Source organism: Nymphaea colorata, chromosome 1 (assembly GCF_008831285.2).
Source record: "Nymphaea colorata isolate Beijing-Zhang1983 chromosome 1, ASM883128v2, whole genome shotgun sequence".
NCBI lineage: Eukaryota > Viridiplantae > Streptophyta > Magnoliopsida > Nymphaeales > Nymphaeaceae > Nymphaea > Nymphaea colorata.
In genome coordinates this window covers 20,938,588-20,996,155 of record NC_045138.2, presented here as the reverse complement: position 1 = coordinate 20,996,155, position 57,568 = coordinate 20,938,588, and the positions used below count along the sequence as shown (strand labels likewise).

Sequence of the window (57,568 nt, the reverse complement as noted above, 5' to 3'; positions counted from 1 at the left end):
GCGAAATCATACGGCTTTGCAAAAAAGAAGTGATAGTCAGCTCTGTATCAATACTATCATCAATTTTGATATCGTCAAACACTTTACAAAGAACATAAAAACGAAGAAGAGTTCGACGTGAACATAATTTACAAGAGCTTTTGCCTCAAACAATGCACTCACAGTATCAAGAAATGGGCTCTGGTTATCTTATCTTAAATATCTAAGGGAAGTTTGCAATTCAATGGTAAACGTGTTTGGCGTCATTGAAAAACTTTTAGGTGCCCTTCACTAGGAAAAAAATTTCTAGATTTTCAATTCGGTTTTTATAGTCGACCTGAACTCTACCCATTTTATCCAGGAAGACTCCACCACTTGTTTAAGAAGTTAAATCAGATACTTTCAATGTAGGGGCAGCAGTTGAGCTAAAGTTTTTCCTTTGGGGGACCGGTCATGACAAACGACACGAATAAGTATTATCGTTTTGATAAAACGCAAGGGTCAATTGCATTTAAAATATTTATAGGTGCCAAACTAAAATTTCTAATGGATCTTTTCATATAGAAATAATAGAAAGAAGTCTTTTGATATTGATTTGGTTGACACGGGCATATAAGGCATGTTATACTGTTGAATAACAAGTCTTCCATTATCCATTTAAGGTAGGAATTCGTTTGTTTCAGCTTAAATTGACCGGAAAATGTTGTCTTTGAAAATTTTTCTCGCCAATGAATGAAACAAACATCAAAATACGTAAGAAATGTCTAAGCTGAAAGAAAGAACCCATACCCTTTTTTCACTTCATACTTTTGAAGGCAATCAATGTTGAAGAACACCTATGGTGTTGCCATTCAACTTTCCTTTTGGACCTGATAGATCACGCCTCGTATGGTGCCATTCAACTTTCTCTTCTAACCTGAAAAATCACCACACCTCGTGCGCTGCTGCCATTCAACTTCTCTTCCTACCTGAATGTGGATCCGTTAACGTTAAGAAAATTGATATAATAAAACATATAGAGCTTTAAGGAGTTGTTTGACAACAGCGGCATGTTGTTATTCTTTCATGAATCTGTTTCAAAAAAATAAGCCAAGTTTATAGAACAATGTAACATCTTGGTATACCTAATTTTGAGATAGATTCATGAGTATGTTATTGATGTCAAACCGCCCCTAAGTGTTCGAGTTCCAGCACCTCTTGACATAAATGATTAAGGGTCTGTTTGTCTTGCTGTGGATTTGGATTTGGGGATGTAGACAAACAGTGGATCGCAATAATAACTGACAACATAAATTTTGCATCCACGTTTCCCTCCAACTTGCTTATTAGTCACGGTCCTACTCAAAATAACTTATTGGTTAAAGGAACATTTATTCGTGCATGGTAGAAGCTTGATTATGAAAGGATGCCTTAAAAGAAGTCCTTTAACTGGCACACTTCTATTGCACACGAGGGACGTTACTTGTGCTTAGAACGGGCACCATTTTAAGTGTTCGGTGCATTCCATCTCTCCCAACGTGAAGCACACGAAAAAGGGACATCCAATCAAACGACCTTTTAAGGGTCTTCCTAAAGGAGCCCGGAAGAGTATAGCTCAAACGGGTGAACTTGAGATGCGCTATTCAGAGCATCTTCTGTTCGACTTGTGGGGAGCTATGTTTTTGTGTCGTAAGAGGGGTTGTGTCTCATATGCAAGTTGAAACACATAGAGATCTTGCTACTGATACTGACGTAGCTCTGAATCCTATGGGCAAGGAAAATTTGAGGTGGGAGGGAGGAGAGAGGAGAGAAGAATAGGATTCCAGCCCTCCCCTAGACGATGTGATTAATTCTCCCGCTCACCTAGAAGGGTTTTACCAATGAAAAGTCTGTCAATCTATAATTGGTATTTTAAAAAAAAAAATCAATGTCTTTATAGGCATGGCCAAAAGCATCATGGTATGAAATATGAAAGAACTTCGAAGCTTAACCAAAAGATGTGATCTCCATGGTTCAAACCCCACAGATTTACTCCTGACTCATTTGGCTACTTCAGAAGACTTGTAGAGGACGGAAAATTTGGCAAATCTAATTTCTGAAATCTGAAATTCGACAGGTTATAGAATTTTATGCTTAAGTCCAAATAGAACCGATTCTCTGTTCTATCTTGTTGGAGAAATATTTGATCATAACTGGGGACTTTTTTTTTCCAAGAAAAAACTAACATCTCACTTATGAATTGTAAATATTGCATAACCTATACATACTCACACTGAAGGACCTCGACATACCAAAAACAGGCCTGGACATAAGGGGTGAGAGGATGGATGAAACTTGGAGACTCTTATCCCAACAGGCATGTAAAAGTTCTGTTTAAAAAAACTATAAATTTGAAGTCCCTTCCCTCAACTTAATGAAGTCATTGCATAGTCAAATCAAATTTCTTTGTCACAACCTTATACATTGGGATTTGAAATGCCTACTTCACATAGATGAACAATGGAGTCATCAAATTTGGAGTTGGGTTCTCCCCTAAAAACAACATACTTCTTTATCACTACAAATTCAAAAAGCATTTGTACGTCGTTTTTCCAATATTCAAACATGGGAGAAAAATTCAAATTTTAGATGAGCAAGATGTTAACAAAAAAAAAAAAAAAAAAAACTCAAAAGCTCTTCCATTCTTCCTGTCTTCGAAATCCTAGATTACGCTAGACTTAAGTGAGCTTATGAATTTAGAGTGTTGCATTCTCAATGTTTATAAGAATTGAGCTTATGAATTTAGAGTGTTGCATTCTCAATGTTTATAAGAATTAATTTATGACTGTCTGCCCAACCTTGTTGTTTGAGTGAGAAAAATTCAAATTCGAGAAGGAGAATATAGAAATATATTTTCCTCTCCCCGTTTCGCTCGGCTTGGTTATTACTATTTAGTAACATTGGATACCACTTCGTGCCTTTTCGACACTTTGGCTAGTCAGTTCGTACGTGTCAAACTTGGACATAAGTCCTCAACCGTGAAACATTAGAAGCAATTAATGTGTTCGGACCAACTTGGGGGCAAAGGTGCTGCCGGATTCAGTCTTTTGACGGATGATGTTTTCTGACTAGCCAGAGTCGCGGACGTTCTAGACCACCAAAAAAAACAAAAGAGAACGCGGTCCAATCATCGAAAGGTAAAAAACTGAGTTTTTCCGGCTTTTTAAATCAAAATGTAAACAATTAACTGAGTTTTTCCAGCTTTTTAAATCAAAATGTAAACAATTAATTAAAAAATAAAAAAAAAAAGAGTTTCATAATTCATCAAAACTGTAGCATACTGGACGACAAGGTGATCCATTTTAAAGAGTCATAGGTTTAAATTCTATGGTTGTTGTCTCATTCAGTGCACTCAGTCTTGAATCCTTTCGAAGCAAGCTTTGTAAATCTTATGAGTGATGGTATAAAATAAAAGCAGTTGCTTCTCCTTGAGGAATTAGAGATGAACCACTCAACTTATATATATATATATATATATATATATATATATAACTTTCATGTTGCCACAGAACTTGAAAACACTCACATATATATATATATAGTCAACATTGCTGCAAATATATAGTTATTAGGTGGTTAAAATTTAAAAATGAATGGTTTGTAGTAAATCTTTGTTAAAAGCCATCATAAACTGTTGTCACACTAGAAACCATGGTTAATGGTAATTTAATGACTGTTTATCAATAATAAAAATTTAAATTTTAGCCATCCAATAATATCAAGCCAAGTCAGTATTAAACTCTCATATGTATGTGTGTAGGTAGAAGGAAACATGGGCTGCTACCATGCGCCCGGCCCAATGCAATGCGTTGGGCCCTTTTCCCCTTCCAAAGTATGAAGAGATCGTTCAGTATCTTCAGTCATAGCCGGTAAGTTTAGCTAAACTTCTCTTATACATTAGATGGCTCCTGCATGACCAAGTTTCCCACCTACAGCCAAAGTTAATTAGCTATAAAAAAGAACACTTTTTATGCTGACCAAGGATGAGGCCACGAATAACGGACCGATCATCAATACGGTTCAGTGGAGACTTCCATGTATTATGGACCAAAATCTTAACTACCAGGCATGCCTAAAACAATCGCGCCGTTGTCTCCTCAGATTTGCTGTAATCTACACACCAGCTAGCTAGCCGGGAACCGGACCTTTTCAGGTTTGAGGTTGCCGGAATTCTGTCCGGTGCAACAAGCCAGCCGAGTGTTCTAGATCTGGGTGTAGGATCCGTATCCCATATTGCTGAACTTGAAAACCAGAGGAGTGTTTGTAGAAGGAGAGTGCTATAGACCTTTACTAGAAAACCTCTTCTCCTCTAAGGTAGAAGGTTTGCTTTCGGCGTTATTGCTCTCGCTGTACTTCAATTTATACACCAGAAAACAACAAAAAGGCATTTAGGATTATGAACATATATGAGTAAGCCATAGTATTAGTTGGCTCGGATTGATGACCCCCACATGGATGGCCACTGCCCACATCAGCCCATCAAAAATTTTATTAGAAGAATTCAAAATTACATTATGATGATTTAAAAATTACCTATGGGCACCTACATCAGACTAAAAGGAGCGGAAAAACAGCTCTTTTATAGCGGATCAAATTTCTGTCTGGGTAAAGCAGTTTAGTTGACAGGAACAGAAAGGCAGCCTCCTTCACTGCTGGCTCATCCTCAAACTGAAAACCTGAATAGAGGTAACCTGGACGTGAAAAGGAAGCAAATGGTAGCATAAGTGCAAGGAAGCAGAAACTGTATTGATGAGAAGCCTGTGCAAAGTGCCCAGTAGTCACAACGACATAGAGTACTTTTATAAATGGCTATAAACCATTTTTAAAAGTGTGGACCTAAAAGTAATCAGGAACAACCATGTTCATGATTAAATTTAAGAATGACATTAAATATGAATTACGAAACCATTGTTTGCATCTCTCCATAATAAGCAAATTTGCAAATGTTGATGGGAAATAACAAATAAGTGAACTAATGATGAATGCCTACGCTACTGCAGGTTAAGTTTACATATTAAAGCAACAGTCATGTTTCACGAGCTGAAAATGCATGTCAAAAACATATAGGTTAATATTTTTTTTCCCGTTTCATAGATAAAATTGGTGTGGACAAATTTTGTCATGTACACCACTAGATGCAACAAAAAACATGGAGTTATTAGTCTGCACAAACACCTTGCTGCAGCCATATTTTGCCATGTCGAAATAATTAGCTTTTCGATGCATCTAGGACTATCAATGGCATACATATGGCCCATAACTTGCAGCTTGTTTGAAGTAAAATAACCAAGCTTAATTGTCATTTGTAAGTTGTGTTTAATCTCTAAAAGGCTTCTCATTTTCCTTAGAAAGCATGATTAGAATGGAGCGTTGGCAAATTGCAGAAGATAGAGAGTCGCCTAACAGTTCACTCGAAAAATAAGAGTTTGGATGAGACCAGGGGGGGAGGTAGGTGGGGGCCTTATGCTCCACGAAGCCCAGTTTCTGAAAGCTTAATTTAAGTTACATTTAGGTGGATCTAAGTCTTGTTATATATGACAGCCCCACCAGATCCAGGTCACTGCTTAATGGCCAATTGAAAATTTGTCAACTATATGTTTAATGCTTCATAGAAAAAAAAATTCTGGCTCCGCGGATGAGATGATTGAGATCTCATATTGAAAGGTTGGTGTAAATGGCCTGCTCGACGGAAGCAAATTGAGGAGTGCAGTAGATGGTTTAAGTTACAGTAAGGTGATATACCCATGGACGTTGGCATCATGCAGGTGAAACCATGCTTGGACTCAGTCATCGGACATGTCACTGGTTGATGATTTTGGGGCCTACGGGAGGTACCGACTACTCAGCTCTGCCTGGTTTTCTGGTTTTGGCTATTATATGTTTTCCTGTTATTGTTTTTAGAGGGGTTTGTGTTTGCCTTCCTGGTTTCTTCTTTTTCTTTGGTCCGTCCGTTTTGTTTGCCTCTGTTGATGTGCTGCATCCCTTTTTGATTCTTTCTTGTACATAAGTTTTTTTTCTTTTTTTTTGCAATAAAAGGCGGGGGGAGACTATCTCCCAGCAACCTTTCATTGGAATTGTTAGGTGATGCCCTGTTTCCTGCACTTTCTTATTTCCCTATCCTCTAAGGCATCCCTAACAAGGAGGGGCAGATACATGGAAAAATAACATATTGTTACGGTTGCCAAACGGCCTTGAAGAGTCGCAGTCAAAGCAAAATTAGGAAGACCATACATGCATCGTGAGCGCAAAGGATTTTTTTTGTTTTTTGAACAAGTAATTGCTGCAAGTAGAAAATGTATGTATAGTAACAGTAAAAAAGGAAGATTTCTTATTTATAATTAAATTGAAACAGTTTTTGAATGAAAATGACTAATCATATGTAGGCCTCAAATGTGTAGATGTATTGGAAAAGAAAAAGGAAAAGAAACTATGGATTCATGTAAAATTAACAGTCAAGTTTACTGAACAAAATACAGCAATGCAGGTTTCAGCCTGAGAAACCTCATTATCATATTGACAGCCATGTCCGACTTCTTGGAGTACTCTAAGATGATATCTTCTGCCGTCTTTTTTGGCTTTTCATATACATGGGTTGATGGCAGCCTGCATACAGGAAAACAAGCAAAGGCATTTATTTTCATCCATGGCTCGTATCATCTACCAAACTCTGACCTTAGGAGTATCCTCTCCTAACAAATCAGTGTCTCCACCCCATACGCTCATAGCCTCAAGCACCACCAATGTATCTGAAGTGATGTTATGATAATACCTGACAGCAACTTGACATGTCAAGTAAAAATTAACAAATGCAATGCGAGAAAACAGCAGCAAAACCAGAAGCCAGTTGGATCAAATGAGCCCAAGGTTTCATGGCCCAACTAATTAACAATATCATAATTGAACTAATAAACTCCTTCAAGTATTAACAAGGATAATACCTTTAAGCTTTCCCTACTGCATGCATGGAATTCAAGAGAAAAAGTTCACAAATGTATTTGTGATAACGGAAAACATAGAGATGGTATAGCACTTCTCTCCTGATCTCTTATGTGCATTACATCTGTAAACTTTGATGTATTATATATAGTAACAGTATAATTTCAGAATCTACTGACCCCATAATTTAATCAATGTTATTACCAGAAAACTAACTCTAGTGAGCTAATTTAATCAAATGTTATTACCAGAAAACTAACTCTAGTGAGCTTATTCAAGTGAACAGTTACCAGTACATTACCTTACAGCTAGCTCTGAGCAAATATTCAAGGTAGCCATTCAAGTTGTTTCTACGTTCGGCAAACACTAGTGTTTTAGCGTACATACCATGGTCCTCTGTTTCATTTCTTTGATCCAGTGAGCCCGTGCAAACAAATAGACATAGCTAAAGAAACATAAAACGTACAGATGCTGTCTAACAGCGAACTCCTGTTTGCTGGAGTAGGATGCTGCTCTTGAGACTCTGGAGCTTCTTAATGTATGCCAACCTCTTGGATCGCCGTGGGAATGGAGCTATTTGTGAATAGTTTGTTGTCTTTATCCACGTTAATTTACACATTGCAAAAGCCAGGAAGGCATAATGTAGATCTGATTCGCCCAAGGATCCAGAAGAAGCAAGTTGCTTCTTTTTCTTCCAACTAATTAAAATTTTTTCTATTAGCTGCTTCGGCCAAGGATCAAAGGGCAGTTATAAGTTGCTTCTTTCTCTTCCAACCGATTGAAAATTTTTCTGTAATGATAATTTTCAAAGACAGATTAACTATTTCAAACAGTTTCTCATTGCCATCGACTGAGCAAAACCCGCACCCTCGAGGATTGAGGATTTTTTTCAAACCCGTTCAACTGTAACAGGATTGTCTCAACCCAAAATTTGATTTATTTAGTCTGCAGAATATATAGTCCCCCTTTCAAGAAATTAATCCAGGTGGGTACATGTATATAGACCTCTTTATGTAAATTGCCACGTAAAAGGGTGTTAAAACACAAAGTGTCTGGGACGTGACAGCGACCATTCTAAGATTTGAACCAAAGTTCCTTTATAAGTGTGCATTGTAACTGCTCAACAAGATGAACATGTGAACACTGGTAAAGGTTATTCTGGATGGTTTGTCATAAATAAATTCAAACCAAAGTTTCTCCGTAGAATAAGATGCATGCGTTACACAACAATGCCAAGTATTGGAATCATTGACAACTGAGAAACTTGCAGCAAGAGTAGAATGCTCAACGGGGTCATGTATAAGTTAACTTGACAAGTCTACCCATTCCAATCAAAGTCATGAAAGATCTTGCAAGTAACTAAGTAACAAGAAACCCAAGAAAAGTAACAACACTTCATATTGGGGATACTGACATGATTTGCCAATGGAAATAAATCTCCAAAACAGCATTGCGGCAGACATCACAGGTTTTCAAAAATATTAAGCTGATGTTCAATCCTGCAGGTTCTCGTCTGGAAGTCATCGCCAATCCAAGTAGATCGTAAACTTGCGCACCGCGTCAAAATTCTTCATAGGAGTCGTGCCTCCCATCTTGCATCCTTGCTTTTTCACTTCAACTCTATCTTGCTATTCCTTCCACGCAAACGTACTTTTTGAGTAAAGGGTAGGGTGAGTTTGGTGTGAGAAAATGGTAGGAGATGAGCCTATACTTCGACAACATTGTTGCAAAAATAAGCTTGAAAGCGAAGCCTGAAACAAGAAGGATCTCTTTAGAAATAAGTTTCTGTTCAATTCAATATTGCCCAGATGTGAGACAACGTTTGGTGCCATTGGAGCGGATCACAGGCAAAAGATACGCAGGGTTGTGGACGCTGCCCATATGAGATAATAAACACTAAATAGGTTATGTGGTTGGTGGCTCTGGTATGAAATATCAGTAAATGACTAGAAGAAAAAGAAGCTTAAAGTTCAGAAACGTTACCTGCAAGATTTGCCTTGAGTTCAATATTAATTTGCAAGTCTTCCCCTTTTCTCTCTGGACTTGATTGAGAAGTGGTGCATCCATCAATTAAAGTGTCTTATATCCACACGATACAAAAGAATAGTTGGTCACAAAAATCAAGCTCACAACCAAATTTTTACTGGTCTGCCAGTCCGACCAGCTACACCAGTTCGACCAGCTACACTTTGTCCCTAGAGAGGCTTGCTGGTTGTTTTTATTCTTAAACTCAACAAGCAGAACTTCTTGGGTCTTTTTAGCTTCGCTTGCAACCATTGTGGCGTTGAACTTATGTTGCCCATCGTTGAGCATTGAAGATAACGTTGCTCTGGTAGGGAACTTAAAACGATCAGCTGAAAACACCTCACCTTAGTTTGACCAGGCTTTGCATAATGATCATAGGATATGTGTTCATGGCTTGCTTGCCTTGAAACTCATGAACATGCTTAGAAATGACAACAGATCATATTCCAATCAGATATACGCTTAGAAGTATTCATTTTTTTTTTGACATTTTTTCCTAGCTTCTAGGTGCTCGGGCACATTTTCTATCAATAAAATTTGGCTTTACATGTGGTTATTGAAACTCATGAACATACATAGGAATGTCAATAGAAATTAGTGGTAGCTATTTTTTGAGACATTTTTCCGGCTTCAGGCACAATCTATCAATAAAATTTGGCTTTATATGTGGTTATAACACTCCTCCAAGAAGCATGAGAAACTGCCACATTGCAGAAAAATATGTACCTCGATCCAAAAATTAACTGTGTAACGGAAGCTCGGTGGGAGAACGGCACCGTAAAAGAGATGCCACCAGAAAACCACAATCCAAATGCCGCCACCTTCAAAGCCGGAAAAATGTCAAAATTGACTTGGAGATAACCTCATTTACTCTATAGCTACTAGCTGCTAGTGATCATGCTCACATACATATCCCATCTCTCTCACCATGTATGCATATATCTCACAGGCATGGGAGTTGGGAAAATAATTACACCGGAGTTCAAATTAAGGCTGATTTCGTAGATCCAGACATGCAAAGGCAGCAAGGTGATGTATGAAGCTAGTTCGTCCCTAGTTCTTTCTACTTTGTAAAATAAACTGCAAGTGGAGATTGTAATTGCTTGCAATTGAATATGATTTCCTGTTGTATTTATTTGGTAGTTCCTTGGTGTGTTATTACGAGAGAACTATATAATGATACATTTTCAGTTGTTTATTTGAGCATAAATGTGCAACAATATTAGTTATGCCAAATGGTTTCGGAATCAGACCTAGCAAAGTAAAATTGTGGTCGGCATTGTGGAATTATCAAATTAAAATTCTCAATTTTTATGAAATGGGAATTATTACCAAACAAAGAATTTTGATTTCAGAATTATAAGCTCATCCTTGAATCAAAATTCTGAAATTGTGAATCTACCCTTAACGTGAAAGTATGATTATATAATTTTAGAATATTTTGTCTTTCTTTAGGGGACATGACATGAAGGTTTTATTAATTCATCAATTCTAAGATTTTAACTCTTGTTTTAACAAGCATATTATTTTCAATTCTGGAACCAAAATGCCTTTTCTTGGATGGCCAAGAACAAACCTGCACAGTAATAAAAAAGTATTCGCCAAACTTGCTATGGTGATAAACGTAAGTTGCATTTCTTTATTTTATAATTAACAATGTCAAGTGGGTCACACCTATAATCAACAATACAAGTATAAAAATCGGAACTTTTACTGCAGATTACTTTAAGAATCATGTAGCGCATTAGTTTTATATGTGCAGCATGTGATTTTCGCAAGCTTGTCATAGAAAATCACATGATGCGATGCTTAGAAAGGTCAGGAATCACAAAGCAGAACGCTGTTGGTGCTCTTATGTATTATTTCGGGCTCTTTACTGAGCAAGAAATTAGGTAGGAATTGTTATTGTCACTTTAGTTTGGAAAGAAAAGTGCTAATATCATGAACCAATTGAATAGAACTTCTTCAAGAGCAGTATGCTTAATTAAATCAGAGCACAATGAGTTGAATATAGGGTACGCACTCTAGGCAATTCCGTGGGCACCTGCGTCTGAATAGGTCACATCCCTCCGTATCGTTAAGACCCGAAGAAAGTAAAATATTCAATACTTAGAGATGTGTTACCTCACAGCAGCTTGTTCATAAAAGAAAAGGAAAAAACCAAATTTAAGTAAGTATTGAATATTTACCTCACCCTCTTCATCGATTAAGTATCCTTTTTTCATGAGTCATAATTATCTTTTTTGGTGATGTACTCACCCCTCCGGTGAGTGGGGTCGGACCCATCATCGGCCAAAAAAAACCGAAGCCTTCACCCAACCTCTCATCTCTTTGCCTGAGAAACTTGTCTTTGTCGTGAAGTGTCTTTCATCAATTGTCTTGGGAGAGAAAGGCCGATCTTTAACATCTTTTGATGAACAGTTAAAGACTAACCTTTGTTAGTTAAGCTAATACTGGTGAACATTTCAATTGTATATAGCAAATTGGGTTATACTTATGAGACCTCGTTTTTTTTTTTTTTTTGTGGTACAAATATGCGATTGCACAAGGACAATAATAATTTGTTCTTGTTGCATATCACTGCTCCATTTAACGAAAACTGACCGCCTACCAACCTCTACCCCGGCTATTGCGAAAAACCCCCTCGTTTGGAGATTTTTCTAATGGATCGGTAAAACAAACAACCTAACAAGGAAAATGAGTAAGGCTCAACAATCAACATTAATAAAAGCTAAGGTTTTCTGATTGTATGTGTCATTTTCACATTAATCTAACTTTAAGGGCCTGATCATGAGATTCTTTTCGACATGAAAATTGAATTCTAGGAAAATCTTCTTCTCTTTCCTCTTATAGAAAGAGCGAATTTAACCAAAAGTGTATTTCATCCTACCACCCTACTAAGAACAGAGCTGAGAGGTACGCCTTCTTTCATATTCATATGGTGACATAGAAAAAATTAATCTTTCTCTTTCAAATAAAAAGTATTTCGAATTTAAGTGCATTTTTGTTATGCTATCAAAAATCGTAGCACTCGTTATTTGTGGTCGTAAAAGTTGTACATTCCGTGCGAGACAAGCATCAGGTTCCTGCACCCTTGAGGTCGCAGTAAAGATGACAAAAGAGGCAGCAAAATAATATTTCTTAAAAGGAAAGTGCAATTTAATAGGCCGATTTCTGTGTGAGGTGGCCAACAGAGAAGCTGCGTTCTACTGTTTCAATAAAGGAACGTTCTCATCTTCTTACTTGCAAGAATGTAAAGTTCTTTTTTTTTTTAATTCCATTTGTACCCTTATGAGGGAGGTGTCTTCTTATTTACCATGAAAGCTATTTTGTCCTTTCCACCCTTTAACATGCAGTCTTATGTTCAGGGCCTAACATATATAACTTGTTCTTGCAAATTTAAGCATGTCTTTCTTATACCATCAAAAATTTAGAGTCCCTTTGTGCATTTTTTAATAATAATTCTATAAAGTGTACACTACCCAAGTAGTGAGAGCACATATTCGGTGAAAAAAAGCTAGACGGATCTCATACCCATTCCTATATATGATCCCTTGAAGTTGGGGGTCCGGATTTGTCATGATTCCATGCAAGTAAATTGAAACAGTTATTTTAGATAGATGGTTGAGAGAAAAAAAAATAAAAAAAAATGTATAAAATAATATTAGATAACAAAAATACCCATCACATTTTTCTTTCTCTTAACTATCTACCATGTTAGATCAGATGAACCTAATTAAATGGTTAGATAACTCTACAAAACTAGAGTCACTATTCGATTTTCTTACATTCATATGACCCCATTGTTTGTCACAAACATGTGTTGTTAGAATGGATGCTTTCTATCTTGAGACCCTCAAAATATTTAAAAAGGAATGCCCTTTTGGCAAGCATCAAAATGAATGGAAAACAAGACTTTTCTTTCCTGTTCCTCTGCATCAAAGTAGCTCTAAAGATCACAAGGATTGAAGTTCTCGATTGAGATCAGTTTATCCTTTGATTAATGTCGCATGGTAATATGAATCATATTTTTTCCATTATATCATTTGAGTTTTTCCGATGTAGAGCATAGAACAGAGCTGAAGATGCACCGACTCTACTCCGAGCACTAACCAAGAGGCATGGAGAGGGAAAACTTCTGCTCTTTTCCCGGCGGTGTATCATAATGCTCTCGCTTACTTGGAAATAAGTACTTTCCCTAACTAAAAGTATTTAAATTTGAACAACCCAACAAGATAACATTCCGATTCTAATAAAGTAGAAGTTGGCACCTGGAGCCTTACATCTAATACATCCCAATCTGTACTAATTTTGTGTGCTGACATGTGATATCTTTTTAGTCCAGCTAACTTCCAAACCTACCACAGCTCAATTAAGACGAAATAACTCATCTGGGTGATGCTAGGCTGGAGGATCCGTTAAAAGCACACCAACTTTGAGTTTCAAACATGATGTTGTCCGGTTAAATTGGTGACATTTTATTCTTATCAAACATCTCATGCTCGGAGGTAATTTTCGTTTTCATTTTTAACCTAAGAAAACTGCAATCCAAATCAGAGCCGGGGGTTGATAGGCTGTCAATCTCCGATTTGAATGTCAGATACATCAACTTTATATACTGCAAAAGAAAATGTCGCCAATGCACCAACTGAAGTGTATTATCTCATTAGACGGTAAGATGAAATACTCTTCCTAATCACCCAAAAATACATTTCAACAAACCTCCCTCGCCCGCCGAATCAGAAAAAGGGACATCAACAGTTTCTACCCCAAGTTAGACATTCACGTTAAAGAAAGCCGAGAGTTTGATGCCAGAGGTGCGTGGAATAGTACCGTAGAATTTCGTGTTCTTCCGCATCGGGCAATATATTCAAATCCAAAACAATGGTAGTCATGAACTTTGCCAAAAAGTAAACTTAAATTACTTTTAAATTTTTTTTAAATAAAAATATTATATTGATCAACACCCATCGATAAGTTTCCAACAACCTTTAATTCTTGCTACTTGGTGATTACCGGTACAATACATCAGACACAGTGTGTTGTAACATGTAAGAGAATTTTTTGGTCCAAAAGTTTTTCAAATGGTGACATTAGGGCCCTCGAGGAAAAGACATTTTGATCATTTGTTAAAAAAGAAATGCATTTTATAATCTTATTAGTTTTTTATTTTCATTTTTGTCTTTGATTGTTTAAGGGTATTTTAATTATTAACCATCCGATATGACCCATCTAACCACGTTCAATTGATGTCTTTTTATTTTTTATTCCACCTCTCCACGGCTGTCGGCAGCGGGTCGGGCTCTGCCGGAGCCGGAGAAATGAGAGAGCTCGGACACATTTTCCGTTCATGGTGGACCATCTGACCTGCGAACGGCCGTTATTTGACGAAGGAAGTCTTACCTTCTTGTCAAATCGTCTACCTCCAACACGCCTCGCCACCGACCTTCTCCACGGGCTTTAAGCCATCGACATCTGGAATGCTAACAATTCCGGCATTGAATTTAAACAGTGTTTTGAATAAGAGGAGCACCTAACTTTCTTTGACCTTAGTAGTTTTCTTCCGTCCGTAACTTCGCTACGCGTTTGTTTCTCAAGGGAAAGAGGAGGTCATTGTCATACCATCGCCAACATTGAAGGAGAACATATACAAATTAATATGATTGGTTGCCGGAGACTGAACTTTACTCTGAAAGAGTCAGGTCTGTCGATTCCTTTCTGTTTTTCTCTCTACAATAAAAATGCAATTACATAATTGTTGGAGAACCAAGAGATTTCCTTTGTAAAAGGAAAACCCCAAAAAGAAAAAAGAAAAAAAATGAGTGGAACACTGTCACTCCTGTATATCAGTTACTTAAATAATTTTAATAACACAAAGTGATGAGGGGCATGGGAACTTTAAATATATCCAATATCATGGTGTTTGATTTAGCAAAAGTAGTCAGTCGAGCTCGTATCAACTTTTGTTAATAAAATAACAGTAAGTAATGTTTCCTTTAAAAGATTATAAAATAAAGACCATATTATTATGCCTTCCTCCAAGATTCTTCCTTGTTTTAGGTAATTGAAGTGTCACACTTGTCATTATTTGCAGCTCAAAAAAATAATGCAACTAATAATGACAAAATTTTAATCTCAAACCACTTTACTGCCTCTTATAAGTATTTATTTTTAAAAACTTAAATTAAAAGTTTACTTTTAAAATCATGACCAGTTTAATGGTGGAGATTTCAATAATACTGACAGTGAGTTATGAGGTCAACGAGAATCCAATACTCACCGCCACCTGATAGAAAGATGGTCTTACAGCTAAAGAGTACGGTAAAAGTGAATACTCAGACTCACCTGGCAGGCTTTTGTCCTTACTTAATATAGATTAATGAGCAGATGCAAGTAGGAATGTTACTGGATCAAATTTAAATTAAAATACTTTTTATCGCGTTTGATTTAACAAACATCTTAATCCGATTTTTGTTTATTTATATTAGAATTTGTTCTAAAATTCATTTTTGAATTTACAATTGAATCTGACCAAAATTATGATAAGTTGGTATTTTATTTTTCCTTAAATATGTAAAGTTTTTTTTTTTTTTTTGCTTTACCGTCTCGCATCGGCTCACATATTAATAAAATAACTTTTTAAAAAAATTGTAAAAATTTTAATGTTTTGAAAAAACAAGAGGAAACCTTATATCTACCTGAAGCTGCGTTGAGTTTTACGTTTCTTCTCCGGTTAAGTTTGGCACCGGCGAGACGCCGCCGGAATTCGTGAAACCATGCACACGCACGCTCTCTCTCAAATAATAGTTCTTATACAATACAAATTAAGTTTACTTTTTACAATATAATTTTAGAAAATTTTTTGTCACAGTGACCTGACTTATAAGCGACATGACTCGGACATGCTGCCCACGTGACAGTGACAAGTACAAGGATGCTTTTCACATAATTTTATATGTTTTCAATTTTGGTAAAAATGCCAATTAAATAATAGTTTTTTTAAGCACAATATAATCCAACTTTGATTTTGCGTTTAGTATACGTTAGATTTCGCCGCAGCTTGGAGTGTAAACAGATTTCGAGTTCTAATCCGAGTCGCTGCAATTTTTTGCTAAGTGAAGATCCAAGGTAGACAAATTCCAATAATATTTGCTTTGGATTGCGATCTTGAGCCCTTGCTTACTTAATCAAAACAAATTCGTTACTTAAAACAAGGTTTGATTAAGTCCAAATAAGTTGGATATATTGACAACCCTCGTGGCATGTGTGAGAGTTTTAAAGTATGACAAGAGCGGAAGAAGAAAAAATATAATAACTTTTCAGGCCTACTACTACTGCAAATTGGCCGGAATCCGTCGACTCGAATGGAAACGATGGGGAATTGTTTACTTTATGAACAGACCGGATTCGTCCTACACCAGTCATTTTTTTACCAATATTCAATTTTTTTTAAAAGTTTTCTTATTTTTAAGTTAATTTGTATATTTTTGTCTATTTATGACTGATTTACTTGTTACATGCACAATTTGGTTCTTGTTCCGTGTAAGTTATGATTTTGTTTCTTTGCCAATGAAAAATTATCACAGTTAATTTTGGGGCGATTTCAGACAACTTCTCACTGTGTCTGTTTTTTTTCATTCATGGACAGAAAAAGTATCGACTTTCTTGTTGTGGGATCGAGTGACGAAGACGTGGCGATCTTATCCGTGTATAAATCAAACCCCTCATTCCTAACGTGCAGCAACGGCAATCGGAAGGAGGAAAGGAAGAAAAAGAGAAGGCAGAAAGCAAAAGGCGGAGGTGGTGGTTGAAACGTGCCTTCAGTCTGATGTGGGGAGCAGGGGAGTAGAGAGAGGAGGTGGCGAAGAAGACGAGAGAGGGATGCAAGGAAGACGGTGGCGCGGCGGCCGGCAGCGTCTGATCGTGGTGGTGACGGTGGTCTGCTCCCCTCTGATCGTCCCCCTCCTCTTTTTCCTCTTCTTCCCTATTCTCTGCTTCTTCTGCCTCTTCTACTTCTGCTTCCGGCCCAGGCTGAGTTTCCGCAGGCGGCAGGAGGCGGAAGGGGAAGCGAAGGTGGCGCTGGCGAAGCCGGCTCCGGTTGCAGAGGGCCGGTTGTTGCAGAAGTATTTGGAGGATCAACTCTGTTTGGTCGGCGAGTTGGGATTCCTCTTTGAATTCGGAGATGACGAAGAGGGGAGCGATGTTGGGGATGCAGGTGATCATCCTCAGAAGCAATATGTGCAAGTTGGTAATGGCGATTCCACGTAGAATGTACTCTTTCGATTGCTACGGTTCGTAATTGGTCGCCGATTTTCCCCTTTTTCCTTCTTGTTTCTTTCGAGTTACGTCGTCCTTGTGCATTTGGAAATCAGTAGTAGCAAAATGTAATCAGTTCCCTGATTGAGTTTGGTGTATTTCTCTTTTTCTTTCATAGTGAACAGAGAGAAATTAGTCCCACAGACTCTGCTTGGTTCGTCTGTATCTCTTCTTTCCCGGTCATGAATCTCACTGTGTGAAGATTCTCGTCGAGGAAAAAAAAAAAGTCTCATGATATTTTAAATCTTCCGTCTGTCTCACCGGTATGTCGAGGAAATTCCGGCATGTTTTCTTCATGAAAAAAATCTATTACACTTCATAGTTAATGAGGCGAAAAATACCATATATACTTTTCTCCAATCCGGCGTTTTTAGAGATTTTGTGCTGATCCTGTTAAAATCTCATAACTCAACAGGTTGATCTTAAACCTACAAAACAAGAAAAAAATGGCTGATTTTCTAAAATCAATGTTGTTGCATAAAAAACCCGGAGATTGGTTTGCACTGGTGCAGAAGATATGGTGCATTGATTTGGCGTTCGTTTCTCCACCACCCATTTGCGAATATCGTGCTAAGGCGAGCATGATATTTTCAGAATCTTTTTATCTTTAATTATTCCTTTTTTTTAAAATGTTATCCATCTTTTTATTATGTTTCGTGCATTTGTTGTATAATCTGCTGATATTTTTTTCTAGGAAAATTTCTGGATAAACGAGAAGCTTGTAAGTGTACATACAAGCTCCTTTTTTTTCCGAGAATCGCATTGACATATGATCCAGGATTTGGAAGTCAGGAACAGAAAGTCTAATTTCTGTTTCTTCTTTCTGGTTTGTAGAAACACACTGGTTTGCTTAATATTATGGGGAATTTGTGCTCACCGCTTCCCCTTCGGAACATTGGTGTAAACAGGGAAGCTTTGGTAACGGTTGAACTCGTCGAGATGGGGAATCAAGGATTTTATGTCTCGAGAAATTTATTTCCATAGTTTCTTTCTGTACATCATGGAAGGCAAACCCCGACAACATTATGCCAACGCGACGCCATAGTCAAGGCATTGCTCGATTATGCCGGCCAAAAGAAGAATACCCAAATCTTTAATCTTCTTCAAGATTGTCTTTAAGCTCAAACTGCTGTTCCTTCAAACAGTCTTACAAACACGACGACACTTGAGTTGAATGATGTATCATATGTCCACCTAAACGAAAAAAAAAATAATAAGCTTGGAAGTTTAAAAGTATGGTTTCTGGGTTTTATACCACAATCAGGTTTTCCCTAAGTACACATTTAAAAAAATGTTGCAGCTGGACTCGCAATTACATAAAACATTTCATGAGAATCAACTTTTGAATTGCCGGAGTGAGACATTAGAGTTGTGGGCTTGATTAATCGTTCATTTAGAAAATGAAAAAGAAGTTGTTCTTATAGAGAAAAATGTGATTCAGAAGTTGGACGCATAATCATAGAAAATTAAGGAGCCGTTTGAGCGACATCCTCATCTTACCCACTTTTGTGAAAATTTGGATTTATAAAAATCTAATTTTGAAAGCCTGGTTTATTTGTTTGGGTAAAACCCCAAAACTCCCCTTTATTATGGTTTTGACAAAATTGATTTTTTGAGTTTTGATGGCACGCAAGCACTCCAAAAACCTGATTTTTTTAGACAAAATTACAAAACTTGTTATTGGGTGTCATACATATGCCCCCTAAGTCACCGTTGCCTTTATGCATAGCTTGATTCGTAAAGTTTATGGGTATTTATGTAAGTTTTCAATGAACCCAACTATTTTATTTATGCATAATTTCATTGCCAAATTGTATGGGTATCTATGCAAAAGATTTTACCCTGAGGGATGATAGCGTACTGGGCGGTAAGGTGGTCCGGTTCCTCTAAAGACACGTGTTTGAATCTTGGAGTTATCACTGTCATGTCTTAGTACGCTCTACCTTTGAATCGTAAAAGATCCAAAAGCATGCTTTGTGAACCCAAGATTGATTGTTGGGCTTCATTTTTACATCTGCAGTGGAGGAGCTGATTTTCCAAGACCAGCAACTCATGGTATCAGAATAATTGAAGCAAATTAAGTATTAACCTGCAAATCCTGTCCAGCTTTTAGTTCTATTCTTAGGCTCCATCTGTTTCTTTAGGAAGGAAAAGGAGACCTACTTTACTTTGGGGCCCATAGTGTTCACCTCATTAGGTAAGAGAGAAGAGAATATGAGTTGAATTGCACCAACCCAGATGTGATTCAACTTTGCCCTTTCTTAAAAGAATGTGGATGTGGGAAAACCATGTGTCTTAACTCCATTTTTGAAGTTTTGCTTCATTTAGTAGTGGAAATATTGAAGAAATTTTCCTTCCAACACATCATTTTCACCTCATTTTACAACAAAGTGGTCGATCTCGATCATATGAAGAAAAAAAAAAGTGACAATGCTCAATTTTCTTCCTTTTTTAGGCACTAGCAACAATTTTTCTTTTTTGGTTTGTGGTCCAAGAAAACTGCACCTAGGCCGAAATAGTTTGTCGCTTGTGACCTTGCTCTTCAGGCCTATGCCTGTTTAGACCTATGTAGAGAGTTTACGAATATGCCCATACACCGGCACTCAGTTTTGGGTGAACACAGGGGTGGAGCCAGAAATTTTTCATGAAGAGGGAATTAAAGTTTCTAAATTTCGACCTAAACCGAAATATCATTTTTCAAATTTTTTATATATAGCAAGTGCTTGTTATTTTAAATTTAAGTGTAAATTTTTAACTTCTTTTTAAGGTAGGGCCATGGCCTCTGCCCCTGGAAACCCACAGCCCGAATGAAGGCCAAACCGATGACCCCCTCCTCCTCACCCTCTCACCAAAAAAAAAAAAAAAAACAAAAAAAACAAAACAAAACTTAATCCTCCCATTTCCTTAGGGTTCAAGATTGACATCATGGAACTCGAAATGGGAATTGACTGCCTACCAACCCACCATGCCAACCATTATGTCAACCCTTTTGGGGATCATTAGTGGCACTTAGTTGTTTTGCCCTTCGCACCTAATAACTTCATGGATCTTTCACATTTAACGGTTTCAACCGGCGAGTCAGGTTCCATTTACTCGGATCTTTCATTTACCTGATTCAAAGTCAAATTGAAATTTAGACATGAATTTTTAGAACTGAATCTAGATCCGACAAGGATAAACTCTGAACGTTATACATAATCAAGTGAATCCTTATCACATTTCAGACTTGAAATTGAGTTTGGTAACTTATATGTATACTTGGTGTGATAGAGGATGTGGCTAATTGGATATAGTTTCAGACAAGTACTTGGATTTTACCGGTCCGTGACATCTTTCAATTTTTATAACCTGAGCCTAACATTTAGGTGGCTATTAGATTGTGCCACAAAAAGATGTGAACGTTTCATTATTTGTGCATACGCACATGATGTGCAGTTATCTAAATATTATAAAAGGAGGAAGGACAAAAAGAAGTCACAATTTTTAATGTTTTCGACTTTTTCTCAATGACATTTTAGCCATTCGTTTTATGAACATAATTGTAAGTTTCTCCAAGGTCAGTGTGTTTGATGTGCATGGCATTATTGTGATTTTTTTAAATGATGGAGTTTCAATAACTATTTTTTATTAGTTTAGTTGACTAAATTTCAAAAAATGATTAACATGGCATTAGTTATAGATTCTTATGTCACTGATGACCTGAGACTTATTATTTAGTATTTCATAAAAATGATTATATATAAAGGTGATCCTCATTTTCATATAAACTCGACTACCAACAAATGCATCATTCTAATGTATACGTAGCCATATGATATTAAAGAAATAAACGGTCTAAGGATGACAAAAACTCTCTCTCTCTCTTTTCTCTTGGGTGACAACCTAAGTCACATGGGTAAGAACATAGGTTCGACATAGGTGCAATAATTTTAGAAACTATGGGTATATATATATATATAATACTAAAAATTGAAAATGAACATAACAATTAAATAAATAACATAAATAAAATGGTACAGTTTAATGACAAATAACTCACAAAAATAGAATGAAAAATTGAATTAGAAACAAGTTAAATCAAGTAAAAGTAAGTGGTTCGGATTGATTCAAAAAGTATGCCCTGCCAAGTTCGCAAAGGGACATGGACATGGTATGGGAGCATTCTTGAAGTATCCATGTGATTGATTTAGGAGACAAACTGTCACTTCTTTTAGTAATTGTATTTCCATTTTGTATTCTGTTTATTAAAAGTGTAAACATTCTTTGTCGATAGATTACCCAATCATATTAATCGGGCAATCAACAGGAAGGCATACATAGTGCTCATATTCTATATCTTTACATAGGATGAAAATATGGCCAATCAAATTAATCGGGCAATCAACAAGAAAGCATACATGATAGCTCACATTCCATATCTTGAGAGCAAGTCATTAGACAGGGTTATTACTGTAGCTGTATACTAGAAAACTGTGGCTGTTAAAATGGGCGTGCGCCGTCGCTGAAAACCTCCTCAGCTATGATCTACAAAATGGGAGGTAATTATATGCATTCATTCAAATGGTAGGAGGGAGTTGTCAGTCTCTCCGCCACTAGCTCCTAGATATCTCCGCCTCTGGTTTCATGGTGTTATCCCTGGAAGGAACCGTGTTCGGAGTTCCCACTCTTCATTATATATTGGAATTCGAATGCAAGTGACCTCGAAACCGAAACCCTCCAAGATATATGCACTTCTGCTTCCCCCTAAATCAGCCAATTTGGCAAACTGATTTGACTCAATGACCGATTGATTCAAGAGTTCCACGTGACATTTTAGAAATTTTTTTAAGGAAAATTTAAGAATTTTCTTTTCGATTAATATCTGTTATGTATTTTTCATTTAAAAAAAATAAATATTTTTTTTTTTCTGATTCAGAGATTCATTGAATGTGCGCCTTGGTGGATTGGACTCCAAAAACGTTTTCGACACCAATGCAAGAGTCAGGCTTTTACATTTGTAACAAGCATAATCACAACTATTGTTAATGGGTTTCAAACAAGAAGATTTTTCTTGGGTATTTTTTGATAAAACTGAAAATCTCGAGAAAAAGACAGCAGTTTTTTAAAAGAAAAAAAAAACTAAAATCAGGAAGAAGATAATTGAAAAGCTAACAAAAGCGTACAAACACACACAAAAAAAACATTATAAAAATACCCCAAAATGTGAAATTTTATTTTGAATTTTTTTTCAAAAAGATGTGGCAAGGACAGGTTTTTTTTTTTCATTATTTTTAACATTCTTGACCCATTTTTTTTACCATGGTAAGAAGGGCCAGGAAGATATTAAACATCTTTTTTTTTTTAAATTCTGCCGCACTAAATTTATTTGACAAGTGACCAAGCGTTCCGGCCATTACAAGTTTAATCCAAACAATGTGCATGAAGGACTAGATTAGTGAGGCAATAGAAGATTCAAAAGCAGGACTGTTGACAAATGAAAGAAAAATGTCTTGCACGCCATTATTTGGTATATTTGGAAGATAAGTAATAGCCTGGAACACTCTTCCGATAACGTGAACCGAATGTGCTGTTTAGAATCATCGCCAGCTTCAGCTGTTAGCAGAAGAGGGAAGGAAGGCGAATGCATTAAAGTAGAGAACTGGTTAGAGCCAGGCATTTTCTGGGGGAGCTATATTATGATCCCCATCAAAGGGCAGAAGCATAGAGGCTGCCACAAAATTAGAACATGTTCATGTAACCTTATAACATAATAGTGTCTCATGAATCTATCCCAAATTTTGGGACAAAACCACTAGACAATAACAACCTGGTAGGGATGCCAAACGACCCGTAGGGTCACAGGTCTGATCTGAGACTGTCATGGACGATTTTGTTTTGCTTTGGCAATTCTCAAAGGCAGGGGTGCATCCAAGGATGAGAGGTGGATGTTGGGTCACTGTCTCTCAGATGTAACCAACTACTCAGATCAAAGAGGGGCGATTGCCATTCTAGCCAACAATGGAAATTGGAAGATGGAGGTGAAGGAAATCACTGGAGATGGCAATCTAACTGAGACAGCAACTTCATTCAGAGAGGGCGCCGGAACATGATTCAGATGTGTAATGGATGGCCTGGACGGGAAGCTAAACAATCACTGACCGTAAATTTTGGAACCAGGTCTTGGAGGACTGGTCACCTTTCCAGGTTGTCTGGCAGTAAGAACAATTTGTCACTGTTTTATTAGATAAAACGGTTTTAAAGATTGTGGTAGATTCACAAAACATTGTAACACAATGTTCCACAATTTACCCAATGAGGCAGATTCGTAAAACAGTAACAAATTGTTACTATTGCCAAACACTCTGCTTCCCAGTACATATTGTAATGGATAAAACCATAGTTTTGGTTCTCGCTTTTGTTTCATGAATATTTCCTCAATTTTTTGCCAATAAAGTTAGTGGCCTACCCCCAAGCAGTAGTTATCTGGAACTTATAAATTGTAAATAGTTATGATAAGAGGATGAACATGTCAATGGCCTGCAGTAGGGATGATATTTGATTAAGTACTGACTCTGATATCGTTGGTTTACTCTCAACTCAATGACAGCTGATCTGGTCTTTTCCACGACAAATATTAAGAGTTGTTTATCACTTCATTTGCTTCCTTCACTTATTGAGGAGGGCATTCACAACAACCATCAACATACTTCAGGAAATCCTGGCCGAACATAACGGACTGTATTTGAGATTTCCACAATAAATAATTGTTGTGATTAAGCTTTGATAGAAGCAGAGACGAGAAAGTGTTCCATTGAATTGCTGAAGCAAGGGCAAAGTTGGGAGACGATGACGAGGAGGTTGTTACTGGCTCGGATACCATGAAAACTTGCTCGATGAAGAAGAAGAAGAAGAAGAAGAAGAAGAAGAAGAAGAAGAACAAGAAGAAGAAGAAGAAGAAGAAGAAACAATCACATAACAGGAACATGATATACGTCGTTCAGTCAAGAAAAAACCTACATCCAGAGTGACCCCTCCCTAGTCCTTCACTTGGTTCTTAGAGAGAGGGACGACAGATTTTATCAAGTAATGCTCGACACATTTGGTATACATGACTTGCTCAGAAATGTCTCTTTATATTTGGACTTGCATTCTATTTCCGCACGATAAGTCACTTTTCTTGTTTTCGGGAGGGATTTTTTGGTTGGTGACCATTTTATCAACTCCTTCCTTGCTGGAGTTCTTGTGTGAATCTCCACACGATTTTCATTCGATATTCCGACACTGCTATGTTTTTCTTTTCTATTCCCGTGTGTTGCGTCATCTACTCCCCGATCAAAAAGTCTCATTGCAATATGGATGAAATCTGAAGTTTCCCATGCGAATGCAGTTATTTTTGTTTTTGTTGTCATTTCCTGCGGAGTTTACGGGATTTGACCAACTCATGCAAATTCTTTATTGCAAGATTTCCAATTCTCCACTCCTGCAGACAGATCTGCTGGAAGCCGCTTCTTCTTTCGTGAAATTGCTCTCCAAAAACTAATGATCACCATCACTCTTTTTCTTTCATTATGCATCTGCTTCGATCAAAAGCAAGGAAGAAAAAAGAAAGCAAAATTAGCACTTTGCTCAATAGCCATTTATCAAGCTGCCTCTGATTCTGATGAAAAATTTCCCTCCACTACATAATTCTCCCCATGTTTTCTCCCATTGATCTGCACCTTACCAGGGAGTTGGTAGAGTTAAAGCGCGGACTCATGCACTCTCCCCTTCTCTCTCTCTCTCTCTCTCTCTCTCTCTCTCTCTCTATTGAAATGTGATTCAGGTGCAAAATGGAGGTCATACTGCTGGAGATGGATCGGATACCATGGCTGGAAGCAGCGGCTATGGTTATCTTCAGGGACGACCTTGATGTCATTTGAAGGTGAAGCTGATCATAGCCACGGTGCAGTAGGACAGAGAGATCATCGCACCATAGCTTTTGCATAACCAAGGAATGCACACCTCTGTATTGAGCTCTATACCTCCTTCAACTTAAGGGATTTAGCGAACTCACCCAACCAAGAGTTCCAAGCCCTTGTAGGCCATTGAACGATCTGAAAACAGTACAAATTTGCACAATTGATGTAGCAGTCTTGGTGTAAATTGTAAAAGATACAGTGGCTAAAATAAGGTTTAACACCGTGATAGCAAATGCCACAAAAGCTAAGAAAGAATTTCATTTTATAAATTAATAATGTTACAATATACAAAATGATGCCGCGTCTCATATCATCCCTTGTACTACATAGGCAACTGAGACAATTGAACTCTACAGTCAAAAACCTAGACGGCAATTCTTGAACTCTGTTAATGAATTTTGCAATAAATATTTTCTTATACAAAATTTACCACAGGAAGAGCAGAACACTCTGAATATGAACTAATGATCATCAGCTGCAGACGTATTTTTGTTGATTATTGCTGAACGGCACATGCAGTCTGGCGTTGGAAAGGTATATAGAGAACTATTGGGCTTTCTAATCTCAACTCCCTTTGTATCGCTGTGGTGAAGCATTGAATGCATGTTCTTCTTGAAATAATCCCATCTGTAGAAAATCAAATAAATGAAAAGAGTAAAAACGTGGTCATAAAACTAAAAAAGTAATGATATTACACGAAACTCACATAAATATGCTTGATACGGCATGGCAGTTCTAAGAATTAGGAGAGAGATATGGCTGCAACATAAGATGTATATAAAAAGGCTAGACATTTTCAAACAACAGGTTTGTATCATTATAATCCAAAAAGTTATGCATCATAACAATGACCAATCATAAGACTAAACCTAATTTCAAATTAAATCATAATGGACTCCGACAAATTTTAAAAAGTAAAAAATGCTAATGGGTACAAAATAAGCAATCAAGAACAAGCTGATGAGACGACTTTGACCATGTTTTGATTTGTTTGCTTGTGCTTTTCAAGTGACCTGGATTGCGTAAGGAGCACGGATGAGTGATGAACATGCTACAAACAAATGCCTGTACATTTTATCTCAGAAATAATGGAAAATACATTTGCAACTTGCACTAAAAGACGTGAAAAAGCAAAACTGCGACAAGCAACGCCAATCATGTTTGGTCAATTTACCTGAATCAATTACAGGATGACGAACAGATGGAGAATACTATCCCCAAGAAACAATAAAAGATTGTTCAGCTTATTCTCTAATGAATTGAGTCACAACAACATCTAAATCTAAAGCATGATGCTTTATACAGTTCATAGTATATTCAGATGGGAAAAATTAATATCTCCATCAAATGTCGATCTAGGACCTTTATAATTCCTTGCTGCAAAAGAGAGTGAGTTGACCAGACCAACCATATTGAGTTGTTACGTCCCACAGCAAGGTAGACGTGTTCGTCCCTAACTAGAAACCTGGGATTTGCCCCCATGTAACCACATCTGTTATAAATGGCAAACGTATCCTATTTCCTCAATGGCAGAATACTATAGAGGCATAACACTAAAATAGCTTTGTTACACAACCTGTCACGTACCACATGTTTCCAGTAAATTGTATTGTACATTTTTAAAAAATATTACGGCATTCACTAGCCACATACTCTAAAATAAATATTTGGATACTTGGAATTGAGTACAAAGAAATAAATTGGATCTATTTGTCTAGGACTTCAGATATGGTAATATTAAGACTAATGAGTCAGTTTGGTCACTGCATTTTGTTGACATCGTTAGAGACGGCTATGTGGATAAACCCTACGTGCAGGCCAGACTGGGTCCAGGCCTAACCTAGACCAAATCCAATGGAACTTTCTTTATTTTTGTTTGTTAACCTTCTGATTTGATCAAAGAAGGAGACCTTTAGTCTCTAATTAGGAAGCATGTATGATGCATCGGAGTTAATATAAATTTTCATTTGAATATATATAGCAAAGAATAGGACCTTTTAGTCCCTAACCATGGATGATGGATCACTTATTTTATTTAACGTAAATTTCAATTGAATATGTGTGAGCGCAGCAGGTCATAACCCTCTTCTGACCCACATCTTATACCTGCAGCTCTGTAACATAGGATTAAAAAAATGTTACGAATGGCAGCCATATTAGAGATGTATCCACTATTTGTCAACCGATCATCTGTACCAGTGGCATGCATTTGAGTTAGGAACTTACAGCACCGTTGTGCAAACCTATTTTGTATGAGGTGAAATGTGTTTACTAGAAAGATGACCAGTGATAAGATATCACAACCCATGTGTATTTTGCTGAACGTTCATACAATTGTGAAGAACAAAGTTGAAACTGAAAAAGTTTGGAACAATAAGGACTAAGGAGATGCTGACAGCATATCAGAATGTGTGTGGTGTGTGTATCACATATTGACCTTATTCTGAGGCGTGTTTCTAACTTGCGTAGTACAGCTCGAGATGAGTGAAATTTCTAGGACAACATCAACTAGTGATTAGAATTTATCTACAAGTCTGCAGAAAGATGTAACAATATTATATGGATATTAACTAAAAGAAAAATCCCAATCTAAGACACAAAGGCTGTTAAAAGTTGATAATATTGTTGAATTTACTATCTGCAATGCCATATTGACTATGTGTCCTTTTCTTTCATGATGTATGCAACCATACAGAGAATAAAAAGAAACCATCACTTTCAAAAATCACTGCAAGGCTCACCAACCACTAACCTGATCCTTGGGTTGTCAAACATGAGTGCTAGTTTCCTTTTGTCTGGCTTAATTGTCTTTGCATGGCCCTCATACAGGTAACGCCTGTGACCCATCAAAAAATGAGGGAAGTTGCCACCTTGGGTTGTCACGAAAACTTCGCTGTGAAGGCACACAGTATAGTCAAGTGCAGCTAGCCTTGAAGAGTGGCCCTACAGCAAAAAACCACTTTTCAATTTGAATGTACCATCATCATTCACCATAATGATGCTGGATGCATATAAAATGAAGAAAATCTATATGCAAAAACTGCACTGTGATTAGGTTAGAAACTATAATTAGTACACAAATTCCAGAACCTTGAACGAAGCAAGTTCATCTTCTGATGCTAGGGACTCCTTCGTTTCTAGAAAAGGGAACATTTGCTGAAGTGGAGCCATATATTTCTCTGCCTTGTAAATTTTCCCAGCAGCAACATAAACATGAGTTCCATTGTCAAAACCCATCCCTCTGAGCATCATTCCTACCTGTCAAAAAAATGAAAAGAAGAACACGATGGAAAAGTTAAGCAAGCACATTTGAGAATAACACACATGCAGTTGCTTCCCAAAAATTGATGAAGGCTAGCAGTATGTCACTATAATCAACAAAAACAGTGAGACACTCCAGCACATTGTTATGAGGAGATGTTTGGCTCTAAAATTTACATATCACAAGCAACAACAGACATGTGAAACAGAGCATATTTGGATTACACAACGATGACAAGACTAGGACAAGAAATATGGTTACATGCTTCATAGTTTACCTTTCAAATTCTTAATCTAAAGGAATTAAGTACAACAGATCATCTTAAGTGCATGATTTTGAATAATGGTTCTGGAACAATGGTCAAAACAAATAAGTTTATGACAAGCCTTCATAGTCCATACTGCATCCAGTATCATGTTGCCTCAACAAAGCGAGTAGCTTGTACAACATACTCCTACGTCCTTGGCAGATCACCACTATAAAAACACAAAATATTTCTATACTTGATAAAAGAAAATGGCAAACTTTCACCATCATATGGACTTTCCTTTTCCTTTTACAGTCATACAGCAACAAGTCGCTGGAAAGTGAACCTATAGAGCCATAGCGAACATCTCATGGCTTGCACCTGGAAAATGGTAAGAATGCAGGAGAGATTGGCTCTGTTTATTAGGCATCCTTATGGCCGAAAACCAAGAGACAAACCATGGGGGCACAGTAGCTATTTTTTAAACACACACATGCACACAAAGAAAGCAAAGGCAAGAAACTTCTTCTTTGGAACCTTTTCTATACAGCCAGACAGCAATAAATGGCTGGATAGTCCATCTAGAGGGATGCAGCAAGAAGCACCTCATGGCTTGCAATCGGAAAATGCTTTAGGATGCAGGGTAGGACTGGTTGTGCCTATTAAGGCATCCTTAGCCCAGACCAAGAGCTATGGCACAGGACATGGTGCCTATTTTTCACAGAGAGAGAGAGAGAGAGAGAGAGCTTCATTTTAAAAATAGCCTATAACATGACATTTAAAATTTAAAAAGAGAGAAAAATTATTTCAATTTGAGAATGGCAATAAGATGTCCACTGAGAATGCTCACGTGTCCAAAAGAATGAGGAGAAAGAAAAGACTGTAGTACTAAGAGAAGATTAACAGAACAGTGAAAGTCTTGAGGAACGGACGTCCATCGCCTCCTTCAGTCAACCCTCTGCCATTAAATCAAAATACACTCTGCACTGGCAGAAATCACAACTTCAACTATATAAGCACATATTCTGAATATACTGAGTCGATAAGATGCAACAAAAAAGAAATTTCAAGAACTTCGTAAGCTCGAGCATGCCACGTCAATCATTGTCAGGCCTTTCAGCCAACATCCTTTCCACGAAACATAGATTCATATACATTAAATCTGGGCACCACAAGCACAAAGTTACACTTTATTGACCCTATTTGAAGGAACTTGAAGGTGAATCAGACAACTAGTACCTCAGAACTGGGAGATCCACAAATACAGAAAGAAAAGAATAACATGAACAGGAACTAGTCTTTATCTCAAAAGTGAAGACCCAAAATAATGAAGTTGACATTCCATGATGTAAATGCAACTAGATGTTTTCCAAACTCTACAAACATGCAAAAAAAATGAAGAATAAGAGAAAATAATCCTAAACTTGTTCCCTTCTAACACTCCTCCATACAAAGAAGAGTATTTTGGTGTTCGTTCATTTCAAAACGAATGGGGGGAAATCGATATGCTAATGCCAAGAATCTTTACGATGTTCAGTAGCTTCTCGATGGCTTCACTTGCATTACCAGGAATGAGTGGTTTTGTTGCAGAAGTTGTGATATGATGTTTTTGGAAATAATTATTACCCCAAAATCCAAAAGAATGGAGAACCACCGAAAGCATAAGCATAAAAAAAGAAAATATTGTCTAAGCTATGTCACATGCGGGTGCAGTATGGGTACGGGTACGACGATACGGGTTCGGGTACGGCGATTTTGAAAATATGGGTACGCGGGTACGGCAAATTTTTAAATTCTCAAAAATGATCAAATGAAAAAAAAAAAAAGCAGTAATAGTCTTATAATCTACAAAAAAATCTCAAAATTAAAAAGAAATGAGAGGAAACTATAGAATCTTATTGGAAGGGAAATATCAAAGATGGGGAAAATAAAAAATTAGAGAAAAAATTAAGTTTTTAAAATATAGCCATACCCCAGCCGTACCCGTACCCGTGTCGCTGTACCCACGTACCTGACATGGGCACCTGGGCAAAACAGGCGTACTCGTGTCACGCAGTGTCTAAGTAGCGAAGAGGAAAACCAATAAAGGTGACTCAACTTTTGAATATGGCCAAGATTTAACATCATCCTGAAGCCAACCCATACTAGTCTTCCCTGAATGAAAACCTAACTATTATAACAAATATTTACAGCATTCATTAAATCTCCTTGGATGAAAAATCAATCCATAACAAAATTTCTTCAAGTCTATTGTTTGCAGAAGAAACAAACCTCCAGTGGTGTCAAAGGACACTTTCCATCCATCCGTATAGCTCCAGGTCTAATTATTCGACCAGTTTTGCTGAACTTCCCTCTCCATCCTCTTTCACGTGCTTTATCCATTTCACGCTTTTCTTCCTCGCCACCATCATAAATACAGCATGAAAATGCTACCATATCCTGAGATATGAAACAACTCTTGGAGAATCATGCAAGACTTGGAGACCCGATATCAAGGCATAACATGAGAAAACATCACATAGTATAATTACTGTCGCAAAAACACAGCAGAAAGTAAAGAACGTAGAAGATAGAAAAACAAATACCTCTTCAAACCGAAGATGGATGGAAACATACTTTCCATTGCTCAAGGAGCTCTTCTGAACCATGCGATTAAACATACTGTCTGCAAGTAATCTTATTGGCTCAGAAAATCTCAATGCTTTGAAATTGGTTAAGCATCTCAGATATTGGATGTGTTCAGGAACTTCATTTGCCAAACGATTTGAAAATGGTGCAATGCGTACAGCACTGTGACCCAGAGAAGGAGAAATAACCAAATAGTGTGTTAAATATTCAAAAGAAAAATAAACCAAAGAAATGAAATATGAAACTTGAGCAGATAACTAAACGAAGAAGGTACCTAAAACAGACCCACCAAATAGTCATTATTTACGTGACTGACATTGCCATGGCCAATGAAATTAAAAAACGGAAAAAAATAATAATAAACTCCAACAGGATAAAACAACAAGAAGTTGCTGTTTATGTCAATAGCTAGCCAAATAATGGCAAAGGAAATATTTTAGACCTATAGAGACTATTCCCACACTAAGAGTTCCGTTGCTCTATCTGAAGATGTGTTTCAAGGACTAAACAAGGCTGAACTAAAAGAATTGGAAATTATCCAGACAGTTAGTCACATGCATAGACATCAAATCGCCATACTTAAAAGCTAACCAAAAGTCCTAAAAGCAAAAAATCAAGTAGATGAAGGAGAATTTAATCTGTAATCCAGACAAGGTCCAGAGAAAAACTAGGACCACACACAAGGACCACTCTCACTAGGCTATGAAAGAAAAACTTCCACTCCATACACAAATATAACATGCTTAGGATATTTGTAGCATAAAAATTTTCTCTGCCTATCACCTTAACCCAGTGTTTGTGAAAGAATGTAAAACAAGGTAGAGTACTGGAGTAAGTCTGACCAAAAAATTAACCGCATAAGGCAACAGAGATCCTCATGTTAAAAGGTTTTTCATAGAAGGCAACAGAAGAAAACGATGTCAATAATTATTGAATCATTTTCCAATCAGCCGCTATTGAAACCTCAGCAAATTTAGAAGGCATGGTGACACTAAAAATGCAATTTTCAGGACAACAGGAAGACAAATATATTCATTACCCAAGTTTAAGCAACTTTGGGAGGACCTTCTCCAAATAGTGGTTAGCCGTTGACCATGCCTTCACCCTCAAATTTGTGATGTTGCTAATATTATTGTCAAATTTCTGAAGAACGTCCTCTGGGAGCTCTTTCACCACTTTCACCTCATTCTTGAGGACTTCAATGAAGTGCTCCTCATCAAAAATATCGCCAAACTTGCTGTGCCATATAAGAAAAGAAATACCTTATCATACTCAAAGGGATCAAATTAAATAATACAAGTTCTAGGAACAGCCTGCATCACATAACATTGGAAGAGAATAATTAATAAAATACTGTTTATAATTAATACAATAATGTTTAAGGCAGTTGCAATTAAAAGGACATTTGGGAAAAAAAGAAAGCAAGCATCTAACATCAGAAAAGACTGATAACTATCATAAGTGTGTCCACTGCTGTGATTTTCTCAAATGTATGACTCAGGAATCCTAAATAACAACAAACTCATAGTAAGAATAGAACCAAAACACAGAGATCTAATGAAAAAACAAGTTCGTTTGAAAAGAGAGAGAGAGAGAGAGAGGTCAATCCCCTGTATATCTTGTCTGTTAATTGTGTCATAATGCAGGGGCCATGTCAACCAAGACAAATCCTTAGATTAATATTAATTTTTAAACCACGGCAGAAAGAGTGCAAAGTGCAAACTAAGCAGACTACTGTACCTTGAATCACGCCAGACACTATTTAAATGAAATGTCGGGATAACAAGGGTAGCATTTAGCAGGCCCGCAACTGCTACTGCATCACAAATCTGCACAAAATAAGGTATAAGATAATCTAAACATTTATAGAATTGGACATCATAACTGGAAACAGACTGGAATGTGCATGTTTGGACTCTGGAGAAACAAGGGAAAAGTTTATACCTATGGCATCTTTTATGTCTAGGAAACTTCAATGTTCTACAATTTATCGCTGCAAGCTTGCAAATTTTACAGAATAATGTCAAATTCCTGAGAAGTTGTTTGCAGCATTAAGCTATAAGTTTTCTAGAATTTAGATATAGTTCAGGTTGCATAATGCAGTGTATGAAAGTTTTAATGTGAAGACTTCAAGCCCAAAGAGGTTGCTAATTTTTCATCTTTACCAGACCTCATTTGACATGTAAATGATACTTTAGTTTTCAGGCTAAGCTCAACAAGTTGCCAATGATTTGTTTAAATGACCACTATATCTTTCATGCATAGCTATCACAATTAAGAAAAAATTAAAATTAAAATTAAATTTTTTTTCAAAAAAAAGCATCTTAAGCAAATGTATGTGTAACTGATACTAATAAGTTTCACGTTAATAACTTGAAAAACGATATTTTAAGCCATACACACACAACAATGCTTTTGGATATTAGCATGAAAAATGACAAAGGGGCAGAAAATATAGAATCTTTAAAGAAGAATAAACTTTGATATCAAGTATCAACATATCATACCGATATACGTTGCTGATTTAGACCACCATTTGCTTCAATAATGAGGTAACCATTTGAAGCAGGAACTTCTGATGCATCACATAGTAAAAATGGCAAAAAACAATTAATAAGCACATTATGAGATTACGATAAGAAATGTATAAATATTGTAGAACATCATCCTAACATTTCAATTACTAATTCTATTTTCCCCCTCTTCATCTTTCCAAAAGGTAAACCAACTGGTTTATACATTGATTAAGTGCAATGCCAATGTCTAGCTTCATATATAGGTAGTGGTCACTTGTAACCACTGTGACCAATAAATGAAAAGGATAAGGGAAGTTCTGATGCAATCACATAAGGGAAATGGCAAGCATAATAAGCAAGCACATTGTCCAATTGCGATAAACTATTGCAGAACATTGTGCTAACTGGTCGATATTAATTCTATTCTTTTCCTCTTTTCATCTTTGAAAAAAAGTAAACCAATGCATAGATAAACTAAGCCCAAACCTAATGCCTAGCTTAATACACAAGTACTGGTTATTTCCAACCACAGTTATCAATAAATCGAAAGGATAAGGGAAGCAAAACAGAAGTGGATAAGTGAATGAATTCTATTTCAACACAGATGATGGGATTCAAGGAAGTACGGACTGAATTTAGGAGATGGAAGAGAGAATCCTCGTAAAAATTATTTATAACACAATAATTTGTTACACCAAAACATTTAAATACTATAAAGTTTCTCAATGACAAGTCCTTGATCAACTGTCCGGATTATTGGCAACAATGCAAAAGTAAATTATTTCATCGTTGAAAATTTAGTTGATCTGCGGGTGATTGTTCCATATTGGCAGTTTAAAAAGACAGAATTATTGCAAGTGATTAAAATCTTCTGGAAAGCAATTACTTATTCGAATAATGACCTCCAAAGGAGGGAAATTATTTATGGAGAAAGAAAACAGCAACACAATTTATTAAGGTTTGTACCCCAGGCAAAAAGTGTAAGAAAGAAACTTGTACTGAGAAACCCGATGAATCTTTCGCACTCCATACAAAATAAGGAATGAAACAAAAAGGGAAATTTACTGACAATAAACAACGAAAAAATGTTGATCAACCAGATCAATAGCTGAATTCTATTCTAAGTCATTAGTTGTTTGCTGTAAATTCCTGTGGTTCCATCTTTCCATATCTAATACATTTTCCCCCCACCTTTCAAATCTAACAGCCCTTTAACCCATGGTATAATACATCCTTTACAGGGTTTTTTCTTTTGATATTTGGATATAGAAAGTAAAACATTTACAATCTATTAAAGTTGAGAAACAGGTAGTTGGTGTAAGATGTATCAATGTCCATAAATGTTCACAACGTAAACCATCAAAAGACCAGGAAATAAACGGACAAACACAAATAGTTAAAATTCCAACCAGAGGAAATCCTAAACTGAGTATAGTCAGAGGATAAATCAGTTAGATCTATTCAGTTAGTACAGTAAAGCATAGCAGCCAAGTACACAATGGTCACTACATCCTGATAAACAATTAATCAAATAAAATCAAGAAAGCATGACGTCCAGACACACACACCCACACACAAAAAAAAAGCCAAACCTTCTATGGACGTCTTCTGGTCAATACAAGGTTTCCATGTTTGACCTCCCCTTGTGTGCCATGCCGCCGTCAACTACATTTAGTTGCATAACTTTAGAATTCCATTCCAGAAAAAGTATGAAACTATTTCTCATAGGTTAAGGATCAAAGATTAAATTATTTCTGATGTGGTTAAGGATCAAAGAGAGACAAAAAGATATGCAACCCCAAACAGTTACGAAGATACAACCTCAGTCTGTATGTCAAAATATAAACTAGAGGATCTCTTGATTCCAAAAAAGTCTCATAGTGGTGACTTTCAAATTGAAGTTGTTTTCTTTCTCTTTTAACCATATTTTATCTTAGCCTAATTGATGACCACAAATTTGGAATGCATTTATGCATACAAGGAGGCCATACAATTGCCTAATATAGAGAGGAAACTGAAACAGGAAACCTTATTAATCGCATGTCATGTGGGCACTTCTATCTGAATGTCATACATGTGTCAAGACAGCCAGACATCGGTGTGACTTTGGACATGGCTCAGACATGGCCAAAGAAGTTGATGAACCTGTGGGCTTTTCTGTCCAAAATTAGACACTGTCAAATCTGAGCAAGTATAGTATGGTAAAAAAAAATGTGAACAAAGTTCCTTTTCCAAAGCCATTGTGCATGCACGATATTATAAATATAGTTAGTATCTTAGAGATTAAAGCTTTACTAGTGTAAAGTATAAAGGTTCTTTGTCATTAACCTATTTGCTGTCTCATTATTATTGCTTGCAAATTTGTTTGAATTGCGTAATGTGAATAACGGGAGTTATTATTAAAGTCAATGCAGTTTAGACCTACTTGTACTACTAGTATATAATAAAAGTAGATTTGTAATTTTTATGCATATCGATCTGATGATAAGTTTACTTTATTTTCTTATCATCATCATCAATACACACATATACACACACACATATAAACATAGCCAGGTCCTCTGCAGAACATGACATAGAGGGGGAGAAACAAGATATTGGAAGCAATACTCGCACTCTCCATAAGTAGACACAAGGACAACGAAAAATACCTTACAAGGACAAACTACAAAGAAAAAATAACCATATGAGAAACAAGATACATGAACCAAAAGACAGAGTATCCATAAGTAGAAATCAGTTGTGATGAGCAGGAAAAACAGGGAAAAAAAAATACTAGCATAAACAGATATTTGAAGCAAAATTTGCAACATCCATAAGTAGAAAAGGAAAGGAACTTATAGGCACTTTTTTCTTTTTTCGGCAAAAAAACGAAGGGCAAGAACAATTACATGAAATCATGTGAAAAAGTGGCATAAAATCGGAGGATCATGAAGAACAAATCACAGACCATGAACAAGAACTTAAGAACACAAGAGGTACTATAAAACTAAAAAGTTCACAAGCTGGCATTCATGGAAAAGTAATCATGGAAAAATGCTTATTTTCTGAACTCAGACATAAGGAGGATCATCAGGAGAATTTCGACAGTTTCCAAAAGATCTAGATGCATTTTTTACAGGCCGTGTGACAACAATGCTTGATCTTGAATCTTTGTTAAATGACCTACTATGAAATTCCAGTTCAACCAGGCGGTGAAAGAGAAATTTTCTGCAGCCAGAACCACACAATCAGTAACTTATTTTGGTATTCTCTTTAACCGTGTCTTTCTTGGTTAAATTTTTTCAATGTTATATGCTATCACAATTTTCTAAATATCTAAAATTTAGAGATGCTCATCAAGGAATTTATAATAATCAATGATTTATTAAATAAGACTGTGAATATAAGCAGCAAATGTCAACAAAGATCTGTACTAGATGTTTAAATTTTAACAGGTAAATAAGATACTCATCAGTGCTAAGACAACATAAAATATATTTATGTACTTATTTGATGCAGTATAATTATATGCCACATCTAAAGCCAATGACTTATCATGTTGTACAGCACTTTTATAAGAAACAAACTTCCCAGTTAGTCTTCAAGGTTAAGAGGACTCTAGCTAAGTGAACATACACCACATCAAATCATCCTTTAATCAATACAAGCTTACAAGGATCGGACAATTCTCAGAATTAGCATAAACCTTTGTTAGTATATAACATCAAAATCAGATAGGATTTAACAAATGAGTATCTAAGGGAGGATTAGAGTTTGATCTATTTTAATTCACTAAGATGTAACAAATTGGCTAGAACTCACATTCTAAAAGAAGAATGTATAGTTTTTCACTTGATTTTTGAGGGATTTAAGTAAGTCAACCTATTTATGAAATTTCATAGTTCATACATCTAGCCAATCAACTGCCTAATCCTCAGCTCGATAAATCTAAGAATATACTGATTTCTGCATGGAGGAACTTTAAGAGATAAATTTCTTGCGATCTCCTGGTAAGCAGCCACATCTTATATATGGAAAAGTGACTTCAAATAATACTAGCTAATCTGAACTTGTCTAAAAACCTGAACTTGTATCCTTTGATTCATCAGTTGGATGACCTAGTGGAAACACTGAAAATTGAACTATGTTCAGGAGGCAAGCAAGTTGGACACAGATTCTGAAATAAATGATGAAACCGGATTTCCAAATCAAACCCCACAAAGGATTTCACCACAATGGTAACTGTGGTAGTGATATATGTTTATTATCTTTCTATTTCCTATTCACTCCTTATTCTTATGTCTATGATAAAAATTAACGGCCATAGAGAACTTAATGAGGCTACCCAAAGTTGGATAATCCACAGTACCTACCACAAACAGTGATAATATGTGCACGATAAATGGTACTGATCATTCCTAAGGATAAGCAACAGGAAAACACATCTGGAATACGAATACAGCATGAATGCCAAGTTACCCAAATATAAAAGTATAAGACCAGGTTTTCCACACATGCACACGGACACCCCCATGGATTGCTATATATTATTATATTATGAATAAGGAGGAGAGGCAAATTCGAGCAAAGAAAAACAAGAAAATGAAAAATAAACAAATCATGTCGATACTCGGAAAAATGAAATTTGCACTATCCAGTCACAAAACTAAATTATGAAAAAGGAAAGAAAGAAAGAAAAGATTAAGGCAAGAGAGAAGAGAAAGATGAAACTGACGGCGTTCATCTGGGAACGGTCGGCCTGCATATGAGGCCAGAGCTTCTCGAAGACCTGGGGGCTCCGGTAGGTCGACCCGGGAGGCGGCCGGTGGACGACGCGGGGGATCTCGATCGGCAGCGTGCCCATGTACAGCAGCATCCCGGAGAGATAGATAAGGGGGGCAAAGAGCAGCACTCCGTGCCTCCTAAACACCAAGGAAAGAAGCAAGTAGGCCAGCCGCTCCGCCACCCTTTGCAGCTTTGCCGGCGACTCAAACCCCGAGTTCCGACCAGCAAATTTGCTCCTCCCGTACTTCGCCCTAGGAGACCGGCGCGGCGACGTCGGTTTCCCGCCCCCGGTTGCCGCGGCAGCGGCCGCGGCTGCAGCAGCTCCGCCCCCTAACCTGCTGTAAGCGTACATGCTTCTATGAGAAGCCGCCGTCTGAGATTGAGAAAGTCAATCCCGGGACGTCCACGTCCATACAAGGGGCAGGAGCTTCAAATCGCCCGCGGATCTGGCGGCCAAGAAACGAGCGGCATTGCCAGAATTCCCAAGGAGAGAGCAACAATCAGAAAGCAGTTGTCTCAGGCACCACCCCTTACATGCTCTTCCTGTCAACGTCAAACTCCTCTCTCTCACTCTCCGCCTCTCTGTGTCCCCTCTCGGAGTCAGCGGCTGCAGCGGCAGAACAGAGGGGAGAGAAGGGGAGGACGGAGGACCTCGGACGGTGACGGAAGAAGGCGGACGGGGACAGGACGAGAAGTGGACGACGGAGATTGACCGGAGTGTCTGATCGGTACGGATGTCATGCGACCCGAAGCCTTCTCCGACGGACGCGTCTCTCGCTCTCTCTCGCTCTCCGCCCTCTCTGTGGTAATGGATTCGCCGGAGCCGCGATAAACGGGTCTGGGAACAGAGCAGGTGTCGGTGGCTATCCGTGCAGTGGGTCCGAAATGCCTCCCTCACAAATCACAATCTACCGTTCGACTTGGATCTGGTAAATCCAAATCCATTGATGTGGAGATGTAAATGGATCGGGAGCCCAGGCCACAAAATTAACCTTTGGAATCCTTCCAAAGAATTTGGGGCTCAGCTGGCAATAAGCAGCCCAACTCAGCCAATCAATAATATATATAAAATTTTGATTTTATTATATTATATTTTAGTTATTTATATTTATATATCTTATGTATAAATTTTATTTCAATCGGATCGGGCCAGGGTTGAACCGCGAACCATGGGTTCATACCCAATGTAAATTGGGTTGCTAAAGAAGTACCAATTTTTCTTATGAATTTTGAGGAATTGTGTGTGAATGGATTTGAATCCAATTCAATGGAAGAGTGATTCGATTCAGTTTTGCCGATTTGATTCAAGAGCCGATTTTGAACATCATGTCAAAATAAAATAAAAAATATCCAAACCAGTCTTTGGAAAATGCCCAAGATATTTATGAAGGCATGGAAAACATTTTTTTGTTGCCTACTATTTGTTATGTTCTATTGAAATAAGTGCACTACAACGATGGCTTTGAAGGAGACTCGTGCTCAAACAGCGGTCCTCACCCCTAAACTATTTCGCTTGTGCAATTCTACTCAATTGGTAGAATTGCAAAATAAATGAATATGTGCGAATGTTGTCTACGATGATTATTGAATATGTATGGCGATTATATATCACACCAGGCATTAATGCAGTCCTAAACTTAAGAAAGAAAGATTACTTTAACTCTTATTAGTACAGTAAAATAAATATTCCTCCAACTTTCTCTCTCTCTTTATATATATATATATATATATATATACACTTTAATGCATTTAAATAATAAAATAAAAAAACTTTTGAAGCTTGCCATGGTTAACATTTGACAATAACAACATAAAATATTTTAAATCATACTCAAGTCTACACTCTTTATTAATGCAAATCAAGAAAAGATCATGGTTGGTGCGTTAGTCGCGAATTTGCTTATATATCAAAATGATTATGAATTTAATACCCCCATGACGTGTACGTTGTCTCTATCTACGTATTAAATGATGAAAGCGGTGGCAGATTCAAGGTGTCTAGGCGCGAGATTAGGGCGTGGATGATGGAGTAATACATGCGCCAAAGCGTTAATGAAGCTTAATAAAAAGATAGTTTTGCTAAAGAAGGTTAAGAGATCGATCAATATATATATTTAACATCTTTCAGATTATCTTCTAAATAATACACCGAAGAATCAATTTGGCACCAAAGAATAAAGTGTATATATATAATGATACTTTTGCTATCTCGTAGATGCATGTTTTTCTGAATTGAATTCGGTTTGTGTCCCTTCTTTTTTTCAAAAAGAAAAAAAATAATATTCAAACCGTAAATAAAGTGTAATAATTTCACAGAAATCGTAAAAAATTGTTTTCCTATCATGTAGGAGACAAACCTGGGCCCTGGCGAATTTGGCTAAAATATTAAAATTATTATGAATTTAATTGCTTGTTGTCTCTATCTGCTCATTGAATGATTAAAGTGACGGCAAAATCACACTATTTAAAATTAGGGCTTTAATAATTGAATAATGCATGCGTCAAAGCTGAATTTAAGCTTTAAAAAGGATATTTTACTTGAATAAGGTCAAGAGTTCGACATCTAAAATGACATCTTTTAAAATATATTCTAAGTCACATACCAAACGATCAATTTGGCAGCAAGCTAAGTGACAATAATAAAAGGCTTTAAAATCTTGGCCTGGCATATGACCATTTTTTGCCGCGATCAATGGTCATCGTTGGTGCTCATGAAAAATGAGATGGATCGCTACCTAACATTCAAGGAAGATCTTAACGTAGTTGACAAAATCGGCCAGTTAAAGTCGTTAATAATAAATTAGGTTACGAATCAAGTATTGACCCTAATTAAAGTTTTTGAATTTTGATTAGGGCCGAAATATTATTTTTTAAAATTTTTATATAGAACAAGTGAAATTTTCTAAAATTTACATGTAATTTTTTTTTACGTGGGAAAAGACCCATGCGGGCCCTACCTTGGCTCTCTTCCTCGTCTCATGAACCTGCCTCAAAAAATTAAGTGGACTCACACAACACTTACCAAGTATTTTATGAGTGCAATTCATGTTATATGCATCGGCTTCATTTTTTTGAGAACAGTAACAATGTGCTATCGTTGCCAAACGACTCTTAATAATCTCATTATGAAATCAAATCGATGGAGATTACTTGAATTTAGACTGTTTTATTCAGCACCAATTCTCACCATTATTAATATCTCTAGGAATTTAATGGCAGTTGTTTTTTCCAAATTAAACTAATCTAGTGCTCGACGTTTATTAGTTCTTATTTTGTAGCTATGCATTTGTGTCCATAAAACTGAAGTTATTTAATTCAATTTACTTTATGTTTACTTGTTATTTTGTATATGAATTCAATTTTACCGGTTATTTTATAAATATGTTCCTTGTTCGTCAATTTCCAGTAAAAATATACTATAAGATTTATGACCTAATGTAAATGAGTTGCCGAGTCAAGATTTAAGAGTTGGCCAACTACACTTGAACATTCCGAGGGCAATCCAAGCATATTCTGGAGTCCATTCAATCACATCACCCTGTATGACTGATGGAAGGTCCAAAAGCCCATGAACATTTATGTGGTGTATGACCCAAAACACATCCTTACTTTATCACTCTCCAAAGAGAAAGCACATTTTTGTTGCTTTTAAAATTAAAACCATTATGGTCTATTCCTTGCTAGTTATAAGTCTTCTCATTTTATTTATTTACATTTTTAAATCTACAAAAAAACTGTTTAAAACTACAAAAAAAACGTGTTTTTTTTAATGTTAAAAACCAAAAAACGCATTTTTAATGCGTTTTTCATGTTTTTTTTAATGTCAAACAGTTTTTTTATATTTTTTTTAGTTTTTTAATGTCAAACAGTTTTTTTGTCATTTTTTATTTGTTTCAAATGTACTTATATTTTGATTTTGTGTTATTAGATTCTTACTTATTTTATTTTTTTCTATTTTTAGTTCTTTTAAATTTTTAAAAATATATCCTTTTTTTCAAGATCACAGTATTATAGTTGAAAAAAACCTTGCTGTTTAAAACTCCGACTATAGTTGGCACAACAAACAGTGGCATGTAAGCAGTCAATCTTTGTTTCAAAGTCTCATAGTATCAATGTTTTGTGCTACATGGGTGACTTGTTGTGTGGATCCTCCAGAAAATTTTCCTCTACAGTCTACGAGATTCGCAGTCTCTCCATTTGCAACGTGTTTTTAGAACCTGGGAGATGATAAAAAATGATAAAATAATAATAATAACAATTTTGGAACAGGATCACGCAATTGCAAGTTCTTGAATAATTATTTATCTAAAATTAAGTTCTAAAAATTTCGGATGCCATTGCATGAGATATGCATTATCGACAATCCCCAATTCCATGCTGAAATCAGTTATAGATACTACTTTATAACTTGCATAATTTCTGAAACTTTGTCTTTGAATGTTTGATCCTTTCAAAGTTATATTTAAAGACCAATAAATTAGGTTCGAAATTATATAAGTTCTAGATGTTTGCATTACATTTGAGTGCTCAAAGTTTTGAAGAAATTAATATCAACATTTGATTTTTCGGAATGCAACATGATAAATTTTGTGGAGTTAATACCTTACCTCAACCCCCTCTCTCTCTCTCTCTCTCTATATATATATATATATATATATTCAACCCTGAATCACGTGAAACCTTTTTCGTGAAAGTTCACTAAGAATTTCTTTTTATAACGCAGACGTGCGTTGATTCTATGAAGAATTCTCATCACTTCTGCATCAGTTTTTAACAAAAGATTCTCTTTCTATATTGAAAATGCCTTACATATGGATCCAAAATCTGAATTGGAGTGGATGGGACTTTTTAATAGTTAGACTATTGAAATCCAAACCGATCACATGGATCCACTATTGTGCCCGATTGGGTCCAAAATCTAAACCATGCTCCCCTCTTCTCCCTTACCAGTGAATGACAATCTTTGAAAAATAGCCCCAGTAGGAACAAAAAAGCCCTCGTGGCCCAACTCCAAACATTCTAAGTTCCTTTTTCAAACATGCTCTCAACTCCAATTAAGAGACATTGGGTCCACAGACTGATTTCAGTGACACTGATTTATAGTTGGCTGACTCACTGAGTTGGTTTTGGAATCGCTCGAGTCAGGTCGGGCCGCTAGAAAACCTGGCCACAAGTTAAGGTTGATCCAGCCCGCCTCTGACTCGACTTGACTCACCCTTGATTCAACCCTGTCTCGTCCTAACTCATCCGATTCAAGTTGTCTTAAAACTCGACTGAGCCAACAAGTCAACTCACTGAGTAATATCCAAGTCGGAGAGTTAGGAGCTTACCAACTATAGTTTTTTTGCTTGATTGAAAGTGAAAGTACGTAGTGAACCCGTAAATGCCAAGGACAGGGAGAGCCCAACGAGCCAGCCCTCTTTGTCATGAAGTGCACTGTTTGCAATCTAACTTTATAAACCTGGTCGTAAGAGTGATTCAATGAAAAATATGTACTAAGGTAGTCGAAGGCATTTCACATGCAAGAGACATTTATTAGTTGTTATATTAGATGGACGGCACCTCACATGCAACAAAGTTGTTCCATCTATCCCTTTGAAGAAAAAGAAAATGAAAGCTAGCTTTTTGTTGCCACCAACATTATATTCTGGCACTTTTTGTCCCCTTTTAGGCATCTCATCTTTTATAACTATGAAGGAATATATATTTATGTTCGATCGGTCCTGTCCATTTTGAACACACGCACCACTTGTTCTATGAAGTCGAGGCTCATTTGGTTTCCCTTTTCTTGGAAATGGGTCCACTAAGTTTCTTGGTCCTTGGACGGATGCGTTCTTGTATGACATGTACGTTTAAAGGGAAGCTAACAAAAAAAATTATTATTGAAAATTTTAAAAAAATATCCATTTTAGTTTTTATGTCACTCATGATGAGTCTTGCATACATACTCCCTTAAACCCTAGAGCTGTAGGAGACTGGGTTTGGCCCAAAGATGTTGAAATTGATCCCAGTGACAGGCTTGGCAATTGGTTTTGTTTGAGTAACCAATTCATGGACACAGTGAAAGTCGATTTCAATATGTTTAAATTTTTAATAGATCTAAATTAAAAACCTACCTAAGTATTTAGGTCATTCTAAGAATCAACTTGCATTCATAATCTGACTTGAATAAAAAAAATTTAGTTTAATATATATAAAAATTTTGAAAATTTTTATTTCGACCCCTGTTAAAATTTTGAAACTATAGTTTCGTTCCTGCGACAAAAAAAAAAAAATCTGGCTCTACCCCTAAAGGAAAGGGTACAAGAGTGAGAGCTAGAGAAGTTCCAGTACAATAGTCTTGACACTTGAACTAGCCCAGCCAATACCAACGCGAGCCAAAGCTATTAATACCGTGTACATGCATAACATACGAGACATTATTCGCGAGTATGGTTAGCACAGTTGAACAACTACCAAAATATGTAATGGTCTAAACTAAAGACAAGGATAAATAAAGGCATTAGTAGTCAATATACATTGTCAGCTATTTACCACCTTTTGACATGCATGGAGTAATCCATGCAAAGACATTAAGTTGGTGCATGCATTTGTGGGCACCAATGCAATCAACCACATAACGAGGGCTGGGTGAAAGACTTAGGGCGTGTTTGACAGCCTCGGATCCCATGTTCGAGGCTGATCCGAAATCCTTCCATTGAGTAAACAAAAAATTTGCTTCCAAAACTGCTTAAAAATGAGGATTTGAGATTCTCAATATGTAGCTAAAACCTTCGCTATGAGGTCAGGAGGGGGGGAGGTTTTGACCTCAAATCTTCATGTATGAGGAGGAAACCAAATTTCTCAGTTTAGGCTTTGTACAAAAACAAAATTTAGTTTAAATAAAACTTTGTCTAAACTGCATAGTCACAAATAACAACGAGGTTTTTCTCGGGTATAATACGACGAATTTGAAAAAACGACAAAAATACGGTAAATTTTTTAAAAAAATTAAAAACTAAAAATGGGGAAAAAATAAAATAAGTGAGAAACTGATAACATGAACATCAAAAGATAAATAGATTTGCAACAAATAAAAAATGAAAAAAAATGTTTCACATTAAAAAAACTGATAACACGTTTGTTTTAAAAAAAACGCATTTTTAAAGTTTTAAATGATAGTTAATTTATCGTATTTTTTCGCTTTTTTTTAAAATGTGTTTTGCGTGACTATGGTCTAAAGTATGTGACTACTACAAAAATGTGAGTAATAGGGAATCCAAATTAAGCATATGGTACAAAATTTTAATTGTTTCTAAAGAAATTATTTGAGAGCATAAAATGTGGTGCATTTTTACGTTGGGGAACTCAAAGCTTCTGTTCTAGATGGAAGGGAATGGAGTGAAAGACAAAAAGAAAGATGAGTGAGGTCATAGATGGAGAGAGAGATGAAAGAGGGAAAGCAATTAATTTAAGGTGTTGCAGTGTTTTGCTCATTATGTAGAAACAGCATTAGTTACCTTATCAGTGTAATCAATTTTTGAACTAAATTTATCTATGATAAAATCGACATATTGTTGCAACCACTTATAAATTGAGCATGTTTTGAAATGAAAATGTACAATGACATATTGAATAATAAATGTTGCTTGCCTTATTATAAGCAACAATTCATACTTTAACATGTGTTGATTTATTTAGTTGGAGCACGACAGGAAACTGATTTATTCGTTTAAGGCTTAGTGAAATTAAATGTGTGTTAAACAATACGGTAAATTTAACATGTATGTTGCTCATAGAATATTATATATAGTAATTGATATTTTACCGTAACTGAATTTTATATAATAATGATTTATTAACTGATTGTTTTAATGTTTACTTAGAGAAAACTGATTTCAGCATGAAAGCCCAAGGCCATAACCTTATAATTCTAAGATTCAGACTTTTTTTGGGGCTTAAATGAATGGTACATCTGCTAACTTGGGCATCACACTTGATACCGTCCAGAAGCATAACACACTGGAGTGTGAAAGTGACCACAGGATTCGAACCTCAAATCCTTTGAGTTTGTGTCACCTTGCTACCCAGTTGCCTATGCCTCTTGAGGCTAATTACGATTAATTTGAGTAATTGTGTGACATTGATTTCATTATGCCCTTATTCTCTTACAGATTAAATAAATGATGAGATTTGACACTTGCCGTTCGCTAAATAAACTTTGTAATTCACATTGATCAAATTATTTTGGTCACCTATTCATTTAATCAGATGCTTTAATAAGCAGTAGTTTTTAATTTCAATAATTTGACATTTTACTTTTTTGTCTATTTTATTTCTCTCATCACATGTAATTTGATAAGAGTGAGACTTTATTAAGATTGTGGAAAATTAGTACCTAACTTTTGTGCCAATAGTTTGGTTTGATGTTGTCATAAGTGGTATTATATATATTCTAACATCGTAAGTATGATACATGCACTCTAAAAACATATGTATGATAAACGCGAACTTGTTTCATAACTAGTAATAATTTCGATGGTCATGGCTTCTCTCTTGTTCTCTCTTTTATTTCTTTCACAAAAAATGTGTTTTAATTTGAAATTAGGAATGAGGAAAGGTAGGTTATCAAGGTTCTTAGGAGCATTTGAATGAAACCCATAAAAACACAGTTTTTGAAAATTAAACTTTTTAATAAGTTTTTTAAAAAGATTTTTGTGTTTCATCGACACCCTCAACATACAGTTTTTTTATGAATAACCTGGATATCTAGTTATTAGCTCTCCTTCAAAAAGCAAGTTTTGTAAACATTGGAATTTAGCTTACATAAGAGGGCGCGTTCGGATGACAGCCTTCGCTAACTCAAGTTTTGTAAAATTTGTGCTTTATCAAAACCAAATTTTTTTAATGAGTTTACATTCAAAATCTGGTTTTCAAATAACCTAAAGAAGACCAGGTTTTTCACTCCCTTTTACAAAATCAGGATTTCTTCAAACCCAGCTTTGATAGCTCCCAAACACTCCAAAAACCTGGTTTTAAAGGTAAAATGCCTACACCTGATTAAGAAATCAAATTTTTGGGTATCATCATATATATATATATATATATATATATATATATATATATATATATATATATATATATACACACATTAATTATAACTTTGGTGTTAGTAATTCTTTGTAAAATGATTATGCCACACATGTACACCAGCGTATTAGTCATGTCTTCGAAGTGTGAAATGAATTTTAAAATAAAAATCAGAAAATGTTATTAATTTTTTAATATGACGCGTCAAATCTAACCTAAAAATAAAAAAATATTAGAGCAAAGAATATGGGTCTTGGGGCTGCAAAGGACAGTTGCGAATCTATCACCCAATCCTCAGGGAGTGTGAGATGGAAGGTTTTCACGTGTAATAAAAAAGACGGACGGAGTTTGGTATAAATGTCGTCCTTGTTATTTTAAAACGTCGGAGGAACGAATCCCACGGCTGACGCAGTCTTTTCTTCTTCCCTTTTCCATGCGTCTCATGCAGCAACAATTTAAGTCTTTGTCCTCTTACCTACTCCACCCTTCATTCGGGGCCAGGCCTTTACCTTATTCTAAATGAGGTAAACTCGAATATAAGAAAAGGTTGGTTGCTTAAAAGGAAAAAATAATATTTTATTACTAATAATTTTATATTTAAACAAGCCTCGAGGTGCATAACGTAGCTCGTCAATTAGGCTCGAATGTAAACGATCGGTTTGATTCAGGGCGTGTTTTTTCTTGAATGCATGTGAGATGCGCAATGGCATGAAGAAGAAGAACTTAGTCCTTTCTACTTTCCATTGACCCTGCTTGTTTATGGTAACACCTAGAGATGTCAATGAATCCAATTTAAATTGAATCTTGGATATAGCAAAAAAAATTATATATATCCGATTCAAGGATTGGACTAGGTTTGGATTTAAAAAATGGCATTCATGTGATTCAGATTTAGATTTAAGTACATATTCAATTGGATTGAGCTTCCGATCCGATTTAGTTTCAAATAAATATCCTATTCCAATGTTCGTAAACATTGAAAATTGCATCTTAATGTATTGTAATCCGGTTTGGATTCAGTTTAGGAGCCGGATTTGGACTCAGGATATGAATCTTAAACTCATATGCAAATTGAATTCAGAATGTGAATTGGAATTTGGATTGTGCAGATATAGTATAATTTTTTTTTTTCGTTTGTATTCAAGTTGGAATTCGCATCTAAACATATGAACATTCAAAAAAGTGTATACAACAAAAATATATTGGATATAAATTTGTTCCTTTGACGTTCTTACTTAACTTTTTCCTAGTAAGGTTAAAACAAATATGGAACAAAGACTTGTCGTTTCAAAGGCAAACACACACACACATATAGCACATTTATAATTACTAAAAGAACATAATATTTTTGTATTGCAGACAATTACTGGTTCTACATCTAGACAAAATCATGCTAGGTGTTACATGATAGGGAGAAGACACGAAAGTGACCCTAAACAAAATGGTCATGGCCATTGGCCCATTGCTTGTAATGATAGAAACTAGAAAGATTTCTTTTGGTTGTACCAAACTTGTTGGCGAAGAAGTACATGGTTCCTAGGCTGTATTTTTTGTCGCAGGAGAAAATTGTTCTTTAAATTTTGGATTTAAGAAGCGCGGACTTATAATCACCATTAGATCTCAAATCCACGGATTTCAAATGAAATGGAAAGAAATCTTAATATTAAGAGTTAAGATCCATATGTTTTGACAAATTTGTGGTATGATGCTTTCATTTTGCAAACACAAGATTTCAAATCGTTGTTATGAATCAAACATCTAAGGGCACAAGATCCATTGAATCTAAGATGGAGGTAACTAAACACTATATTGCGTTTGATTGCCTCACAAGGAAGACTCAAGGCGATTTGCAGAGAGATGAAGTTGGTGAACCTGTCATCTCATCCACATTGAACCATAAATCCATGGTTTTACATTCTAGCTGTGGGTTTCAAATCCACTGTTTATCCACACAGTGGATTTCACAAAAATGCAGATCTTAAATCACCTGACACATGAGATCCAAAGCTACCAAATGCATAATTAAACACACCCATATCCAAAATCCAAGGATTTATCATCTCCCCACATAGGACTATAGACTCATCCACAGTTTTTACATTCAACTGTGGATCTAAAATCCACTGTTTGTTCAAACAGTGGGTTTTCCAACGGGGCAGATCTTAGATCACCTCAGATATGAGATCCAAAGCTACCAAATGCGGGTTTGATGAATATTCAACTGAACAAGCAAAAGTTTGGTGAGGACAATATATTATTATTATTATGTGGACTCCCAACCTTGGCGGAGATTTCGAGGCCTTCACATTTATTCAGTTTCCTTCAACATTAAGAAATGATTCCCATAAAGCTTCCAAGGTACAGAAGTGTCAGGTGTCAAACTATGGTCGCCTCTAAAATCAAGCAAACTGATGTTTACTATTATGAGGTCAGTTGGACTCTGATGAAGGCTTTGAACTCAATATTGTTCCTTTCATGGCAGATTTGAATCACAGTAGGTCCCCCTTGAAGTGGGTGGTCTTGAAAGACACCATGGATCAAACCAATGTTGCGGCGTGTATCGGCCGATGTAGGCCGATCCGGCAGCATATTGTCTTGCTATGTAAGTACATTGAGATAAGGTTGTTTCGGTACGCGACGACAACTACGGACCAAACAAGTAGAGCCATAGTTAGAAGGCCAGATGGGACCAAGATCCAGCCATTGGCCAGCAAAGACATAGCCCCATTGACAGAAGAGAGTTCCTAGATTCTCAAAGGGTTGTCCACATTGTGGGTGCTAAAACTTGAACCTACCACTTAGGTCACAAGTCATATAAGCTTTGGACATGATCCACAGATTTTCCCTGTTTTCTGTCAAGGTCCTACAATGTGGGCACCATCTTCTCTCTCTCTCTGACATCACACATGGATCCTTAGGGGTTGGGGGCCATTGCCACTGGTTATTCTGTCCTACAGTGAACTTGACAGGTGAAGACAAAAGACACTTAAATGAGACACTGGCTTCTCTTTTGCCTCTGGCATAAGAGGCTACTAGGGCCTTAAAAAATAGAATTTAAGTTTTTTGTTTTTTGTTTTTTTTTTAGGGTGAGTGGTCCACACCACCCACCTAGAAGAGAGACCATAGCTTTTCCTTATGTCCGTTGCTTTTGAGATTCACAAAGCATGTTTCAGGACCTTCTACGGTTTATGAGAGTAGTGAACTGGACAATGACAGTGACTACAATATTTGTAACTTAGATACCATTGATGTAGACTGCCTTAATGCCCGGTACCGCGTAAAAAATGGTTGGAATTGTTTACACTTCTCTATTAATATTTTCTTCTTGAAATCAAACCGAACCAGATTCGAGTAACTCTACCAAGTTTCCCTGTTTCTTTTGCTTTTCATATGATCATGTTAAGATGGACTTTTGAAGTGAATTCGACATTAGGCGAATCAACTGACTGAATTGAATCCGAAACAAATTGTTTGTGAGTTGGATCAAATCGAAATTACACTTTCAAAGTGAAAAAATCAGAGAAGGTGAAAAGAAGAAAGTTGGAAATATAAAAAGTAAAAGATTAACAAAATACGTTCATTGTGTCTCCATCGAATCCAGTATTAGTTTTTATGCAATTTTGAATAAGCAGATTCAAAACATCCGATCTCGACTTAATTAGATGATAGATTCGAGCTGATCTTAGGGATTTACAATGATTCGAGCTAATTTGAGTTTGACTTGGTTAAGCTTGACTCAGGTTCGAGCTTATAAACGAGCTGAGTTTAAGCTACATGAACTCGATTTGATTAAATTTGATTAAGTTCGTTTAATCTAGGTTTTTCTTTTCAAACTTAAAAGCAAGGAAAAATATTAAATCAAATGACGAATTGGTAAACAAGCTTAAATGAGTGGAGACCAAGCTGTGACCATTGTTTTGCAGAGAGCTGAAGTTCTCATCCAATTTCTTGTAGAAGTGAGTCGTAGAAGAAAAGCCAGAAGCGACGAGCAGTCGCGGCCTTCCTACCAGCAGAATGCCTTTAGCGTCGCCCGCCAGAAGCTTCGCTTTCAGGAGTGCGCCATCCACGCTTGCTTCAATTTTTGTATCGGTGATTCCTTTTTACAACATAAAAAGTTGATGTCCTTACATTCGAAATGAAGATTAATCGTTTATCGACGCCAACTCCCTAAAAAAACAAAGTACACAATTTCAAAACAAAAAGTTTAGTTGTAGTGTTGTTCAAAACTAGAGTTTAAGTGGAGTTGAGCCAACTCAAACTCGGCTCGAGTGCTTGAAATCGCAGCTCTAGCTCGAGCTCGAGCTCGTTACTTCGAGTTTGGCTTAACTCGACTTGGTTAATCGATAATAATGTCACACTTTTTAATCGAATTAATGAACGGAGCCTGCCTAAAGCAAGGTTGTCTGATTTGTCCCAAGAATTCATTTTTAACTCAAATTCAAGTGAAGTTCAAACAAGCGGGTTTCGAGCCGAGCTCAAGTTGTTGGCTCGTCTTGTTGAAGTTTCTTGTTTTGGCTTCTTCATCGAAAACGAATTAACATAAAGAACAGTGAGCTACATGATAAAAGCATCTCCCAGAAAATCTAAATAAAAAAATATTTTAAAGGAAAAAATAAATGCAATCCATCTGAAAATCTTAAATTCAATTCAGCTATTTAACCAATTTGGTTGGCAGAAGATATTTTTGGGCAAGAGGAGACCGTGAGTTATACGATAAAGGGACAGAGGTTTTGACTAGTGAGAGAAAGAGCTCACCAAAAAAACAAATAAAGTAAAATATAAAGGACACATGAGAGAGAGAGAGAACAAATGAAATAAAAAAGGGCCGGGTGGGTGGAGTATGCGGATGGAAAAAATAGAAAATTCAAACCCTAAAAGGAAAGCAAGCACAACTGACGGGCGCACGCGGATTTCACCGTCGCCTGTTTTCGGGATTTCGGGGCTCAATCTTTGAGGAATGAGAGCAGCCGCAGAGGCAGCCCCCGAACTCCGCATCCAGATAACAAACAAGTGGACGACAAACTGCATGACCCCCTTTTCTCTCTCCTCTCTCTACAAATATTTGTTCATATATTATATTTTCCATTTTTAGTGACAGTTCACTCTTCCCGGAGATTAACTTTCTTATTGGTTTTATCGATGACAGGGAACTTACCTGATCATATGGGGGCGATTTCATTGAAGATATTTTAAGATTGAAGTTAGATCTGTTCTATCTCTACCAACTTAACATTGGTTGCATTTTGTTAATCGTAGAACAGCAAATTATGACTTGTTAAATATCTTCAGCCACTACCAACTTAATAATGCTAATTATTTCGATCGCTTTTTGAATGAAACTTTATATTTTAGTGTAATACGCTCCACATTGACTTGTAAAAAAGGTGGAAGGTGAGAAAGATACTAAAAAACAGTGATCTGTTTCGTTTCTGTCTGAAGCTTCATGTTTTGAACATGGTGAAACAGATGATAAGACCGACACGAGCTTCTGTAGTTAAATAAATGTGACTCGCGAAGGACACCAAGTCCGTAGTGATGTTACAAGGAGCAATCAGTTTGATTGAAAAGACAGTTTTTATTGTAAAGCTCAAGTTGATATTGGCAACTAAGAGAAGGTCAAGAAAATAAAGAGGGAAGAAAAGAAGGAAGATGAGTTTTAGGCATTATGAATTAATTAGTTTGATAAAGGTAAGGAAGAGAACTTTCTTCGTTTGTTAATTCAGTCTTAATTTGGCAAGAGATTTTCTTTAGTGCAATTTAGAGAAAATTTTAGTTTCTCTCTCTCTCTTTGAAGGCTTCTCGAATCTTCTGTGTCCATAAATAAATAGAGGAGGAGAAGAGGGAATGGGGAAATCGAGCGGTTCATGCAATCGTCTGAACGGCCAGCCCTGACCTCGGCTGTCTCCCCGCGGGCCGTTCCCATTTTCTCTCTTCTCCTGTCACAACCAGCAGCTCTCTATCCCTCCCTCGCTGACTCTCCACCATTCCTCTCTCTCTCTCTCTGAAGAACCGGTCTGTTTTCTCTCTAACTGAACGGCCATGGCGTTGAAGCTCGCTCTTACCTCCCAACCCTCCTTCGCCAAGGTGGGTCTTCCCTGCAGCACCTCTCGGTCAGGCAGGGTTGTGATGACAGCGGTCATTCCACCGAAATCCAAGTGAGCCATTTTCTTCTTATTTGTTCCCTCCCCTGCGTGTTTTCTTGTTGTTTTTTTTTCTTCGGTCCTATCGGATATCTTTTTCTTGTTTTCTTTGCTAATGGGAGTCGGAATCCAACTGGGTTTGAGCTAAATGCTTTTGTTACCATGTCAATGGATGTGGGTCCTGGAGGTTTTGTTCTGGGAGGTCGTGTTTTTGAGTGACCGATGAAAAATGTATTTTCTTGGGGGATTCTGTGATGGAGCTTGATGTTTGCCATTTTGATTTTACTTATGGTTCTACACATTGTTTGCCTTTTCGGTTTCTGCATTCTGTTCGAGGATGCGCTTAAAGAATGCGGTTTTGATTCATAGTTCTTCTGAAACTGCAAGAGGACTTGAGATCTGACAGTTTTGATGTTTCTGCCATAGGTCGACAGTACTGTCAGTCATCGTCCGTTTCATACTTGATCTTGATTGCGATGTTTTCTCTGGATTTCAGGGAGGCCGAGAATCTGAGGAAGAATCTGAGCCCGCGAGAAGTGCATTCGCAGGTCGCCCATTCGATGCCGCCGGAGAAAATGGAGATCTTCAAGTCCCTGGAGTCATGGGCGGAACAAACCCTTCTTCCCTGTTGAAGCCAGTCGAGGAGTCATGGCAGCCGTCTGACTTCTTGCCTGATTTCTCGACGGAGGCTGGCTACGATGAACTCAAGGAATTGCAAGAGCGGTCCAAGGAGATGCCCGACGATTACTTTATCTGTTTGGTCGGAGATATGATAACAGAGGAAGCCCTGCCCACTTACCAGACAATGCTCAATACACTGGACGGTGTTCGGGACGAGACTGGTGCAAGCCCCACTTCCTGGGCAGTTTGGACGAGGACATGGACCGCCGAAGAAAACAGACATGGTGATGTTCTTAACAAGTACCTCACTTACACGGGAAGAGTCGACATGAGACAGATAGAGAAGACAATTCAGTATCTGATTGGATCAGGAATGGTATGCTTCTGGAAATTGTCGGGTTTTACTCGAATCTGCACTGCATTTTCTGCGTCGCTATTTCTTGTCCACTTAAATGGTTGTGATCATTCATAAATTTTTGCTTTCAGGACCCCCGAACTGAGAACAACCCCTATCTTGGATTCATTTACACCTCCTTCCAGGAGAGAGCAACCTTCGTTTCTCATGGCAACACTGCTGCACATGCTAAGAAGTATGGGGATCTGAAACTCGCCAAATTGTGTGGCACAATCGCCGCTGATGAGAAGCGCCACGAAACTGCTTATACTAAGATCATTGAGAAACTTTTTGAGCTAGATCCCGATGGCACGATGTTGTCGTTCGCTGACATGATGAGGAAGAAGATATCAATGCCTGCCCACCTTATGTATGATGGACAGGACGACAAACTGTTTGATAATTTCTCTGCTGTCGCTCAGAAGTTGGAAGTTTACACTGCAAAGGATTATGCGGACATACTGGAGCACCTGGTGAAGCGATGGAACGTGGAGAAGATAACTGGTATTTCTAGCAAGGCGCAAGAAGCCCAGGATTATGTCTGTGGCTTGGCACCGAGGTTCAGAAGGTTAGAAGAAAGAGCTCAAGCAAGGGCCAAGAAGGCCTCAAAAGTTCCATTTAGTTGGATTTTCAACAGGGAAGTGGAGTTATAGAGATACTGTCAAGGTTAGTCCGTGTTTGTTTACCTATAGGCGTGTTGAGACTATGTCAGCTGCTGTGCTGCTTCTATTGTTTATTTTGCAATGAAAAGAAGATATATTTCGTGTTAAGACTTCCTATAGGACAAAAAGCGGCAATGATATGGTCTTTTCCATACTGATTTCAAACTCTAGCGTTACGATATGATATGGAACTGCTGTATCTGCCGAGAGGTTGTTGAACTAGCTTGTTTCAGAACTTCCTGATGTTCTGTAATTGGTATCTTTCATGTCCCTTTGATAAATCTTTTCTTGGTTTGTCTTGGTTCCTTGTTTTTTTTTTCTCAAGTAGACAACCAGTTGGTCAGACAGGTGCTAATCAAATTGTGACATGATAGTCTTTGGCAAAGCTTCAATGCTGACGGCATGCTTATAGATCTGCACGTTGTATTGTGCTCTTTATGGCCTTTGTATCGTGCAGTTGGTGTTGCACGTGGAATATAAGTCGCAATCGTTGATTTGCCACATACTGTGGGCTTATAATGGATTGATTAAGCAGTTTCTTATCATTTATTTGCCACAAGTTGAGGCCTAGCGCAATGCACGGAGCTGGTGTGCATGTAACAGGAACGGGACTGTCATTGAGAGTTCAAGCTTACACGAACAGAACTTTCCATATTCTCGGTTTCGCAGATACATCTGTTTGTCTAAACCACCTTAAGCTGTCATCTGAGTCAGTCTTAGGGTCCTTTGAAGTTGACAGGAAATGTCAAGTGGCGGTGCCTTCTTATGTCAAAAGCCCTTTACCATTCCACGAGGCACAAGCAACACAAAAACAACAATTGGATGTGGTTGGGTATAAACCACAGTGCACGCCCGCCCGCAGATGCCTGAACTTATATATAAAAAATATATATGTGTGTGTGTGTGTGTGTGTGTGTGTGTGTGTGTGTGTGTTTCTGCGGGTGTGTGTCTGTGCCCCTAAAAGGTCTATCCCATTTGATATTAACAATGCACGTGACCTCTGACGTGCTGCATCCATTTCACTTTCTAAATAATATATCTTTTAGTGAGGGTAATGATGGATCTGCGGTGTCATGTTTCGCCTATAGCTGGAGCTAAGTATTCTATGTTTCCGATCTCTGCTTGAAGAAAAATAGATGTGGTAGTTTTTGGATCCTTTGCACAATCTTGTGCTTCAATGAAAATAGATGTGGTAGTTTTTGCAGTCTCTGTAAATTGACATTGCAAAGGGTCGCTTTCGTGCTTGAACAAAAATAGATATGGTAGTTTTGGAACTCTCTGCATGCTGACATTGCAAAGGACGAATGACGTAGGGGATTGCATCTGTAAAAACGGATTTTGGTAATCTAGTCGTGAGGAATCTATCTGCAAAGCTTGTTTCTACGTTTTTCCTTTTTAAAATTATATACTTAAAAACAAGAATGTGTGTGTAAAAGTGCTACATTGGAGCATCTCATCTCAAGGAAAGCTAGTGCTTCTAAGTCAGCAGAATAAGTAGGTTGTCTTTAAGCATTAGAATAATAAAGTTGTAGGTTCCTACATGTCCCTAGCCTTGTCCTTTTTATTCCTACAGAGGAGTCCCTTTTTGTGGTTTTGTGACTTAGTTAATTGTTGTTGTCTTTTTATTTTTTTTCACATTCTGTATTTTTACTTAAGAAGCTGTTCCCCAAAGGCTAGTTTGAATTTATCCCTTGATCTTCATTTTGCATATCTTTAAAGAAGGATGTCTTCTGGATTTTGGAGAGCATGGACTACAGTTGCTTGAATGGTTTTCCTAGGAATACAGAAGAACTATGATTTTAAGTTTTTAACAGAATAAACATATTCTCAGCACCCACTTCTTTGTTCAGCGAAGTTATCTTAGAATTGGAGAGACACCATAAATGAGGTAACGTCATTGTGCTCATGACTGACACTTAGTCTTGTTTGATTTAAAAAGCAGAGTTTGCTTTCTTCAATTCTCGATGGTGGTTAACTTTTGATCTCCGGAGCATTAAGTGGCATTTTTCTGTTCCTTCTCTAACAAGCTCTGTTGGTTCCACATACTCGAA

At 36.9% G+C, this 57,568-nt stretch overlaps 2 protein-coding genes across 2 annotated transcripts; one reads left to right on the top strand and one right to left on the bottom strand.

Annotated features, from left to right (window-relative positions):
* Positions 1–25,456: 25,456 nt before the first annotated feature.
* On the bottom strand, positions 25,457–39,450 carry LOC116255490 (O-fucosyltransferase 9). The gene is made up of 10 exons (XM_031631333.2): positions 38,582–39,450; positions 35,457–35,529; positions 33,856–33,923; positions 33,089–33,177; positions 32,388–32,585; positions 31,306–31,510; positions 30,992–31,159; positions 28,302–28,469; positions 27,964–28,154; positions 25,457–25,838 (listed from the first exon to the last, which is right to left on the bottom strand). The coding sequence occupies exons 1-10, from the start codon at positions 38,981–38,983 to the stop codon at positions 25,673–25,675; spliced, it is 1,728 nt and encodes a 575-aa protein (XP_031487193.1). The 5' UTR covers positions 38,984–39,450; the 3' UTR covers positions 25,457–25,672.
* A 14,085-nt stretch (positions 39,451–53,535) lies between these two features.
* LOC116258663 (stearoyl-[acyl-carrier-protein] 9-desaturase, chloroplastic-like) lies at positions 53,536–55,833 on the top strand. The gene is given in 4 exon segments (XM_031635950.2): positions 53,536–53,855; positions 54,337–54,464; positions 54,467–54,837; positions 54,948–55,833. Coding segments are annotated over 4 exon segments (1,176 nt in total). The 5' UTR covers positions 53,536–53,739; the 3' UTR covers positions 55,509–55,833.
* Positions 55,834–57,568: the final 1,735 nt, after the last annotated feature.

Excerpts from the sequence above, each read along its gene's own strand:
- LOC116255490 (XM_031631333.2), bottom strand. The coding sequence starts at position 38,983 with ATGTACGCTTACAGCAGGTTAGGGGGCGGAGCTGCTGCAGCCGCGGCC. Across the intron at positions 33,924-35,456 it reads CCAGAAGACGTCCATAGAAG|AAGTTCCTGCTTCAAATGGT; the intron begins GTTTGGCTTTTT and ends GTGATGCATCAG. Across the intron at positions 33,178-33,855 it reads TAAATCAGCAACGTATATCG|ATTTGTGATGCAGTAGCAGT; the intron begins GTATGATATGTT and ends TATTTTGTGCAG.